Consider the following 72,089-nt stretch of genomic DNA (forward strand, 5'->3'; position numbering starts at 1 on the left):
TTGTTTATGCGGGTGCTGTGACGGTCTGTGAAACGCTGGGGCAACGGATTGGTCACCAGCGGGATACACCGAGAACTCCCATGATCCCCCCTTGGAAGTTACGCCTGGAACAAAAAATTACATCTTTGAGAAAGAAGATAGGGATTATTCATACTTACCTTAACTCTGGGGCACCAAATACTAAAGTAGTTAAAGCTGTTAGAAAGGTAGCATCTGGAGCCCGTATCAAACGTAGGGACCCATCTTTCAACGAAAAAATAGCTATTGTTTCCGATCAACTAAAACAAAAAATTAAGGCATTAGGGAACCGTATTAGACGGTATAATGAAAGAGTAAAGCGCTACAAAAATAACAACCTGTTTTTCAAAAATCAAAAACAATTCTTCCGTACTCTGGAGGGCGAGGATGCAGTGGACGCTGATCAATTAAGACCCCAGGATGCCCATGGTTTCTGGTCTGGAGTGTGGTCTCAGCAAGGAGTGCATGACGAGAGGGCGTACTGGATGGAGGAAGCAGAGTCAATTATCCCCAATACAACGATGGATGATATAAAGGTACAACAATTAGATATAGTAGAGATACTTAAGAGCTGTAACAACTGGTCATCTCCAGGTTCAGACAAAATCCACAACTATTGGTGGAAATACTTCACTAATGTTCATGAAAAACTTGCACTGCTTCTACAGGAGACCTTGAACAACCCCTCTCTAGTGCCTAAGTTCTTCACGCTAGGAGTCACATACCTCATTCCGAAGGGTGGCGATAGAAAAGACCCTAAAAATTACCGACCCATTACATGTCTACCATCGGTTTATAAAATACTTACGGGCGTCCTCACGAAAAATATTAACAAGCACCTAAGAGAGCACAATCTGATGACTGAAGAGCAAGGAGGCTGCCGAGCCAGGACAAAAGGCTGCAAGGAGCTTCTGGTCATGGACCACATCATCACCAAACAAGCGCGAAAAAAGCTTAGAAACATATCCGTGGCCTGGGTGGATTATAGGAAGGCTTTTGATTCCGTTCCCCACACGTGGCTATTGAAGGTCCTGGAGATGCATGGAATATCTAAAAAGGTAATTGAGCTGATGAGACACCTTATGAAGAACTAGAGGACCTCACTCAACATGCGATCGGGAGGCTCTATGATTAAAACAGGGCCAATAAAAATAAACCGGGGAATATTCCAAGGAGACACACTGAGCCCCATTTGGTTCTGTTTGGCACTCAACCCTCTCAGCCTAATTCTCAGGAAGACTAAATATGGATATGTAATCAATAAGAACAGACAAGTTTCTATTAACCACCGCTTTTTCATGGATGATCTGAAATTATATGGGGCAAATTTCGAACAACTTAAGAGAATGCTAGAAATAGTGGCATCCTTCAGTGAGTCAATTGGAATGGAGATGGGAGTCGAGAAATGCGCGGTCCTAGATGTCAGAAGGGGACGAATTCAGGAGACAGAGGAAGGAGCAATACTAATGAATAACATCACGATACCTGCCTTGAGTGAGGATACCCCATATAAGTACCTAGGAATCAAGCAAGCACTTGAAATAAAAACACCAGAGATGAAGGAATCTTTTAAAAAAAAGCTTCTGAGCAGGGTCGGATTGCTTCTTAGAGCTAAGCTCAACTCCAAATCTCTCTTCACAGCCATCAACATTTGGGCGATCTCAGGCATGGCTTATTCATTCGGCATCCTCAACTGGTCATTGACTGACCTCCGGGGTCTAGATAGGGACATAAGATCTATGTTGACGAAATATGGAGTACACCATCCCCACTCCTCGACTATGAGACTTTACCTCCCCCGACATCAAGGGGGGAGAGGACTGCTGAGTTTGGAGGACGTCCATGGGAAAAACGTGTGTGACTTAAGACAGCACTTCCTGAGGAATAACTCACCTGTGTTCAGGGCTATCCGCGAGGCAGATGACAGAATATCAGCATTGAAGCTCTCTGATGCGGAGTATCAGGTCCCCAGGTGTACCGAGGGAGAACGTATTGAAGAGTGGAACTCCAAGGCCTTACACGGCAGGTATCCGGCTCACCTGAAAAGTGAAGATGTGAATAGGGTGGAGTCCCTAACTTACCTGCGGGCTGGGTACCTGTTTCCAGAAACGGAAGGGAGACTCCTCGCTATACAAGATCAGGTGGTACCCACTAGAATGTATATGAAACATATTGCCAAGCAAGCAGTCCCATCCGACAGATGCCGAAAATGCTCTCGAGCAGCCGAATCCATCCAACATATTACCTCCTCATGCCCGATTTTGGCTCCCAAAGATTATCTCGATAGGCACAATTCAATGGGAAGGATATACCATCAACATATTGCTCTGAAGCTTGGGTTGCTGCATGATGAAATACCACAACACTTATACCAGCCGAAAACACTCCTGCAGAACCAGCGCTACAAGTTGTATTGGGACGCAACGCTTATAACCGACAGAGGGGTTGCGCACAATAGACCGGACGTTGCGCTCTTCGATAAGGAGAAAGAAACATGCCTGCTGCTGGACTTCACGGTTCCAGCGGACGAGAATCTAGCGAGAGCTTACTCGGAGAAGATAACAAAATATCATGAACTCGCTTACCAACTACGTGAGATTCATAAGCTTAAATCCGTTGGTGTGCTCCCGTTGATCATTTCAGTGAATGGTCTGGTCGAAAAACATCTGCCCGAAAACACTGAAAGACTTTGTCTGGACCGCAGTGTTATATCGAGTTCGCAGAAACAGGTGATGCTGGGTACGGCGAGAATGGTCAGAAGGTTTCTCCAAGGTCCGTAGCGGCTGCACATGCTTTGGCGAAAGCCCGGCGGGTGCAGCATTTCCTCCCGTTCAATACGGTGCTATAAAAAAAAAAAAAAAAAAAAAATATATATATATATATATATATATATATATATATATATATATATATATATATATATATATATATATATATATATATATATATATATATATATATATATATATATATATATATGACTAAAGTCGAGTTCCGGGACATTTCCGATCAGCTAACGGCTAGTTCCAAGACAATTGTATAGTTCCGGGACGGTCTTGGAATCGACATTATGTCTAATGTTGACTTCCAGGACCCAAATATCAGTTCCAAGACAGTCTTGGAATTGATATTATGACTAATGTTGCCTTCCAGGACCCTAATTAGGGTAATATACTGCTTACTTCCAGGACGGTCTTGGCATTGTAGTTTTCAAATATAGAAATATGTATTTCTCACGTTCAATTAATCCCAATTGCGTTTTTTCAAATTTCTGCAAATCAGAAACAATGATCACCTGCAAAAAAGATTGGATACGTTTTATCATTTCGTTTTATAGATCTCTGTATTGTGCTTTATTCTCTTCCCAGTATTATAACCAGAAATATCTTTAAAACCTAAGCATTTCCATTTACACAAGGAATGAAAATGGTTTTCTCATATATGTGAAAGCACTAGAGATGAAATTTTTTCAGCAAAGTTTGTCGATTGTGATATGAAAGCTTTGTGCATGGCAATTTTGCGAATGTTGATAATCACGAGCCATGAGGCAAATGATTTGGAAAAAAATGTCATGGGCGAATGGAGGACAAATACGTTAAAGACTCCATCTTAAATTTACTGATATATGCTAAATATTAATTTCCTAAGCTATCATGAATTCGAGAAATGTCAAAAATTTTATCATACAGGGTGATTTATTGGGAAATTCGCATACAATCATGGTATTTTATGGGTCTACCATTCTTCGTAACCATGATACAAACTGGTTCACTAATTTTCTCAATTTTTTGAATTAATTTAAACTTATCAACCACCCCATACATTTTGTGATATTTGATTCGTATATTCAATGTCAGGAGTGCTATCGATTACCATAATAAAAAATTTCTCATTCCAGGTCCGGCTCAAAAAAATTTAATGAGTAGGTTTCGAGTCGAAACAACACCCTGTATATGAATATTTTGAAATCTTGTTCACAAGTTTGGAAAGACTAGACAAATATAAGTGAGATTGAATGTATACCTGTTAGCTTGATTCAAATCTAGATGTTTCGAAATTATTGACAGATAATATGCAGTAGCTTCAGGAGAGTTAATGTTGGTTATCTTCTGTAACGTGGTTTACTCGGAGAAACCTTATCTCGAGCGCCAGCTATTCTTTTCAATAGGAAGAATAGCAAACCTACCAGAGTAGCTGCTAGCCGGAGACAGAGCTCGCTGTTATCTAGGGTGGTAGCGATAACGAAGAAGTCAAAATCGAATTGTGTAAAAGTTTATTCACATCTTCGGAAACTGATTAATGTACAAGGAAGATATGTGTGATATAAAATATGAGTGATTCTATAAGCGAACATACATTCGGGAAATCCTATCCGGTCACGAGCACTTTATGAAATGTATACCGAGTGTAGTGAAAAATTAAAGGTTCAATAAAAATGCGCCAACCAGAACTGACGGAACGAATACTAAGGACTTGCTATACGGTATCGGTATGTAGTTGTATTTCTCCGGAAATGAAACACAATAAGGGCGGATCTGTTCGAGACTTTTATTCGCTACCCCAAGGGCTATACGCACCATGACTGATAGCGAAGAAAAGGTCTATTTTTAGCGCAACTACGGGATTTCACTGAGTACGAGCGGTATCTCTTATTCTCTGCCCCAAGGGCTATAACGCGCCATGACTGACAGAAAAGAAGAGATTTCGGATTCAACACTTATGAACGCGGACAGGGGGGTTGACGGGACTTTCCCTTCAGTACCCCAAGGGCTTACGCGCCATGACTGATAGTGAAGGGAAAAGTCAGACTCGCGAAACAGGGTAAAGAACGATAAAATAGAACAGAAAACGATACAGTACAGCAGTGTCAAAGTTAAAGAAGTAACGGCGTAGGTCTAACAAGGAAACTGAACGGTACAGACGGGGACCTACCTCCTTTGTTTCAAGCACTCGCGGAACTCAAAGGAAAGAAAAGAAAACTAAAAAATTAATTCTAAATAGCACTGATGCAAACACAAAAAAAATTATTCTTCAACGGCGAAAATACGGAAAATTAACTGCATTAAAAGAACTGAATTTAAAACAGAAGTCAGCACGTTAAAAGCGAAAAATCGGAATACTGAAATACTGAAGTAAAGTCAAAGAGTAAGTCGAAGAACTGAAGTAAAAGTGACCGTCGCGGGGGAAAATTTGCTTTTATAGGCAAATCCCCTCTCACGGAAAAAATCTGAAAATTCCAGAATGCGACAAGAATGAAAAACGTCGTCAGCTCCGGTTTATCGCATATCAACAGATGAAAAACGTCGAAATCTTCAACGGCATGTAAGAAAAACAACGTGAAACACAGATAAACGGTTTTTTACATTTACCCTGCCCATCGGAATGAACGTACTGAATATTCGAGAATTAAAATATTTTCAAAGACGGAAATTTAAAACGAAAGAAATGCACTAAAATGAATTCCAATTTTCCTCAGAAGACTGGAATTCATTACACTTCTTTGGCTAAAAGTTGATTACGTTACATAAGTTGTAGATTTAAAAAAAATCAACATGCATATGATGCAGTAGTTGGTAATCTCTCGAAGGACTTAACGGATAATTACAAGAATCTTAAATTCTTCAACAAAAATCATCTTGCATCAATGGAAGTCGAAAGAATCAAAGGAAGTTTCACGGCAAGAGGAACTTCAAAAATTTCACATGAATTGACAATTAATAGGACAACCGGATCGCCTTCATGGCAGTTTATTTTTAATTTATTGATTCCTTAAGACATTTAAAACGTGTAGGATAAGTCAAATGAATAATAAAAAATTAATTTTCTGGAACTTATTCTACGATGAGATTCATCGAAAATCCTGTAAGGTCGTAACTTTTCGCATTCGTTCACCATAAAATAAAATTCTCAAATGTCACCACTCCTTTGGGTCTCCCAATAGAAGGAAATTCTTCGTCATTCTCTTCACTCACAATATTTCTGATTGTGGAAACATTCAACTAAAATATAAGTCGTTAAGATTCAGATGAATCATTATATAAATTCGCTTACATTGAATATGTTTGCTGCGGTCAGATATATTGTAGATATAGGGTGTAGGGTTACCTACTATTCGAATGAGCGAACCTGAATTCTATATAGCACTTCCTGAAACCCTGTCTTCTCTCTTTTTCAATCTCTTTCGTCATTTTTGTGATGTTAATGTATATTAGTTGTGGCAACGGCGTTATGACATTAACGACATTTCATGATACCATCCTTACTCCGTTCTAGTTACAAAAACTTGAGAAAATTATTTTATGGCCAACCGAGTGCTAAAATAAAAGTGAATGGAGTATACTACATACACATTCCTGTTATTTCCAAATTATCAAAACGCATTTCCAGTGGAATGTAAAATGTAATAATGCACCCCGTATCTCGATCAGTGGAAGAGCGGCTTTCCACTGGTCATGGGGTGATTATTTTTAGATGTTAAATACACAATAAGAAGGCCCTCGAAAGGGAAAAAAAATGTGTGGATCCGGCCCGTCGCACGAAGGACAGGTCTTGAAGTTGATATTATTTCTGGGGAGAAGTTTAAATGAAACTCAGGAATAACTTTAACAATTAAATCTATTGGAAAAATAAAATTGGAACTTCTCTACAAAATACGTACTCGGTCGAAGACGACCAACAAAAATCTTCAATTTCTTAAACACATGCAAATAAGCAATAAAACATACTTTCATAACCAAAATCTTGGGTTAAAATTCAACTTCCCAACTTAGCGCTCAATAATAAATCAATACTTTATCAATGAATTTTAGAGGAGCTTTCAAGACTCTGGACGAATAAAAATTGGAACTTTCTACCTTTTTCTGCGACTGCTGTTTGTCTGACGCTGCCGATGAGAACTTTTCGACACCAGACCTTACCCGCACTTATCGGCGAATTCTTTACACTCAACCGAACTTCCCGCACTTTTCCGTCGCAAACGTTTTTCGCTTTAAGATTCCCTATCCAAAAATTCCAACACAATTTTATATCTGGTCTTACTACGAATCAAGAAAATTAACGATCACTCCTCGAATGTTACTTTACTGACTTCCGATAAACTGAATTTAACTTCAAATTATTTCCGTTCTCTTTAACTACCTATTTCCCGATATTCCGTTTCTACTTGAACAAAACCAACAAAACAAAGGACTAGACTTTTCTTTATACTGAACTTTTCCAAATATTTATGAGCCGACCGAGTCTCCGATTCTATTCCGTGATCTACCTATACTTTTCTCTTACTTCGTGAAAACCTATTTATTCTAAGTCCCTTTTCTCTATCTTGAATGACTGACTCTACAAAGACTTATAATTCCTCAACTTATCCGTACCGACTCGAAGGGGTATATTTTCGATAATTTTCAGATCACGTCCCCGGACCGACTTAAAGGGGTATTATTTTTGATCACGCTCCCCGGACCGACTGACTGACTTTTTCTGATGTACTTTTTCCCCGGTCTTTCTCTCCCACCCTATGGGTGGTACCAAAACGTCCCAAAATCGAAATCATTGGACGATCATTCTTGCTGAGTTGAAAAATCAGTGTTCCCAAGCTCGGCGGTTACAAGAAAATTTCGGCTACTTCTAATTCTGAGAACTGTTTTCCTCTCAGGGCCTCCAGACTAATAAATCTTTCTTAATCTACATGACTAACTATTTTCGCTTGTTCCGAAGTCCCTATCACCGGATATTGAAATCAATTAAAGATCTCCTTACTGAGTGTCATGAAAAACATTTTCAACTCTTATCGATCAGGTTATCATTTAAACTCCCGCGACTTAATACCGTCTGATCTCAAGCGCCTCAAAGTATCATATTTCCGCATAATAAATGCCTCTGCAGCACGGCTGCAACAATGTATAAAAAATTCTAGCGATACCTCTTTCGAATTATGCCAAATTTATTCGGAATCTCGTATTCCGATTTATTACAAAAAGAACTGTGTTATTTATATTATAGATTCATCCCCTCATTCTCAATATTTGAAACAGGAAATATTCATACTGTATGCAATTATACGGTATTATATACATGTATTTGATTCTTATACGAAAAAAATTCATAACAAGGGCAGACCTGTACTAAAGCGACTGATACTTGATCTTGATGATATGTCCATTGGGTTTCGAGAAAAAATATGAAATAGGTAAATTTTAATTTCTCAACTTGCGAACTTTCGATGGAAATTCTTAAGTTATAACGTCTTCGGGGCTAGGAGTGGTGACGTCATCGATGTTTTTCTGAATACCGAAATGTCATATGTAATACCAAAGAGAAAGTTCCTCTACTCCCTAAAGCTCTTTTTGAACTATTCATTATATACACATTCGGAAATTTCACTGTATAGGCGTCAATGACGGACGGACCTGGTGAATGTGTATATATTTATGTACAGGGCGAGTCTTTGCTTTGTAAAAATATTTTACAGTAGATTATTAATGAGGTCCTAAGAAAAAAATATTTCATGTACAATATTTTTTACGATTTAGCCCTGATAAAAAGATATAGGTAGATTTTAAAAGAATTGCATGCGATCAAAGTAGCCAATTTTTCGAATTTCACCTATAGTTTTTATTTATGAATGACAAATTACTCGAAAACTATATTCCGAAATTCATTTCATTCGATAAAACCGATAGTGAGAACCTCGGTGAGAACTCAAAATAACATTTAATTATGTTTTTCAACAACCCCTATCTTTTAAACCGAGCCGATTTGGAAAAAATGGTAAGGGAAAAAAGTGTTTCCTTTGACCTCAAGAATCTACTGTAAAATATTTGTACGAGACGAGTCAAAGACTCACTCTGTATATGCTTCCAGCTACTCAGTTTCCTACCCCGTAAAGCAAAAAAATTTTTTATATTGAAAACAGAAAAATAATACAAGTTTATCACAACACAAAAACGAAAATCTAATATATAAAATTCTCGTGTCATAGTTTTCGTTACCGTACTCCTCCGAAACGGCTTGACCGATTTTGATGAAATTTTTTGTGCTTATCCGGTATCTATGAGAATCGGCCAACATCTATTTTTCATCCCCCTAAATGTTAGGGGTAGTCCACCCCTAAATTTTTTTTTGTATTTTTTAGACAAAATTTTTAATTTCTATTTTTTTATGATACAACATACAAAAATACACACAATCCTCAATTTTCACCCTTCTACGATCAACCCTTATTTTTTAATAGCCATTTTAGTAATTTAATCATTAGGAAATTATTTTATATGGCAAAACAACGTTTGCCGGGTCAGCTATCTATGAGAATCGGCCAACATCTATTTTTCATCCCCCTAGATGTTAGGGGTAGTCCACCCCTGAATTTTTTTTTGTATTTTCTAGACAAAATTTTTAATTTCTATTTTTTTATGATACAACATATAAAGAACATACAATCCTCAATTTTCACCTTTCTACGATCAACCCTTATTTTTTAATAGCCATTTTAGTAATTTAATCATTAGGAAATTATTTATATGGCAAAACAACGTTTGTCGGGTCAGCTAGTATAATCTAATACATATATAAAATTCTCGTGTCATAGTTTTCGTTACCATACTCCTCCGAAACGGCTTGACCGATTTTGATGAAATTTTTTGTGCTTATCCGGTATCTATGAGAATCGGCCAACATCTATTTTTCATCCCCCTAAATGTTAGGGGTAGTCCACCCCTAAAATTTTTTTTTATTTTTTAGACAAAATTTTTAATTTCTATTTTTTCATGATACAAAATGGAAATTATTTATATGGCAAAACAACGTTTGCCGGGTAGCTAGTAATCTTAATATAATGGTTGTTCATTACACTGGGCCTGTTCCGATATTGCTGGTTTTACTGGCCCGCAATCGAATAACAATAGAACTCGAACGACTAGGCCAATAGGCATCGTCTCTGAAATACTGACAGTACTGTTCAGGAATATCGGAACAGACGGACTGTGGAATGAGAATAGGGCTTCAGGCGTTGCTAGAGAAGCTTCTTCATCCCCAAAATTTGAATGTCTGAAATATTTGGTTAGAGAGGAAGACTCTGCATTAACTATTTTTTTATGTTTGTAACTTGAAACATTTCTCCAAATACAATGCTGAATTGACCCTTCGTACATTGGAAAATCAGGCTTTGTTTTTTTAGGGAATGGAAATTCTTTTAAAAGATCTTCCGTAAATTTGCACTTTATTTTTTTATTATCCATCTCAAATTTTCTTGAGAAAAAAACCTGAATTAAATTCAAGATTTTGACGGATATTTCGACGGACGTTTTCCAGTGACGGACTTCTTGGACGATTGACGGACTGTCCGTCACAATGAGAGACATCTGGTCACCCAAAGTTATGGATAATGCACGATGATACAGTATTGCATATCCATTAGTGGAAGTACACAAACATAAAATTTCTGATTGTACAAATAAGATTCAGTCCTGAACACCCTACCAATGTTCAGAAATTTATGGATGCTCGAAAATGATATATCCAGTTGTCGTACAGAAAAGTATAATTTCTAGGAACAGATATTTCGATACATTTCTGAATATCCAAAAGTTGTTCAATAACGTACGTATATGGATGTTCGACGGACGTCCCTTATTGAAAGTGCATTGGGCTTCCTATGGATATACAGGAATGTACAATTATGGAGAATTCTTGTTGATCCAAAAATGTACATCCACTGGACGTACATTAACGTACAATTGCTTATTGTAGAAATAAGATCCTGTCCTGTACATCTTACGAATGTTGAGAAATGAATAATTATTGATGCTCGAAAATGATACATCCATTTGTCGTACAGAAAAGTACACTTTCTGGAAACAGATATTTAGATCCAGATACGAACTTCCAATAGATGTACAATCATGAATAATTTACGTTGATCCAAAAATGTACATTGTACATCAACGTACACTTTCTGATTGAACAAATAGGATCCAGTCCTGCACATCCTATGAATGTTTGTTGAGAAATATAGGTACAATTATGGACCCTCGAAAATGATACATCCAGTTGTCGTACAGAAAAGTACAATCTCTGGAAGCAAATAATTGACATACAAATCTGAACATCCAAAAGATTCACGTTAATCCAAAAATATTGCTGAATCACCATGCTGATTGTAGAAATAAGATACGGTCCTGTACATCCTACGAATGTTGAAAAATGAATAATTATGGATACTCTAAAATGATACATCCAGTTGTCGTACGAAAAAGTACAATTTCTGGAAGCAGATATTCAGATCCAGATCCGAACTTCCAATAGATTTACAATCATGAATAATTTACGTTGATCCAAAAATGTACGTTGAATGGACGTACACTAACGTGCAATTTACGATAGTACAATAAAGATCCAGATTTGTGTATCCAGAAGATGTCCAATAAGAAACGCATATAGATATTTGTCCAACATCCCTTATTTAAAGTACAATTGACACCCATAAAACGTCCATTTATTAACGTACAGTAAAGGTCCAGAAATGTACATCCATTGGACTTCCCTGTAAGGTCCGTGGATGTTTGTACTTCATTTGGATTAAAATGGACGTCCATTGGACGTCATATGCTGTATGGAAAGCTTGTTGGAAAGGCCATTTAATTTTGTGTAAATTTTGGGGATAATTGTGCTTTTTGAAAATTTGATGTTCAGGGTGTTTTACAAGATGTGAAATAAAAAAAACTCTCGGTAGGGACCCGCGCTATCAAAAAATCATTATAATTGAATCATCGTCATTGTCCAATGCTTATTTGTTGACATTTCCATGAAAATCTATAAAGGTGTTCAAGAGTTATGCCGACTAAAAGTTTTTGATGACATACTTACATAAAACATCTCTCGAATGAATATACTCAGGACATATTTCGAAAACTGATTCAGACTTCCCAAAATGTCCTGCATCTGCACTGAAAGCTCTTGCAATTATCCGTAAACCACCCTGTTTCCTTTCTACTTTCTTCGTTCGGTTCAGGTATATCAACCCATTTATGCATGAGAGAGATGGTTTTTGAACATATAAAATGTTTAATTCCCAGGACATTCCTGCAGATGCAGTTGTAACATTAGGAAGTTGTATATTATGTGTCAAGGTAAGAATGAATATCCGATACGAGTGAATCATCATTATGGAATTTTTATGCTAACCGAGATACATATTAATATACTTTCCACGCCACGCTAAATATTGAATCATTAATTGAAAAATGAAAATAACATTCCGAATACTCCAATGAATATGATAGATCATCAAAGATTTTATTCTCTATGTTTCCGAATGTATTTCCTAATGTTCATTACGTAACAAGTGATGGTATGAAATTCAGTCAAATTGCTTTCGGAATCAGGTGCTGCAATATTTTATTATGTATCACATATCAAGTGATGGCATGCTTACATGTTGTGATCAAACAATTCGAAACTAGAAGAGCTTTACTTTACAGCAGTCTTGGAGAAAATTCATTTAAACGATTTTGTTAATTTGGGAGAAGAAAAGTTGTTCTACTCTACCCTGATCTATGAGTTGAGCTGGTAAATTTGAAACCCATACTAAGGGAGTTCTATAAAATTTTCCATCTACCAATTCTAGGTGGTGGCCTTCTAGAATTTGAAACTTTTTCAGTAGTGTACTGTATTCAACTAGTCTAACCTAATCTACAGGTTGATTCAAAAATCTGTACCTACACAGCTTTCTGGGGGTGATAGTACATTGAAAAAAAGGTATAGTTTGATGAATAAACTCATGGCCTAAAATGCATATTAGGAAAGATATATACTTCCAAAGTTGATAAAATTAAAAAGAATTCTCCGCATAACTTCTAAACGGTATATTCCACCAGATTGAAATTTCGTGCATAATTGTATTTCTTAAAATACATATTTTTTATTACATTTCTACATTTCTGATATTGTTATAACGGGTGTTTTTAGTGGGTGAATCGTGATTTTTTGCGACAACTTCTTTGGTTGTATTCGTTTTGATGAAAAAAATTGAAGCATTCTATGGAGCGAAGAAAATTACATGAAGAAGGTACCTACTCTTATCCAAATAAAAAAATTGAATCGTTTTCGAGATATTTGAGTTTATGTAGTCACATGATGTTGTCATGAACATTGTTGTAGTTGATTTCTCGTGTGGTTTTTCTGCTTATTTTTTGCTATTTTCAACTGGGATTTTAAGAAATGGAAGGTTATTCGTTCTCTGAACAAACTGATAAGCTTTTGACGCTTGGCGAGTGCTTCGGAAATGCAAATGCTGCTGTAAGTTTTATGCAGAGATGCTTATATCATCGACAAAATTCAGAACAGAATTGTTCATGGCCTGCTAAAATATCGTCATCGATGAATCTTGCGATGAATGAATCTGCTGACATCATGTGACTACAAGAACTCCAATATCTCGAAAACGGTCCGATTTTTTGTATTTGGAGAAGATAGGGTGACCAGACGTCCGTCATTGTGACGGACAGTCCGCCAATAGTCCAAGAAGTCCGTCATTGGAAAACGTCCGTCAAAATGTCCGTAAAAATCTTGAATTTAATCTTTGACTTAATAATCAATGATTTAATTCACTATTTTTCGTACCTTAGCCGGAGTGTAAACGTCCCTAGATAAATCTCATAGTGGACGTCTTGGCGTTAAAAAGTAGATACTGTGAGAATTTGAACTTTGTAGTCTTCTCAATAATATTTAAGATCGATAATAAAAAAGGTGCAAATTTGCAGAAGATCTTTCAAAAAAATTTCCATTCCTTAAAACAACAAAACTTGATACTGCAGTCTAATGAACGAAGTGTTCGGGCCAATTCAGCGTTACATTTAGAGGAAGAAGAGATATCATACGGTATATTTGAAGTGACGAATAGAAAAAATGGTTAATGCAGCAGTGTCTTCATCCCTGACCAAATATTTCAAACATTCAAATTTTGGGGATGTAGAAGCTCCTCTAGCAACGAATGAAGCTCTGCTCTCATTCCACAGTGAGATGCAAAACCATTGTATTAATATTATAATATTTTCGTTTTTATGTTGTGCTAAGCTTTTATCATTTCTCTGTTTTCAATAAATTATATTTTTCCTTACAATCACCATGGGGCTTAATGAACTGGAGCATATACAGGGTGAGTCTTTGACTCGTACGAATATTTTAGTAGTAGATTCTTGGGGTCAAAAGACACACTTTCTACACCTTCACAATTTTTTTTCGAATAGGCTCGGTTCAAAAGATACAGGGTGTTGAAAAACCATAAAAAAATTTTGTTCTATTGAAGAGTTTTATCGAATGAAATGAATTACATTCATTTGATTAATCTTTTTCGCACACAAGATATCACCCACGTCTTCCAGTTTTCTCATTATGACCATTACGTACCATACAAATACCGAAAATTCAAAAAACCCAACTCTTTGAACTGGGTACTTCGACCGAATGCAACAAGATCCACAGATGTGTAGTGTCACAGATTTAGCTAGTTATTCTGAGGGTAATTTTGTTTTTCAAAGGGTGGCACAGCTTATTATGAAACTTAAAATAGTCCTAATCGAAAGAAATTGAACAGGAAAGAAGTGTTTCGTTTGACCTCATGAATTTACTGTTGAAATATTTTTACGATTCAAAGAGTCACCCTGTATATATAAATATACAACATTCACCAGGTCCGGCCTTCATTGAACTGGGCATAATCTGGTCAGCCTTGGAGAAGAGTACCTTTTTCATGTTTTCATGCTTCTATTTTTTTCAACAAAACGAATACAACGAAAGAAGTCCCAAAAAAATCATGATTCACCCTCTAAGAATACCCTTTCCAACAATATCAGACAGAAATGTAGAAGTGTAATAAAAATGTATTTCAACAACATACATTTATGCACGAAATTTCAACCGTTTAACAGTTATGCGGAGAAATTAATTTTATCAATTTTGGAAGGATATATCTACCTCAATATGCATTTTGGGCCAGGAATTTAATTATCAGACTATAGGTACTTATTTTTCAATATACTATCACCCCCAGAAAGCTCGGTGCACATTTTTGACTTACCCTGTATATACCAAAACTGAGCGTCATTGGGAAATGACCATGGAGTTGTGAAAATGGACTATGTAAAACGCCATCTCATGGCACGTCCATCTTCGATTTGGTTTTTTCGTGGCTCACTAAATTTTACTGTCCGAGCTCCTTCATTTGATACCTTAATTGAAGCAGTTATGAGAAAAGACTGATCAAGTCACCATATACTGTGTTCAACTAACCGAGTCTTTTCATCACACGAAGATAATTGTACTGTCACCGAATCTGAAGATTTGCCACACGTTTCAGGCAATCGGTAGAAATCAAATGTAGTTGAAAAAGTGGTTGCAAATGTTGAGCGGACAGTCACGTATTTACAGAGCATGTGTAATAGAGGCTCGTTTTGAAAGTTATGTATAATGATATAGAGGGTGTTGTTTCGACACGGAGCCTACATAATTATTTTTTCGAAGCCGGACATGCGATGAGTAATTTTTGGAATTCGTTATCTCGGAAACTAATTGATTTGAAATAAGATAAGCTTAATCAATACCAATCAGAATTGTAACGAAAATTTAAATATTCAATAACAAAAAGGTGCCTGAGGCCGTTGAAGAAAGGAATTTTGTTTGGTTAGGACTTTAAAGTAAATAATTCATTCTCAATTTTTTTCATAGTAGGAGAAATTTCGTATCCTACTATTTTCTACTGAGTTTATTACTTCAGGACATGGGCAATCAACATCAAACAACTTTTTGAGGCAAGGTCTTGGAACTAGACATTGCATGCAAAAATTGATATAAAAGTTAAACAACAATGAGTATATTAAGTTTGATGTAACCAAAGCTTTCTCAAACTAATATATGGTAGAATGAACCGATATGTGAGCGATTCTGATCTTTCAACGTCTCAGGTGGGTTGGGTATCTGCCGTGCAAGGCCTTGGCACTCCACTCCTGAATACGCTCCTCTACAGAGCGCTGGGGAAGTTGGTACCCCGGTTCTGCAAGCTTTAATGCAGAGACTCCATCATCAGCTTCACGGATCGCTTTAAAGAGAGGTGAGTTGTTCTTCAGGAAGTGTTGTCTCAGATCACTGACAATTTTTGCATGAGCTTCCTCTAAGATTGTTAGTCCTCTTCCCCCCTGATGTCGTGAAAGATATAGTCTGATAGTAGAGGAGTGAGGATGGTGAACTCCATACTTAGTCAGCACGGATCTGATCTCTCTATCCAGTGCGCGGAGTTCAGTTGTTGACCAGGTGAGGACCCCAAAAGAGCAGGTCACACTCGGGATCGCCCAGATATTGATGGCAGTGAAGAGGGACTTTGAGTTCAGTTTCGCCTTCAGCAGTAGCGCAACCCTAGCCAGGAGCTCCTCTTTAAAGGACTGTTTCATATATATATATATATATATATATATATATATATATATATATATATATATATATATATATATATATATATATATATAAATATCAAAATTCACTCCAAACTATAATGATGTAATCTGACTAACGGGATTGTTGGAAATGAAAGGGCTGATTCTGAATACTACATTTATTCTTAGTCGACGTTTCGGATCTTTACAGATCCTTCATCAGGACTCTAAAAACAAAATTACGAAGTCACATTAACATTCATTGGTTGATTGAAATGGGCACACATTACCGAATAGTTGAGTTTCTCTGAAGCAGTTGGAAAGACGTACATCAAAAGGCACTCAAGAAGTTCTCCGAGATGAACAATGCATACACAACAATACTTAAATTTATCTTCAAAAAACTTTTTTTCCATCTAACAAACTCATCCATCAAACAATTTCCTTAGAAAAATAGGTTTTAACAATTCTAGATTTTTTTTGACATATCTGACATATCCAATTGAAACCATAGAACAAACACAAAATGACAAACTACACAGAAACAAATCATCCATTGGTCTCACCATGATTATACGACAAAATATAACTATAAATATTGCTTATCCCTTCAATGTCTCTTCTCGAATTCATTGTTTCTTTTAATTTTTTAATATGATACATTTCCAAAAATGTTCTCTTGTACAAATTCATCTCCACATCCAGTACCTCTGCTAGGTCCCATCCCATGACATGGTCTGTCTTTCGGCAATGTTCTGCAAGAGCACAAACCTTCTTTGGATTTTTTATATCACTCCTATGTTGAATAATTCTCTTCTTAAGTTGTTGTTTAGTTTGACCGATGTACTTTAGGTCACATCCTAGGCAGGGAATTTTATACACCACTCCTGTCATCTTTGTAGTTTCTACTTTATCCTTCACCTTTGAAAAAAGTTTTTTTATACCAAACTGATTTTTCACTGAAATCTTAATTCTTTCACTTCTTAAAATATTAATAATTCTTTCTTTGGAAATTAGGATGACTAATAGATTAGTAGATAACTTGGAGAGAGAGCTTTCGAGTCTGTGGCAAAGACTGGAGAGGTCTCTACCAGAACATATTTTGATTGACTTTAAAAGGAATCAAATGATTCGATATAACAGAGCTTTCAACAAAATTAAAATTAACAACTTGAATAAAATCAATAAATTAAAAGAAAAGTTTGTACAGGCAGCTAAGTGTCAACCACGGTGGTTCAAGAATGTTAGCACGGTCCAGATCCCAGAGAGAGTGTCAAGTTTTCTAGCGTTGGGCCCTAAGTTTGGCATAGATATTCCTAAATATGAGGTTCCCATTCAGAAACTCCTTGCAGATGTGGAGTATGTCATCCAGTGTAGAAAGGAGTCTGGTGAGGAGGAGAAGAATATTTTAAGATCTCTGTCTGCAAATGTGATAACTAACTACCTCAGAAGTTCAAAAACCGTAAGTAACCCTTTCCAGAAGGAATTTGTCAATTGTAAGAGGTTTTTAAAAGAACACCCAGAACTACTAGTTCTTCAATCTGACAAGGGTAATGTGACAGTTATGATAGATAAGGAACAATATTTGAGGTTAGCTTATGAGTTACTCAATGACGAACGCTATTATAAAGTACTGCAGAGAGATCCAACATTGACATTTCAGAATAAGTCCAATGATATAATTAAGAATTTAGTCCATAATAATTATATAACCCCAGAACAAGGAAAGAAACTTTACAATTATAACAGTGTGCCTGCTAGATTCTATGGCCTACCCAAGGTACATAAACCTACTCTCGCTTTGAGGCCCATAGTCTCCTGTATCAATACCCCGACGTCGGAACTTTCTTCTTTCATTGCATCAGTTCTTAGCCAAACAGTAGATTATGATAATGACAGATACCTGGTGAAAGATAGTTTTGAATTTGCTGCACAAATTAATAATACACAACTACCACAAGATTACGTACTGATTAGTCTTGATGTGACATCATTGTTTAGCAATATACCAGTAGATCTAGCGGTGGAGGCGATAGAGTATTATTGGGGTTTAATTGAACCACACACTTCAATTCCAAAAGAAAGATTTATCACCATAGTGAGATTTCTGTTTGGCTCTAATTATTTCATGTTTGATGGTAAAATTTTCAGCCAGATATTTGGGTCTCCAATGGGTTCACCAGCTATACCCATTATAGCCAAGTTGGTAATGGATTACTTACTGGATAAAATATTGCAGACCATCCCCTTTGAGATTCTATTAATTAAAAAATATGTTGATGACATTTTTTGTGCTGTACCTCATGACAAAACTAATATTGTGTTGGATATCTTCAACAGTCAAAGTGAATTTATTAAATTCACTCTGGAGGAGGAGACAGATAATGCTGTTCCTTTTTTAGACACCAGGGTTATAAGAACTGAAGAAAATATACTAAAGGTAGACTGGTACAGGAAAAGTATCAGTTCAGGGAGGTATATTAATTATCTGTCAAACCACCCAATTAAACAAAAGATAAATATGATCTTGGGCATGAAGAGAAGGATTCAAACTATATCTCACCCTTCTTTTTTGATGAAGAATTTAAAGATTTTGCATGAAATCTTACAACAAAATGGATACCCGAAGACCTTGACAAGCAGATTACTGTTCAATACGGTGGGTGTGGATGTTCTGGCTGAAGGTGGTGAGGTGATGGATGGTGGACCTAATGAATTGTCAAGGATTACTAATAATGACCAGATTTCTTTTACATCTTTACCTCAAATACCAGAAGTGACAAAAAGAATTATTAATATTTTAAGAAGTGAAAGAATTAAGATTTCAGTGAAAAATCAGTTTGGTATAAAAAAACTTTTTTCAAAGGTGAAGGATAAAGTAGAAACTACAAAGATGACAGGAGTGGTGTATAAAATTCCCTGCCTAGGATGTGACCTAAAGTACATCGGTCAAACTAAACAACAACTTAAGAAGAGAATTATTCAACATAGGAGTGATATAAAAAATCCAAAGAAGGTTTGTGCTCTTGCAGAACATTGCCGAAAGACAGACCATGTCATGGGATGGGACCTAGCAGAGGTACTGGATGTGGAGATGAATTTGTACAAGAGAACATTTTTGGAAATGTATCATATTAAAAAATTAAAAGAAACAATGAATTCGAGAAGAGACATTGAAGGGATAAGCAATATTTATAGTTATATTTTGTCGTATAATCATGGTGAGACCAATGGATGATTTGTTTCTGTGTAGTTTGTCATTTTGTGTTTGTTCTATGGTTTCAATTGGATATGTCAGATATGTCAAAAAAAATCTAGAATTGTTAAAACCTATTTTTCTAAGGAAATTGTTTGATGGATGAGTTTGTTAGATGGAAAAAAAGTTTTTTGAAGATAAATTTAAGTATTGTTGTGTATGCATTGTTCATCTCGGAGAACTTCTTGAGTGCCTTTTGATGTACGTCTTTCCAACTGCTTCAGAGAAACTCAACTATTCGGTAATGTGTGCCCATTTCAATCAACCAATGAATGTTAATGTGACTTCGTAATTTTGTTTTTAGAGTCCTGATGAAGGATCTGTAAAGATCCGAAACGTCGACTAAGAATAAATGTAGTATTCAGAATCAGCCCTTTCATTTCCAACAATCCCGTTAGTCAGATTACAACATATATATATATATATATATATATATATATATATATATATATATATATATATATATATATATATATATATATATATATATATATATATATATATATATCCTCCTATCATTATGGCTTCATGTAACATGCAAGGACCATTCATTGTGGCTTCAGGCGAATTATGACTTCAGTATATGTGAAGCCATAATGTAATTCACGTTTTCCGCTCAATGAAGCTACCGATTTGACTCTGGTTTACGTGATTCGAAGCACTGAGTGATTTGGAAGAACCTTGAATACAGATATCTGCTTCAATTGTAAAGATGACATCACTATTACGAAATGAAAATTTCTTCTCGTGAAGCCCTAATGGTCGGAGAATGGTGAATATTGTATATTTTAGTTTGAGACATTGCCACCGGGGGCGTGACTGTAATATACATGTCCTGTATATTGTAAACTACACCTTGTACTTTATGGACTCAGAGATGTGGCAACATCTCCTTCCCGTTTTTATCTATGGTGAATAGAGAGAATTCTCATCCAGCGGTTGAATTTCGAATATTTCTTGGGGATGCAGAATTCTTATTGCGCGTCAGAGTTAGGTACTCATCTTGTGGTCTTTCAAAGCTTCTATGAAGGAAAACGTCATATATGGATATTAATATTCTAATCAGTGATGAAAATTCGTGGTTCAATTTTTTATCAGTCAAACGCATATTCTAGTTGAATACTGAAGAATAACTGATATGTTAATTCAGCCCAAATGCTATCTCAAGCCGAAACCATGTGATAAGCCAAAATATAATGGCTTCCAGAAATTTTTTTAGGTGTTCTGATGATTCGAAGAAAATCAGGAACTTCTTTACATTAACTGAAAAAAAAATGAAATGCTTGAATTGCAAACTTATTTCCAAAATTAATAAAATTGTTTTTCGCTTCATATAAAAAAATTTAATCTGATGGAAAAAACAACTTTCCATAAAAAACAAAAAACCTCTTCTTTTCATTTCATAATGAACTTGCAGTTCAAATGTCGTCGAAGTTAGTAACACGACCTTCGAAATAAAAGAATTTTACCAACGACATAGAGCTCAGGAAGATATTCCTGAAAAATGTTGCAATGAAATGAGTTTAATATAACAAATACCTAGTTGGTTTAGTTGGTTTTGGTAAAACACAACTACATAATAATTTTCCCACATTTGATCCCGACCTCGAATGATATAAAATTATTTATTAGCATAGTAGTCTATCAGCATACTGCAAAAGTATTATCATTTGGTGGGTAAATATTGAAAAAATCCCAAATGAAGATTCAGTTTATTATTTAAACAATAATATGAAGTCAAGGATAACAGAACAAAAGTAGGTTATACATAGTGTTTGTTCATGAAAATTTCGAGTCAGTATAAAAACCAACATATTCTGAACCTTAGGAAGTCTTTATTTACAGCTCATGAGAATAAACGTTGAGATATCTTCACAAACTAGATTATCTGCTAAATTACATCAAAAGACTACGATTTGAAAATTTTTACAGTCGAATTTCAGTTAAGATTGTATCAATATTCTCTAAAAGCCCTTATTATAATTCGATATTCAATCTTAATCTTACTCTATATCAGTATTATTATTTGGTAATGAAAAATAGTAGGTAAAGCTAGGGTTTTTAGCGTATATGGAAAACTCGGTCAACCGGTTTCAACATCTCTTCACTTAATTTGATGAAAAATATTATGTTTGATCAATATTGATATTATTGATGATAATTGATAAGAATGAAGGCTTTTAGAGTAATGGAAAACTCTGTCATATTGGAACACTTGTGGCGTTTTTTCACTCCTGATGAGAGTCTTCAATTCTCATATTTTTTTTCGTGTTGAGTAATAATGAATAATGATTCTACTATGGCCTTAAATTTAGAGCCAGCTCGTCCAGCATGGAAGAAAATGACACTAAAAATAAAATACATACTGTGAGAGTTTGGCAAATCAAAAACGTTATGAGATTTTCTAAATTATTATTCTTTAAATGGTGGAAAATTTCATATTCTGCAAAAAACAGGCTTCTTCAAGGTTGATTCGTGTTTGACTGAGGTAGGAAGAATCACTTCACGATGTGGGAGCGAGACCGATGATGACACTATTATAAAATTCATTTAATATGTTTCATTTAGATAATAAGGTTTATAACAGATGTTCGAATTGTTTTCCTCAGCCGCAATGCAAGCTTGATATCTCCTTAAGAGGAATCTACACCGTTCTAGTGGTCAGTTCAAAAAGAGAAAATGAATATCTCACGTCAGAAACTGCTAATTTATATGAGGTATTCATTATAATTCAATTCAATCAGTTCGTCACCTACGAAATTTAGAAATTTTTTTATTCGTCAAACAGAAAAAAAAATTTTTTTTATTGAAGAACAAATATTCATTCATGTTATTAACTTTCCGATGTGGAATTATCTCTTCTATGAAATTCCACATGAAAAAATTTCTCCAAAAGTCTCGACATTGGCTACGATTCGTATCCTGGTGAAATTGAAAAAAGACGTTCGTCTTTTCGACGAAAGTGGAAACTATTGTAATATTCGTAACTTCTACTGATCGTTTAAATGTTCTGGAAAGACCCCACATTCTGGTAGTCTTTCCCCCTTTACGCCTTATATGGATGGCGAGGAATTCCCGTGGTATAAACTCCTCTATAAGATCGTGTTATCAAACGTTTGTTTCTTCCATTGTTAACAAATTCAGCTGCCTCCATTTATCTGTGCAGTAACTCAGATATTTTCGATTGGCTAAATAAACCTTTACTTTCTCCGCTCCAAAAAAGATAAATCTTGCAGATTTGAATCTGGTGAACGAGATAGTAACCAATCGCTAGAGTATACCTCATCAAGATACTTTCTAACTACCACTCGTGCAAGTTATGCGTGCTCAGGTAACCATATTTTTCCAATGTGGACTCATCTGTCCATAAATTTTTCTCTGCGAATCACGGATTTTCCTGATGCTGTTGTTCGACAAAAGCTACACTGGGTTGATGGTTCCGGGACAGCAAACATTTGTACTCGCGCGCGTACTCGAGTCTAATTTTATTGCGTCATTCTCAGTCTCGCTCCCACATCGTAAAATACTTCTTTCTGTTCAACTCAAACTACAATAAGCCCCAAAGAAGGCCTTGGGCACACAAGAATTATTTTCAAATAACTAAGAAAAATGTCTTGGAAACTATTTTTTGCAAAGAATCAAATCGTCCACTATTCAAGGAATGATCTAGTATTTTTTCAAGAAGAGTCAGATGGTCGATGAATCGTTCTCCCGGTTACAGCTTGCCGTCTACATCTGGGACACCCTGTATATATATTATAGTGCTTACTTTATTATGACTATCATTTTTAACAAAAACCGTCCAAAATTGAATAAACAACCCCTTCATAGTGGAAGCTATGCCAGAATTTGATCTCGTTGAATTTGCAGCCCTTGCAAAATTCTTTAGATACAATCAAACTTCAAATCACAAAAGCAACATGGATCCGAATAAGAAGAAGAAACCACATATAACACCTACCAACCGCACTAGCATTTGGAGATATCGATAATCGTTTGTGGATGAAAACAGTTGAAACAGATGATTCAAAGAAAAACGCCAGCCTAGCAAACCTTCCCTGACATTCTGATCTACCAAAAATAAATTTTCAGTGTGAAATTTCTAAAGAGAAAAAAAGAGACCTCCAACAAATGCTCATATATCTCGGGAATGAATACTGCTGATTTCATGAGAATCTTCTCACTGTTCCAAGAAACGCAGGGAATAAGCAGTTGATGTTGATATCCCAGGTTGAGAATATGAATAGCTATTCATGGTTAGGTACAGTTTTCCCATTCGACTTTCAGAATTTAGTTCACTCATTGAAACTTCTTTCTTATTATTCAGTATATTTTCTTATCGGACTGTTGACTGAGCATATTCTCGTTGTTTTAGTTAACATTGTTTCTCCAGGGACAGATGTCCCTGCAGTTAAAACAAATTTCCGATACTTCTTGTTGTGTTAATATTCATTACACAAATTTTGAGTATTAAGTCAACAGTAGTTTGAATCGTGACAGCATAGTAAACATGGCACGCAAAATTGAAAAATAGTAAATTTTCTTGTGCAGATAAAAATATTCACACGGTGCATGAATTTCTGGGTTCATGGGTTGAAGCTTGCATAGGTATATTATATTGCCATCACAATGAAAAAATTGATCAGATACGTTTCGGTATATTGAATTCTCACTGAAATAACCTAATGTGATTTGGTTGACAACGAGAGGTTATAATTGTTTCGATTCAATTCCATATACATCGAGTATTTCAGACATCTCACTTGGTAGACAGTTGAATAGAGTAGAAATTGGAAAAAGCAAGGAAAAAGGTCATCAGCAGTACCTACTAGCCACTAAATCTTCATAAACAAAAATGTGGGTTCATCAAGAGATCGAAATTTAAGTTATGCATAAGCGATCTTGAATAAAGAAAGTGTGAAATTTTTAGAGAGAACTGTATCGAAAGCATATGAAAATAAACAACAAACAGCAGCGATATCGGCACCAGTGGTTCGAAATTAAATAAATAAACTCAGTAAGTATTCAAAATAATACATTTCAATATTCAACTCATAATACTGAAAAACAAGGAATCAAAGATAGAACTCACTGACTATCGAAACGAGATAGCTGTTGCGATATATCAAAATCTATAATTGAAAAACAAAACTGTATAAAATTTTGTCAGTATTTTCTCTGAGCGTGCTAAGTAAAGGTATTTTCCACTAAATCTTTCAGACGAAACAGTCAAATTCCATGAGATGGGTCTTTCCTCTGATTGAACTCTCGTATACTAGTTGTAGGAAACTAACGGCCGTTTTCGATAAAACTATTTATCCATCGTTTCACTTACTGACGATTAGTAACCATTGGTAACAATTCTAAAAAATATCTACAGATAGATCATAGAAACGAAATCAGATGTAGGTATTGTCTATCTTCAGTAGCTGAAACAATGGATAAACGTTTATTGAAAACGGCCGTTAGAATATCGAGCACAAATAAAAAGCACACTTCATATTTCAAAAACTTATGGCTTTGAAAAAATCAGAACGAATTTTGGATGTGGAAAAATCATGAATATCCACAAAGAAATCTCTTTAATCTTGATTCTTCATAAAAACGCACTTTCGAGTTTTTACATACAGTGTTTTTCATATCCGGTACATTCATACATACGACACGAAAACTGTTAAAATGGACTCTTAAGAAAATAAATCAGCAGAAATATGCTTATCTCATACCGAAAATATTCCTACTAATTCAGAACTGAATTTAAACTCAGATTTTGTTTGCTTTTTATCGAAATCATTTATCTAGCAGCTTTTTCCACACTCCAGAATAGTTGCCTTATGCAAACTTTATAGGTATTTTAAGTAGATAATTTTTTCATAAAATGATCAGCACCGGCTTTCGAAAAAATATCAGTTGAATATTTCAGGTCGAGTAGTTTTCACAAAATTAATTATTCTGGATAACAAAGTAGAAAAAGTTCAAAAATTCGATTCTATATTCCAGTAACCATAGATTTTTATACTGAAGTACTAGAGGATTCTTTCTGGTCCATTTTTATAATGGATAAGATCGCGATCCTGACCAGATGGATAACGAACTCAACTAGACACGTGAATATTCAATTCGAACTGGAAACGAAGCTGTAAAATCTACCTCATAATTGTCGGAATAGCAATCTCTCTGGCAACGCTGTGGGGGAATTAAACGCCATTTACATGAGTCCGTAATGTTATCTTCTTGTACAAAAAGCGTATATTTGACGCCACAATGTTATGAACTTATACTGAAGCCATAACATACGCCAGATGTTGAAAATTCGTATATTCATTTTTCATCGTACGCTATTCTTCGTAGACAGGGAGTATAATTGGTCGTTTTGGTTGAATATACACGAATCAAAACCGACATAGGTCGTCTCTTTCTAGGTGACGCCATAATGGTTGGTCTATGGTCTGAAGCCATAATGTTCGGAGATGTAAATATATATATATATATATATATATATATATATATATATATATATATATATATATATATATATATATATATATATATATATATATATATATATATATATATATATATATATATATATATATATATATATATATATATATATATATATATATATATATATATATATATATATATATATATATATATATATGAAACAGTCCTTCAAAGAGGAGCTCCTGGCTAGGGTTGCGCTACTGCTGAAGGCGAAACGGAAGGTAGAATGGTCGCAATACAAGATCAAGTGATCCCAACAAGATCTTACATAAAAAATATATCAGGGAAGAATATACCAACTGACAAATGCCGAAAATGCCTATATGCGACCGAGTCTGTGCAGCACATCACCTCATCCTGTCCCGTGCTGGCACCAACGGACTACACACAACGTCACAACGCTATGGCAAGGGTTTATCACCAGGCAATCGCCAAAAAATGTGGCCTAATACAAAAACTAAAAAAACCCTTCGAATACCTACCAGCCAGTATTCTAGAGAATAACAACTACAAGCTCTACTGGGATACATTCATCGACACCGATAGGCCCATAAAACATAATAGACCAGATATGGTGCTCTTTAACAACAAAGAAAGATCAGTCCAAATTCTAGACGTGACAATCCCGGCCGATGACAATCTATACAAGGCATACGTTGAGAAGACGACAAAATATCAGGATCTGGCCTTCGAGTTGAAAACCATACACAGCCTTAAAACAACAACAATAATGCCGCTGATAATCTCGACCAACGGGTTGGTCGAAAAACATTTGGTGGAGAATACCCTCAAATTAGGATTAGATGGGGACCTCATCAGCACAGCACAGAAGGAGGTCATACTCGCGAATGTGAGAACGGTCAGGAAATTTCTCACAACAATCTGACATGCCTTGGCAAAACAGTTTGCCCGGCACTAGGAACTGCCAACCCTTGAAGGTGATTTAAAAAAAAAAAAAAAAAAAAAAAAAAAAAAATATATATATATATATATATATATATATATATAAAACAGTTCGCAATATTCATCAGTAAAAGACATATCAGGTGTAAACTTTCGCAAATCATCAATCGAGGTGTTTTAACAAAAGATATGGTTAGGTTTATGAGGGCACAGAATTTAGGTCTGACATATCGACCACAACTTAAATCATAGAGTCCGTTGTAATGTCATCTGGTCTTGGCAATTCGCTGTCACCGAATTATCATCGCATAATGACATTTGGTCTCAGCAATTCACTGTCACTGAATCACTACCGCATAATTATACTCTATGAGGCACAAGAAGTCATCAAGCACATTCAGTCTAATAACATAGGAAATGGTGGAAGCGTCACGTGATCTCACCCACCACAATAGAGTCCATTATGTTCTGTGTCCTTCTCATCTCACTCTCACTGAGTTGATCTAAATGAATTAAATATGAATATACATTGCTAATATTATTCACGTCCCTCCTGTAATTCATAGAATTTTCCTGGCGTTTAATATGGTACATCTCCATGAACTTTCTCTTATCCCCATTCGTCTCACTCTCCAGGACCTTCGCAGATGTAATCCATGAGGTGGTTTTTATTTCTAGTGTGGTCAGCTAGGGCGCACGCTTTATTAGGATTTTTTATATCGCTCTTATGCTGGGCGATCCTTCTTTTTAGCTGTTGGGATGTTTGTCCTATGTATACTTCCATGCACTCAGAACAGGGTATACTATATACTACGCCCATCATGTTTCCAACGTCCAATCTGTCCTTCTTACGGCTAAACAATTTTTCGATCTTGAATTCGTTTTTTGGTACTATCCTTAGGGTGCTGGTCTTCAAGAGGTTGATCAAATCGTAGCTCATGTTGTTGATCAATGGGATGGTGGCGAAAGTGAGCGATGCTGGGTTGTCAACAGTGTGTGGGTTGTCACCCATGCTCTGTGGTCTTGGAGTGAGAGCAGTGTTGAAAATCAACCTTGCTAACAAGCCCTTGGGGTAACCGTTCTCTACCATTAACTGAAACAGCATTTTCAGATTTTTTTCTTTCAGGGTGGGGTGGGTAACTCTCAATATGCGATCCTTCAAGCCCAATATCATATTTACTTTTTGTCTGTGGGAATGGTTTGAGAAATAGTTGAGGTATCTTCCCGATGAAGTTGGTTTTCTGTACCAATCCAAAATTATTCTATTTTCTGGGGTTCTCATAACCATTGTGTCCAAGAATGGAACACCTCCATTAGTTTCTTCTTCAAGTGTAAATTGGATGGACTGGTGCTGTTCATTAAACCTTTCAAGGGTGTAGGCTACTTGATCCTTAGGTACTGCGCATAAGAGGTCATCTACAAATCTTTTTATTAGGGGGATTTCAAAGGGGATGCCTGCGAGAATGCAATCCAAGAGAAAATCCATGATTATCTCAGCAATGGGTTGACTGAGATCAGACCCCATAGGAGAGCCAAGTATTTGCATGTAAAAATCGCCACCAAAAACGAAGTAGCAGGAGGAGAAAAGGAATCTGACAATTGTTGACATCTCACTTTCAAGCAAATTTCTGATTTATAAGATGGTTTTCTCTTCTTTTGTAGATTGGAAGTTAATAACAGCAATTTGGTGTCTGTCTCTATAAACAGGATTTATTTACATAAGTTTCAACAAAATGTTACATATATATATATATATATATATATATATATATATATATTTGAATGAAACATTTCCTCAGACGAGAAGTCTAAGTGAACATGTTTCATTTTTATGACTTCTCATTGACAGTTTTGTTTTTTTAGATTTTCCGTTTTATCACACTGTATTGAAATTAATTATAAGTAGTATTTAGAAGCTTATAGCATTAATTTCCGATTCCTGTTTATAGGTAAGATATTTCTTGTAACATTTTGTTGAAACTTATGTAAATAAATCCTGTTTATAGAGACAGACACCAAATTGCTGTTATTAACTTCCAATCTACAAAAGAAGAGAAAACCATCTTATAAATCAGAAATTTGCTTGAAAGTGAGATGTCAACTCGAGTGAAAATCTGACTGGAGAAATTTCAGATGAGCGGAAAGGATTTGGTAACCATAATTATATCAATTCAACACCCTGATCAAACAGTAGCATATGGCTTCCCAACAATGGGGTATTTTCCTAATTTTCAAAATATATGTCATTAAAATCCTTATAACTCAAATATCTCGAAATATATTTTTTTCGAATTTTAACATATTGCATTTTGTCTGTATTCGATTACGAAAATTCTGATTTCAGAAGTGCTCTTGTGAACATTCTACGTCATTTTTACAATCCGGCAACGCCCATTTGTGTCAGTAATGGCCATGAAAGTTTTCTGATCACCATAGACGTAATAAATATCAAGTTTGATGATCACATCTGACAAGAAAAACACACAATAACACAAAATGTCATCGGTTTTAACATAGACATAGAGACATGGACTGTGCCTTCCCTTTATATCTATGCATGAAATATGGTCAAAAAAAGTGACAGAGAGAAAAACACGTCGGGAATCATAGACATATTAAACACATGGACACGGCGTAGAGAGAGAGGGGGTGCGGCCGAAATAAGATAGAGGTAGTATGGGCAAAACATTCGTTTGCACTTTGTATTTATCGAAATTTTCAGAATTTTCTCATCAATTTTAGATCAAATTTGAATCTCGTATCCTTTTTCTATTATGAAAGTAATAATGGTGTCCTCGTAGAGTGTAATTAATAGTACGAAATGAGTTGAAAAGACAGATAAAGTGAAATTTCACAGGTATAGTAACTTCGAATGTATATTAATCGATTTATTATATCATAGTTGAATTATTCATTTCAAATCATTAAATGTATGTCAATTTTTTTCTCATCTGGATAAAATAATACTCAAGAAACACTTGAGATTAGAAGAGAAAATAAATGCCCAAAATGCGAGCTTTTCCATTGGAACAAAATATAAATATGCTTTCTAAAAATTATCCTCAATTGAAAAATTACTTAATATGCTGATTGTAATGTCTATTTTTCAACCTTTTGATCAATATTGATCAATGAAATATTTTTTCAGATATTGAACCAACAAGAAATCAGAATATTGTGTTGGCTAAAAATGTGCCCAATTGTTTTTATTCAAATCAATTCATTCACAAACTTTTCATGAACTTATCTGTTGTTTTTTCCGAGGAATAGTTGCCGAAAGCAAAAATTCTAATTGGATCATTGAACGCAATCTAAATGATACTAATATTCGTTCAATTTTTTTTATTCGATTATAGGTACTTGTTTTTATCTCTAACGGGCGCCAATATACAAATATAGCTCGGAAATTAATACCTAAATTAAAAGAATTATGTTTATAATCAATTATCGAAATATTTCTAAGCAAATTTCATTTCTAATTTTCCCTATATCAAAAAAAATCGAGATAAATAGTATGCGCTTAGCGCTAAGGCGTTCTAAGGAACGTTTTCTTGCCCATACTAGCTCCATCTCATGTTGGCCGCACTCGTGGCTATTGAAACTCACTGGAATGGCGCGTCCATTTGTTTTATAGGTCTATGTCGGGAATGCAGTTGTCTTTTTCTAGAATTTTGATTGGTCTACACTCACCTCTATGTGAACAAAAAAGAGACAGGTAATGTCCCGACGAGCTTTTCTCTCTTTCTAATAAATAGCCAATTTCATGCTGGCATTGCTCAGTCCATGTCTCTATGTCTATGGGTTTTAAGAAGGTAAAGACACAGATTACAGAAACAATTTTTTGTAATCTGTGGATATTTTCTTGATCGGTTCCAGTGTTGTCGAATTAACAAAAATTACTATACTTCAATAAAGGCATTCTACGTCAAAAGATTTCACATAGTCGAAGTTTCGAAGGGTGTATTTCTGAAATGTCTGAATTTTGAAGCGAATCTTTTACGTGTTGGATAACCAGTAGAAAAGGCTTTCCATAAATAATCTCAAATTCGGTTTTGGAGTTTTAGGAAACTTGCCCATTGCTAAACTTCTCAATTTACATCCTGAATTGTCAAAAATATCAAACAGTGAAGAATGCAGAAAAGAGTATGACAAAAAAAGGTCAATATTATTAATTATATTATTATATTATATTATAATATTAAAATTAAATTATCAGAGACAATTTCGAAATTGTATTTTGATGAAGATGGGAACTTTGTTTATCAGGATTTTCATCTTAAGGAAATTCAGCAAAGAAATACAACTGACGAATCGTTAACGACATCATGTACTAGCGAAATTCAACTGGAGATGATGAAAATAATCAAAGAACTTCAAGATAAAGTTGAAAACAAAGGACAAGATCTCAGTAAAGTACAGAAATTGTTCATTTTGGAAAAATATACAGGAAAGAATCAAAATGCAGATGAATGGCTTCGAAAATTCGAGAAAGAAGTAGAAAGATATCATGTTGTTGATGAAGATGAGGTGATTCAGATATTGCGATTCTTTTTAGTAGAGAGTGCATTAGATTGGTACAACGCAACTATGTATGACCTATCATTAGAAAGTTCATGGGAAGAATGGAAAAATTCATTCTTGAAATCATTTCTGGATGATAGTTGGACTCCATTGAGATATGCTTATTCATTTCGATATATTGCTGGCTCTTATGTGGAATATGCCCTGAAGAATTGATATTTGATATGATATTAGGTCTTGATTAAATAAAAAAATTCAGATTATCCCAAGATGAGAATTTATTGATTCATCAAGTTACTTGGTACTCAGTTTATAGTTTTTACTGCTCATAAGCCACTGAAAAATTTGAAGGTGAAGTCTAGGACTGATGAAGAACTTGGTGATATGGTATATTACTTGTCACAATATAATTTTACCATTAAATACTCGACGGGATCTTCGAATCAGGAAGCAGATGCACTTTCACGAAATCCCGTTTTGGAATCTTTCGATACAATTGAGGATAAAAATCATTTTGTGAATCTGATTTCCATATCAGACATAAAAAGAGATCAAAAATTGAATTTTAACAATTATTTAAATTCAAAAAAGCATTACAAAAAAAATGATAGTTTTCTTGCCTTTCCGTTAAAAGGCAAGATTTCATTATGAACCAAAATATTCTGCGAAATTTTCCTTTCGACTGGATTAGATTCTCCTGAAGTTTAAATAATTTTCATATGAGATCATTCATTTTTTTGCCTCTGCATCCTGTCTTTATTATGAAATTGATCAATTAGCTAATTCCATGTAGCAAGCTGAGTCCCCCATTGCCTTGGCGACGACGAGGTGGACAGCTCAATAATTTATCCGGTTCAGTTCCTACATAATGTCGGTCTCTACCGCAACGGTCTTAGTCGCAATTTTTCTTGTTTCTGTTGTTAACCCTCTTGTCCGTAATGTTAATTTGATTTGGTTTGAACAACATAATCTGGAGCCGCAATATTATTATTATTCCAATCAGAATATTACCGAGGGAATGAAAGCCACAAGCAAACTAATCATCAATCAGCGAATTGCTCGACTCCAACAATATAGCTACAGCTATTTCTTCAACCTGAAGGAGCTGCGTATCGACTTCTGTAAAGTGAAAGAGATTGAACCAGGTGCTTTCGACTTATTGGGTAGTATTGAAACGTTAACATTGTGCGGGAATAACATAGTTGAAATCGATAAAGGTGTGTTCAACAATATTCAAGTGCAAAATCTCAACATATCCAAAAACTATATAATCTTTCTTCATGCACAAGCCTTTGACAATATCACTTCATTGAAGAACCTGATCTTAGACTATAACCAGTTGAAGTGCTGGAATAGTGATTGGTTTCAAAATACGCCGTTGTTGATGAATCTATCTTTCCGATACAATCTATTTGAGGATTTACCAGACAATGCTTTCATAAATTTTCGCAGTGAAATAAAAAACAATTCTGAATTGTCACTCAATTTTGGTCACAATAGAATTCATTTTATCCACCCCCGAGCTTTTAAATGTGTCGAAAAATTAGAGGTTCTTAATTTGGAGTATAATAAATTGTTAATGTTAAAAGCTGAGACGTTCAAAAATATAACTAGATTTAACCACTTGATATTAAAAGGTAATCCGCTCACATGCTTTCCAAAAGAACTGTTGTTGGTTATACTAGCAAAAGTGAAATATCCAGCAATCTGATTATGTAATAGAATAGGGTGACACTGCCATTAAAAGTACAAATCAATTAAACATTGTGTTCAAGTCAAACATATGTATAGAGAAAATGAATAAATATAAAAAGATATGATAATACTCGTTTTTCTTTTTGATATTAATTGAGTATTAATAAGTCGCGTGTCTGATTCGGGAATTCCAAAGTAACGATGAAAATAATATATGTGTGAAATTCTCAATTTGCAATCTCAAAATTTTGTTCTATAGTGCAATATTTTTCTTTTTGATTTAAATGCCACTTTTTATAGCAAGCTTTATTCGATCAGGCAATAACCAGGAGATCATATTGTTGTTATTTTGGCTGATTTCAATTTTTCTGTCGGATATTTTATCCTTTCTGGAGTTGTTACAATTCAATACTACCAAGAAGAGTAACGATAAAATACTAGATTTGATAAACTCATTCGGTTATCACAAGAGTGAAGGTGATGATAAAAAATTGATTGAAAATAATTCAATTAAAAATAGCTATGAACACTTTTCGATAGGCCAGTTATCATAGGCATATTTGTTTATAAATTATATTTGATAGAAAAAATATCTCATCGAGTTATCAGATTGGTGAAGGTCGGTCTCATACGGTCTCCTCTACTATGGTGAATTGTGGCAAATATAGTCATGAAGGGTGAATTATTGCAGCGATTTTAATTGAAAAAAAAGTAGTGTAAAGAATACTAAACATAGTTTTTTCCCTCACCAGGAGACACTTTCAGGTGAGTTATTGTATAAGCACATGCTAATGTTGGTAAATTCTTGGTTTTATTTTAGTTAGACTGCTATACTTCGTAATATTTTCAGGCAATTGATTTGGCATCCAAAAATGGGAAGGCAAGAATGGATTCTGAAAAGACCAGAAAAATAATATGTAGTTGAGCATTTTTCTACAGAAATGCTGTCTGGAAGTGGATTTAAAAAAGATTCTTTTCAGATTTATTCAAAGATGGCATTGGTGAGAAAGGTATATATTGAGGAAAATTAAAATTTTATCTGTTAATTGTATAATTAGTAGTTATTTTTATAATTAGAGGTGAATGTAAATGCTTCAACTTCTGCCTCAACATCTTCGATGAATGAATGAATGAAACCAGAAGAAACACAAACATATCCTAGTTTATCTTCAGCCACTCCTAGGTATAAAAGTTACAATCAATGGTGAAGAATTTGAAACGAAAATTAGTTGCAACTCCAGAGATGAAATCTATAGATAAGTGATGGCAGATTTTATGATCTCCCAATTGAAGTTTCGAAAACGGAAACTTCATGGCTATAGGTATTCAGTCGCTTTCGAACAATTGGCCCTAATAATATACTTCTTGGGGCCAATAAGTGTAACAATATCTACAAAAAAGATTTTTTGCCACACAAGCCAACACTTTGTAGAATAACCAAAAATGGGGATTTCTCTATTAGTTGAAATTAACACATATTTCTGGCCATTTCATTGAAGACAAGGAATATGGAGGAAGCAGCAAAGGATTGCGTTGTGTGTGTTGACGAGATGTCAATAAAAGCGCGTTTATTTTACAATAACTCATTGGATCAAATTATTGAATTTCACCAATCCATTAGATGCAGGTCCTATGAACCCACAAATTGTTTGTTGGTTATCATGGCAAGGGGTATCCAACATAATTGGAAGCAGCCTGTGGCTTACTTCTTTGTACATAATCCTTGTGAAGTCTAATATTTGCATGAGATAATAACCACAAGCATAAGAAAATTGAGTCACATAGGATAGAATATTCTGGCATTAATAAGTGACCAAAGTACAAATTTTTCCAAATTTTCTAATGAGATTGGAGTTACAATTGATGAGTCATATTTCTATACAGGGTCTTTCACGAGGAACCTCACCCATATTTATACGGAAAACTACTGAACGTATTTTCATGAAATTCAGCACTTATAAGTATTTCACGATGCTGATGAAATCTAAAATATTTTCAAGGCATGAGCACCTCCGATTTTTCCGGAAATGACGTCAACTTCCGTTTTTCAAATTAGAACACCATTTTTTTATTGCAGAAATAGATTCCTTAGAAAATTTCAAGTTATTTTGATGTAACATTTTTCAGTTTTGGTTGGAAAATTCTCTCTGAGCGGGAAAATTCGAAAAAAAAATCGATATAGAGCTCCGCTGAAACAAGAATAACTTCGAGGTTTTTGGATGGAAAATTTTCATTTTAGGGATTTTTCAAGATGTAAGATTGATGTATCCACTTTGAAAATCGAAATCGCGATTCATGATACAGGGGGTGAAAAAATCGCTTTCAAAGTTAGGGATGACAAAATCGTGAAAAATCAATTTTTTCAAATTAGAACCCAATTTTTTTATGGCAGATATTGAATCTACGTTAAAAAATAATGTGAGTGTATGCATCACACCCTTGCCTTAAAATGGATATTTTCTGAGTTATTCACAAAAAACTGTTTTTCGTCTTGAATTTTCAGCTATTTCCTTTCCCCTTCACGCCAAAAAGATGAAATTTTCAGGAACTGTTATTTGGACCATGCTGTAGATTTTTCACCCCTTCTTGAAACCGACTTCAAGTTACTATTAGGAGAACCATGGCAACTCTCGCAGTTATAACTAGAGAAGATGCTCAAAGTTTTGACCGTTAATTTCTAGACATTTATCTATACGTCTCAGGAATGCTTCGTGCGTTGCTCTTCTTATTTCATCGGGAGGAAGAGATCTGCGAAAGTGTTTATAAACCAAATTGAGTTTCAAAACTATGAATCTAAAAATCTAAACAAACCTGAATGCATTTCTGACTCGTTCTATGCAGTCCTCTTTATTAGTCAGGGGAGTTGAGTAGACAATATTTTTTATCCTACCCCAAACATAATAGTCTAAAGGAGTTAAATCGGGAGAACGTGGTGGCCAAAGATGTGGACCATTGTTCGCCAACCATCGATCTTCAAATAGCCTGTAGAGGATATTTGACACATTGAGTGAATTGTGTGGAGGCGCGCCATCTTGTTGATACCATAAGTCATTATGGTTCTGTACTAGCGGCTCAATTATTTGAGTCAATATGTCAGAATATCTATCTCCTAAGGGAGAACATTCTTTAAATAATGCAAACATGTGTAGTGTTCTATCTTACCAGTTAAAGTCCCATCATAAATGTGAACATCGAGAATTGCATTATTTTTGATGGCGCAAAAAACATTGAAACTCCAGGTCTCTTGAAAGTTTCATTGTCTGATGTGGTGGTTGTTCTCTTCATCCCAATGATGACTGTTATGCCTATTGAAAGAACCATTCTTTCCCAGTCAACCAGAAATGTAACAGTAAGTCGCAGGGAATACCCAAAAATATCGCAATGAAGCGCTTCTTTGAGAATTTTCATGGATGTACTTAAGATTTTCCATTGTGGACATTAACGTCCGCATATTGTTAAGTTTGCGAATTCCTCAACGTTAGATCCCTAGTGGTTGCATGTGACATCATATCGAGATTTTCCGATGAAGTGAACATAGCTACTACTATGCGACTTCTCTCTGTTGATATTTTTGAAATATTGAATCTGTGATATTTTTAGAACATGAAATGATGTGTTGTGAATAAATTTCGATGAACTCTACCCAGCGACTTCTCTAAGAAAAACTTTCAGTAACTGTATGAAATATTCTATTTATCAACACGTGGTCTCGAGGTTAACTCATAACCTAAATCCCGCTATGCAAAACGTGGTGTGACGTGTGACTATTCGTTTTTCGTGCTGTGACTGCGTGTTTAGAGAATGAACAAACAAAATCTTTATGAATGAATTTTGAGAATAATTTTTTTAAGCGAGCTGTTCTATTATTAAATTTCGTTTTAGTTAAGTGTAACTTGACGTTGATTGATTAATTAACGTGCAGTAAAATGTGAGTAGTTATATAACCTATTGGAATAATGACTATATCATGATCACTTCTTGGCCCTCTTATCCTCCCCATTTTTGCACCTTTGTAACGTTCAACTTTCAACATAACCCATATGAATTTAGGTGATTATTGAGTCATAAGTAACATTCACAACCTTCAAAATCAAACTTGGAATTGATTTGAATCATCGAGAGAACTTCAAATTATTATTTTAGATACTGTGCTGGAAAAAATCACCTTTTACTGTTTTTAGATTTTTCATGACACTCCATTTATTACTATCAGTACAGCTCTGATTTTTTCTTCTTCAGCTGGACCATGCCGTTCCTGAAGTGGAATGAAGATTTATAACAAGATATATGTTCTTTATATCATATATTTGGATTTGTATGAAACATATTAATCTTGAATAAAAAGATATCAGTAATTCATATAGTTGTTCAATTTCCCTTTTGAGGATGAGAGCAGAATACGAAATATATGTAGGTAAGAGTAAGGGTACAAATGAGGCGTTCAGAGCTGAAGAGGCCCAAGCTACAATTTTTCTGAAATTGAGTTTACGAGTATATAAAATTTTGATTCATTTTCAGGCAGTTCTTACTGTTAATTCAATTTCAGAAAAATTGTAGCTTGGGTCACTTTTGCTCTGAACGCCTCGAATATCGAGTGCAAATTGATTGCCACGACGGTAATTATCAAATTGAACATGAATATAACTTCAATAGAGGATACACTTTGGTAGTTTATTCTGTCAAAATAATCGTTCCAAAAACCTCCAAAATGGGAAGTCGCAATGTTGATGTCTATGGTACTTTTTTTACACCTACTATGTGATGTACTGGGTAATTACCCGCGATATGCGATGTTGCGGGCATTAAGCACTCTCCAGTAAGTACTGGTGGCCTTTTTTTAAATCAACATTGTGAACTCGCATTTCCACAGTGGTAATTCCCAACAACTTCCCTGTGACTGAAACTGGTTGACTGAGTTGTGAATTTAGATTCATCTGTCCAAATTATACAGTCCAAAAAGTTTTCATTCTCTTGAAATCGAATCATCATAGCTTCGCAAAACTCTGTTCTCCTGACGAAATCAGTTTCCTTCAAATGCTGTACCCTATTGAATTTATATGGGTGCATTTTATGTTTTTTTAATATTCTCCAAACACTCGATTGAGATAATCCCAGATCAATCTCGGCATCTTTGAGAGAATTTTGAGGATTCACACGAAAATATGCAAGAACTGTAATTTCGTTGTTCTCATCTTCTACTACACTTTTTTCTCTGTGTATAGTTTGCTTATCGAAAGATCAGACATTTCTCAAGTTTGTCATGGTTCTGTTAATGGTATCTCTCGTTGGTCTGGGTCGGTCAGGAAACCTCTCAATGAACAGACGAATCGTTCTATCTACAACTTTATTACATTCTCCATGAAGTAGAATGAGATTTAAATAATCTTCATTGGTAAAATTAGGCATAGTGATCGATTTTATAACTTAATACGAATTATCACCAAATTAATAGTAAACACAAAATGCTACTGAATAAAGAGGAATTTGGCAGATGTAATTAATGATATCTATCATTAAAAAAAAGAATGTAAAACATGGTAAGTTTTTGCATATGGTTCATAAGGAATTATTTATTTATCACTGGAGAGAAAACCGATGGCCGATTAGTTGAAATAGAGAGGTTTCCGATACAAATTCGAATCAAAATTCGCCATCTATTTAGGAACAACCTGTAACTTTTTTCTCTTGCATATTAGGGTAGTAAAATCTAAAACATGGTTTAAGTAACAGTTCCTGAAAATTTCATCTTTTTGGCGTGAAGGGAAAAGAAATAGCTGAAAATTCAAGACGAAAAACAGTTTTTTGTGAATAACTCAGAAAATATCCACTTCAGGGCAAGGGTGTGATGCATACACTCACATTATTTTTTAACGTAGATTCAATATCTGCCATAAAAAAATGGGGTTCTAATTTGAAAAAATTGATTTTTCACGATTTTGTCATCCCCAACTTTGAAAGCGATTTTTTCACCCGCTGTATCATGAATCGCGATTTCGATTTTTAAAGTGGATACATCAATCTTACATCTTGAAAAATCCCAAAAATGAAAATTTTCCATCCAAAAACCTCGAAGTTATTCTTGTTTCAGCGGAGCTCTATTTTCGATTTTTTTTTCGAATTTTCCCGCTCAGAGAGAATTTTCCAACCAAAACTGAAAAATGTTACATCAAAATAACTTGAAATTTTCTATCTAAGGAATCTATTTCTGCAATAAAAAAATGGTGTTCTAATTTGAAAAACGGAAGTTGACGTCATTTCCGGAAAAACCGGAGGTGCTCATGCCTTGAAAATATTTTAGATTTCATCAGCATCGTGAAGTACTTATAAGTGCTGAATTTCATGAAAATACGTTCAGTAGTTTCCCGTATAAATATGGGTGAGGTTCCTCGTGAAAGACCCTGTATAGATGGAAGAAAACTTTTACATATTTTCGATACCCCACATCTGCTGGAGAGCACAAGGCACAATCTTTTCAATTATAATTTCAAATAATGAGAAAAGGAAATTAGGAAGATCCATACAGAAAAATTGTTCAATTATGATGTGGGTAGAATGAATCGGCTAATTCCTCGGATCTCAGAACAACATATTAATCCCAATTCGTTCGAAAAAATTATTGACTTTAGCCTTGCGGCTTTCACACTCCTCTCCAGAGGAAAATTCACTTATCCCAGATATCTCAGATATCAAAAGGATTAAGCTCTGTTGGAGCCCTTTCCAGGTTTTCGGGCTCGTGGTGGTGGTCGGGTCCGGGTCGCTCCTCGCCTCCCTGCTGTAGGTTGGATTCCTGCTCCACCCGCACTTCCTGTCGGAGCAGACGGTGTTCCTCTGCATTCCCCATGTACTTGCGTACAGTTCTCGCCGTTCCGAGCAGTTCCGCCTTCTGCATGACTCTATAGATATTTTCGTCCAACTGAAGTTTCCTCGAGTTCTCTAGTAGTTTCTTCGGTATCAGGCCTGTAGATGAAATGACAATAGGGATGGTCTTGATATCTTTCAGCTTCCACTGTCTTCTGGTTTGTTCCTCGAGATCTCTGTATTTTGAAATTTTTTCAGTGTGTCTATCTAGAAGATTGTTATTATTTGGAATTGCCACGTCGATGAATAGTGCTGTGTCCTCATCCTTATTGAGCAATATGAGGTCTGGTCTATTGTGGGTTATTTTCCGGTCTGTGAGAACAGTGCGATCCCAGTAGAGCTTGTGATGTTCGTTTTCCAGCACAGCATCTGGATGGTAATTGTAATAAGGAACCCTTTTCGAAGTTAGAAGTTGGTGTTTTAGTGCCAATTCTTGGTGAAGAATCTTGGCAACAGCATCATGTCTATTTTTGTATTCCGTGCCCGCGAACTTCTGACATCCCCCGGTGATGTGCTGGATAGTTTCATGTGTCGCACAGCCATAACGACAGCTATCGTCCGCTACTGAGGCATCCTTGGCGATGTATCTCATGTAATTTCTTGTTGGAATCACCTGATCCTGGATGGCGAGCATGAAGCCCTCTGTCTCAGGAAACAACCTTCCGGAAGTCAACCAGTAGTTCGACGCAGATATGTCGACGTAATCATGGTTGACCTCATTCTGGTGCCTCCCATGCAAAGGTTTGCCAATCAGTTTCTGCATTTTACTTTCTGCAGAGTGTTCGACGGTTTCCAAGTGATCCTGGTGTAGCTTTAACGGTGTTGAAGTATCAGCAACACAAACTACTCGATGGAGTTCTGACGAAGCTGCCTTGCTCAAGAAATAGTTTCGAAGTCCTTCAATTTCCTGGGACATACGGTTGGACAAATCAACAATTCCTCTACCCCCAAGATGTCGTGGCAGCTCTGTCCGTTCTATTGAGCTTTTGGGGTGATATTTATTGTGTTTAGTCAGCATCGTCCTTATTTTTCTCTGTAAAGCTGCTAAATCGGTGGTCGTCCAAGAGATAATACCAAATGAATAGCTCAGCGCCGAGCAAGCGTAGGTGTTAATCGCTTTTATCAGATTCTTGCTGTTAAGACCAGTTCTCATTATCCTCCTCAATCTTCGGGTTAACTCCTCCGTTAATTCTTTCTTCATCTGAGTCTGATTGATTTTTCTTGCCTGTTTTATGCCTAGATACTTGTATGTGTCTCCTTCCTTTAATGCTTCAATTTCTGCACCTTCCTTGAGTTTGAACGTACCATCTTCTATTTTCCCTCTCGTTATGTTTAGCAGTCGACATTTGTCTAGTCCAAACTTCATTTTGATGTCTTCCGAGAATCCTTCCACCATTTTCAGCATCAGTTGCATTTGTTTTTTGGTAGATGCGAAGAGTTTCAAATCGTCCATGTAAAGGAGATGATTCAGTTTCATCATAGTTCTACTGCCGCTTTTGATGGAAAATCCGTAGTCCGTAGAATTCAATCTATGAGACAAGGGATTCAGGGCCATGCAGAACCACAGAGGGCTCAGCGAGTCTCCTTGGAAAATTCCGCGTCTTATTGGAATAGGTCCTGTTGTAATGGAGCAATCTGCTGCTTTCATTTGAAGACTAGTACGCCAGGTTGACATGGCGTTTGTCAGGAACTTAACAATATTGGGATCCACCTTGTAAATCTTCAAGATCGTCAAGAGCCATTCGTGAGGTATAGAATCGAATGCTTTTTTGTAGTCTATGTACGCAGCGTAAAGATTCCTTCGCTTGGAGAACGCTTGATTGCAAATAACTGAATCTATTATTAGTTGTTCTTTGCACCCTCGGCTGTCTTTGGTGCATCCTTTCTGTTGCATGGCGATGATGTTATTTCTTTCGCAATGGTTGTGAATTCGGTTTGATATGCACGATGTGATTAATTTGTACATCGTTGGAAGGCATGTGATCGGTCGGTACTTGGATGGGTCTTCTGTATTCCTTTGGTCTTTAGGTAACAGGTATGTTGTGCCATGTGTGAGGAATACTGGCATTCTTTCAGGATTTTCAATGACATCATTTATTGCGGAGGTCAATTTGTCATGCATGATCCAAAGTTTCTTGATCCAGAAGTTCTGTAATCCATCAGGCCCAGGTGCTTTCCAGTTGTGCAGTCCTCTGATAGCTGATTTTACTTCTTCAATTGTGATCATGTCATGCTGCATCGGCTCATATTTTATAGCTTCAGATTTTTCATCTTCAATCCATCCGGTATCTCCATTGAACTGAGGTTTCGTTGATAATTGTTCGGTCCAGAATTGTTCAATGGCTTCCTTTGGTGGTAACTTTCCATTTTCTCTATCCGACGATGTGAGTGACCGGTAGAAAGATTCTTCCGACTTTTCGAATGAATTATTGTCTCTTTTCCGGCTATAATTGCTTTTATATCTCCTCAGGCGTTCTGCATACAGACTTAATTTTTGCTTCAGAGTGTCGAGGCAATGGTGAGCTGTAGCATTCTCCGTCTCTCGTTCTGTGTGTGTCCTGTTTCTATCCATGATCTCTGTGGCAGCTTTCACAACCTTTCTTCCTCGATTCCCGTTCAAGTACTCCGTCATTCGTCCAATGTCTCTTCTTAGCCTTTCTGTTTTGTGTTGAAGACGTTTCTGCCATGGTGGCGCGTGTAATTTGTGTAATTTTGGACCATCGTTGTTCGTTCGACGAATTTTTGCCCCCATGATTTTCGCTGTCGTCAGCGCTGCACAGTGAGAAACTAGATGCAGATATTCCAATGAACTTCCGTTCTGTAGGTATTCAGGTAAAACGTCCTTATTCAAGATGTCGATTATAAGTGACAGTTTCTTGGATGTATTGAGTCGTGGAGGTGCTACTCGATGAAGAGGATCTGTTCCTTCCAGTTCGGCAAAGTATCTCCTCATGTCAGAGTCAACTTGTCGGTGGAGCTCTTCCCTATCGTCCTGGTGTTCAGGCTCATTTGCTTTGCAAGAAGGACTTTCAGTATCAATGTCTTCTGGGTGTTGTTGCCCAGGTATGTGAATTTCATCAGAGGTGTTGGTGTTATTCTCTATTGCTAGCGGACGCTAGCAATTATTAATTAATACTATAACGTTGATAAAAAATGATCACTGAATCGTATCAAATTTTTTGCCATGTTGAAGTGTCGGTGGAGGGTATGGGAAATTTGAAATGGCGAGCGCCGAAGGCGCGTGGCCGGGTAGAGCGGTACATGGAACGCTAGAGGAAGAATCGAGCTTTCCGAAAATGCCTAGATCGTATTTTTACTCCGTCTAGAAGTGTTCGAAAATTGCGTGAGAAAATCGCGAAATTCACGATTTTCGCGAAAAGGTACTAATTTGATTTGATTAGCTTGAGAGATCCGCGGTAGCTCGAGAGCCGGGATGGGTGTCGAACTAAGCTCGAAGAACCCGAAATTAAAATAGGCCTGTTTTTTTTCCCGGAGCCCGAACGATATTACCTAAAAAAGCGTAAGAATTTTGAAAATTTTTGACGTCTATTAAAAATCGAGTGACATTCCACAAAATTAAATTATTTTCTATTGATTATCAGAGAAAATTAAGTGAAAGTGCACTTTGACAATCGATGTCAGAGTGTGATTTAAAGGTTAACGTCAGTTTTGACGGAATTATCTTGGCAGCGATCACAGAACGAGGTGCCTTAAATCGATCGGGCTTTTAAAAAACGTTTTTGGCCTAGATATTCATAAAAGGGGAATCGAGCGAGGGCCGAAGGCCCGAGCTACGAACAAAAGGCGTATCGCGAGGGCCGTAGGCCCGAGCTATGGACGAAAGGCGAATCTGCCAGTAAAGGTGAATCTACCTACAAGGTGGATCTCCTGGCTATACTAGTTAATACTATAACGTTGATAAAAAATGATCACTGAATCGTATCAAATTTTTTGCCATGTTGAAGTTCGGGAGAGGGTATGGGAAATTTGAAATGGCGAGCGCCGAAGGCGCGACGCGGGGACATGCTGGGTGTCAATATCTAGAGGAAGTATCGAGCTTTCCGAAAATGCCTAGATCGTATTTTTACCCCGTCTAGAAGTGTCCGAAAATTGCGTGAGAAAATCGCGAAATTCACGATTTTCGCGAAAAGGTACCAATTTGATTTGATTAACTTGAGAGATCCGCGGTAGCTCGAGAGCCGGGATGGGTGTCGAACTAAGCTCGAAGAACCCGAAATTAAAATAGGCCTGTTTTTTTTCCCGGAGCCCGAACGATATTACCTAAAAAAGCGTAAGAATTTTGAAAATTTTTGACGTCTATTAAAAATCGAGTGACATTCCACAAAATTAAATTATTTTCTATTGATTATCAGAGAAAATTAAGTGAAAGTGCACTTTGACAAGCGATGTCAGAGTGTGATTTAAAGGTTAACGTCAGTTTTGACGGCTTGGCAGCGATCACAGAACGAGGTGCCTTAAATCGATCGGGCTTTTAAAAAACGTTTTTGGCCTAGATATTTATAAAAGGGGAATCGAGCGAGGGCCGAAGGCCCGAGCTACGAACAAAAGGCGTATCGCGAGGGCCGAAGGCCCGAGCTACGGACGAAAGGCGAATCTGCCAGTAAAGGTGAATCTACCTACAAGGTGGATCTCCTGGCTATACTAGTTAATACTATAACGTTGATAAAAAATGATCACCGAATCGTATCAAATTTTTTGCCACATTGAAGTGTTGGTGGAGGGTATGGGAAATTTGAAATGGCGAGCGCCGAAGGCGCGTGGCCGGGTAGAGCGGTACATGGATAGCTAGAGGAAGAATCGAGCTTTCCGAAAATGCCTAGATCGTATTTTTACCCCGTCTAGAAGTGTCCGAAAATTGCGTGAGAAAATCGCGAAATTCACGATTTTCGCGAAAAGGTACCAATTTGATTTGATTAGCTTGAGAGATCCGCGGTAGCTCGAGAGCCGGGATGGGTGTCGAACTAAGCTCGAAGAACCCGAAATTAAAATAGGCCTGTTTTTTTTCCCGGAGCCCGAACGATATTACCTAAAAAAGCGTAAGAATTTTGAAAATTTTTGACGTCTATTGAAAATCGAGTGACATTCCACAAAATTAAATTATTTTCTATTGATTATCAGAGAAAATTAAGTGAAAGTGCACTTTGACAATCGATGTCAGAGTGTGATTTAAAGGTTAACGTCAGTTTTGACGGCTTGGCAGCGATCACAGAACGAGGTGCCTTGAATCGATCGGGCTTTTAAAAAACGTTTTTGGCCTAGATATTCATAAAAGGGGAATCGAGCGAGGGCCGAAGGCCCGAGCTACGAACAAAAGGCGTATCGCGAGGGCCGAAGGCCCGAGCTACGGACGAAAGGCGAATCTGCCAGTAAAGGTGAATCTACCTACAAGGTGGATCTCCTGGCTATACTAGTTAATACTATAACGTTGATAAAAAATGATCACCGAATCGTATCAAATTTTTTGCCACGTTGAAGTGTCGGTGGAGGGTATGGGAAATTTGAAATGGCGAGCGCCGAAGGCGCGTGGCCGGGTAGAGCGGTAAATGGAACGCAAGAGTAAGAATCGAGCTTTCCGAAAATGCCTAGATCGTATTTTTACCCCGTCTAGAAGTGTCCGAAAATTGCGTGAGAAAATCGCGAAATTCACGATTTTCGCGAAAAGGTACCAATTTGATTTGATTAGCTTGAGAGATCCGCGGTAGCTCGAGAGCCGGGATGGGTGTCGAACTAAGCTCGAAGAACCCGAAATTAAAATAGGCCTGTTTTTTTTCCCGGAGCCCGAACGATATTACCTAAAAAAGCGTAAGAATTTTGAAAATTTTTGACGTCTATTAAAAATCGAGTGACATTCCACAAAATTAAATTATTTTCTATTGATTATCAGAGAAAATTAAGTGAAAGTGCACTTTGACAATCGATGTCAGAGTGTGATTTAAAGGTTAACGTCAGTTTTGACGGCTTGGCAGCGATCACAGAACGAGGTGCCTTGAATCGATCGGGCTTTTAAAAAACGTTTTTGGCCTAGATATTCATAAAAGGGGAATCGAGCGAGGGCCGAAGGCCCGAGCTACGAACAAAAGGCGTATCGCGAGGGCCGAAGGCCCGAGCTACGGACGAAAGGCGAATCTGCCAGTAAAGGTGAATCTACCTACAAGGTGGATCTCCTGGTTATACTAGTTAATACTATAACGTTGATAAAAAATGATCACCGAATCGTATCAAATTTTTTGCCACGTTGAAGTGTCGGTGGAGGGTATGGGAAATTTGAAATGGCGAGCGCCGAAGGCGCGTGGCCGGGTAGAGCGGTAAATGGAACGCAAGAGTAAGAATCGAGCTTTCCGAAAATGCCTAGATCGTATTTTTACCCCGTCTAGAAGTGTCCGAAAATTGCGTGAGAAAATCGCGAAATTCACGATTTTCGCGAAAAGGTACCAATTTGATTTGATTAGCTTGAGAGATCCGCGGTAGCTCGAGAGCCGGGATGGGTGTCGAACTAAGCTCGAAGAACCCAAAATTAAAATAGGCCTGTTTTTTCCCGGAGCCCGAACGATATTACCTAAAAAAGCGTAAGAATTTTGAAAATTTTTGACGTCTATTAAAAATCGAGTGACATTCCACAAAATTAAATTATTTTCTATTGATTATCAGAGAAAATTAAGTGAAAGTGCACTTTGACAATCGATGTCAGAGTGTGATTTAAAGGTTAACGTCAGTTTTGACGGCTTGGCAGCGATCACAGAACGAGGTGCCTTGAATCGATCGGGCTTTTAAAAAACGTTTTTGGCCTAGATATTTATAAAAGGGGAATCGAGCGAGGGCCGAAGGCCCGAGCTACGGACGAAAGGCGAATCTGCCAGTAAAGGTGAATCTACCTACAAGGTGGATCTCCTGGCTATACTAGTTATTATTAACCCTACAATTAGAGTTGAGGTAAATACCTATAAACTCAAATAAGCGTACATATAAAAAAAATTCAACGTACACTTCCCCAAAATAAAGATAAACTAGTGAATGAATATAAAAAAAATATATATATATAACGAATCATTTCAAATGTGAGTAACACACACAGGACACAAAAATTCGGCACCAACACAGCGAACATTTCTTCACCATTAAAGTTGTCTCAGTCTGTCTAGTCCATTTTTGAAGCTATTGGTGGTAGAGCTATTGACCACGGAACTGGGAAGTCTATTCCAGGATGAGAACACTCTGTTGGGTAGGAACATCTGCCTTGGAATGGTCCGGAAATTCTCCTTCCTCAATTTAAAATCGTGACCTCGAAGATAATTGATATTTTTACAGAATATGGCTTCCACCTGAGGACCAAAATTTGCATGCATGCACTTGTATGTGAATATCAGGTCACCTCTAGTGCGTCTATCCGCAAATGTTGTCATGTTGTTCAGACGAAGGCGGGTCTCATGATCAGGTCGGACGATTCCATATGGAATTCTGGTATTCCATCTCTGGATAGACTCGAGAGAATTTATCTCTCCAACAAGGGCAGTCCACCATACTGGACCAGCGTATTCCATGATAGGGCGTATGTAGGACTCATATATCAGTTTACAAACTGATCTGTCAGAGCCTCGAAAGGATCTCTGAACCAAGTAGGTAAGTTGACGGGCCTTAGCTGTAATTGAAGCAACATGGGTGGACCAGCTCAGATCGCTAGTTATGGTCAAGCCCAAATCACATTGACTGGTGACAGGAGAGATACAATAATCGTCAATTACATAGGACAGTCGCGGATTATTTCTGCCCATATGCAGCACATGACATTTGTCTAGGTTTAGTGGAAGCAACCATTCCCGACACCAAGCGGACAGTTTGTCAATATCCCGCTGGAGAGTTGTAGAGTTGAGAAGGGGAAAATTATAAATCTTGGTATCGTCCGCATACATAGAACATGTCGACAAAAAACAACCAGGGAGATCAGAAGTATATAGGAGGAACAGAATGGGACCGAGAACCGATCCCTGAGGGACACCACTCAGAACATGCCACTCAGAAGATGAGTAAACATCGCCAACCCTTACTCTAAAAGTTCTATTGGTCAAAAAAGCACGAATCTACTCAAGAAGACCCCCTCTCAGCCCCAGATGGTCCAGCTTATGAAGTAGACGTTTATGTGGGACACGGTCAAATGCTCTAGAAAAATCTAGATAGATCACATCAACTGGAATGTTCTCATCCCATGCCCTAGTCCAATCGTTGAGACAACAGATTAGGTTAGTGAGGGCTGAACGGTGCGGTAAGAATCCGTGTTGTTGGTTGGGAAAAATCTTCTGAGTTGAGCAGAAATCAATCACCTGGTCACAAACTATTCTCTCCAAGACCCTAGACAAGACCGACAGAAGACTTATAGGTCTATAATTCCGTGGAGACAGCTTATCACCCTTCTTATGAATGGGGGTTACAGAGGCGGATAACCAATCGGAGGGTAAAGTGCAGCTGGAGAGAGATTTCCTAAATATAAGAAACACCGGAAACGCCAAGATTTTAGAAAAATTCCTCAGCAAACGCGGCGAAAAACCGTCTCGGCCAGGGGAACTATCCACCTTCACCCCAGAAAGATATTCCATCACCAAGTGCTCAGACAGACTAACAGTATCCATATAATTACTCGCTCGAGCAGATGTAAGAGTAGGTAAGCTCCCTGAAGGCTCAGGGGTGAACACTTCAGCAAATGTATCGGCCAGAACGTCAGCTGTTTCACGTGTAGTGCTGCAGACGTCACCAGACGGCTTCCTCACAATCGGAAAACTGACCTTTGAGTTCATAGTGGTTCTCAAGTACTTAAAAAACCGCTTTCTGTTAGATTTGGTCGCTAACTTTCTCTCAAAATTAGTTTTGGCGGAATGAATAGTAGAAGAAACAAAATTTGAGAAATCCCTGTGGATCCTGTAGTCAGTATCTTTTCGACTGCGTAAATATCTCTGCCAAAGGGACCTTTTGCGTCTCAGAAGTTTCATAATTTGATCGTTTATCCATGGCCTTGTCGGAATGTAAGTAGATGTGACCTCCCTGGTACCAGCAGATATGGCTTTGTTCAACTCAGCCTCGAATAGCTTCCACATATCATCAATCGTCAGATCAGGCGATAAAAGAGAGCTCCAGTCAACTGATGAGAGAGTTTCCGATATGCGTTCGTAGTCGACAATCTTCCTGACTCTTTCTTGCGGAGACTGTAATGAAGCAGGTAGTTGTATCTGGAGTTCGGTAAGTAAAACGTCATGATCCGACCTACCAAAAGGTGGGAAATGTTCAACATCAGATATCAAGTTTCTGTCAGACACAAAAAACAGGTCAAGTAACGAAGAAGTCTGGCCATGTCTGTGTCTAGTAGGCTCATTCACCACCTGTTGGAGACCCGTGGATGTAACAAGTTCAGCATAGGGATAAGGGGGGGACCTCACTGACGGAAGATTTATAAGCGGCCAATTTAAGTCTGGACAGTTGAAGTCTCCTGCAATGAAGACATCAGAAGATGATTCAGATATCTCCCTGAGATACCGAACCACATCGACATCATCAGAACAAGAGCGAGGTCTATAAATGCACCCAACCACAATCGAAAATTGGGAATTAGATATTGTTATGAAAATGTTGTCGATATTTGGCCAATCTTGGTGAGATACGTCAATCTTGAACTCGTGAAACAGACTATCGTGCACATACGCACAAACACCACGATAACCCACTGCAGCTCCACTATCATGACGGAACAATGAGTAGTTCTATATAGAATAAGTAGAGTCCTGAACAGAAGGATGCAGCCAGCTTTCAGTAATCAAAACTAAGTATGGCTTATGTGCCTCAACAAAGGAAAGAAGCTCTAAAAATTTTGATCCAAGGGACATTTGTATACATTAAAGGCCATACATTTAAGGTTTGATGTTTTTTGAGACCTCTTTAGCGGGTACGGTGTTCACTACTTTTGGACTTCCGCTGACATACTTGATAGTCAAATGTGTTTCGCCCGACGCTTGTCTCCTCGCCAGTTCCTCTCGCGCCATCCTCAATTCATCCGCCTGTTTCCTCGTTTTATCATCAAACATTTTTATACCTCGATATTCCCGATGTCCAAGAAGCAGAGATTTGTTCCTGAGCAGAGACTTGGCGACAACAGAGCTGGAGAAAGAAACCTTAACCCAACGTGGACGAGCGTTATCCTTACCAGGTAGGCGAGTGATACCCGTTATGAAATTGCTGGATGATGGACGGACATGATCAACAACGGCATTTACAAAACTAGCATCTGAACCTACGTCAGGACTCTCGGGGACATTGGTCAAAATAATATTCTGCGATTTCTCCACCCTGTCTAGAACCTCAGACATATCAACACCCTGCTCAGAAAGTTTGACACCTTGCAGATCGGCTACCTTACCAGCCACGGACGCTATCTCTACAGACATGGATGATTGGCTACGTTCAAGAGCTGAAATATCACCCTTGCACGTAGCAATACTCAATTGATGTTCAGCTAGAATTTCTGAATGTTCTTGGATCTTGGCAGAACAACACGCCACCTGAGAAATCAGGTCATCCTGTCTTCTCTCAATCCGTTCCATGGTAGCTGTTATCCCACGAATATGGTCCATAAGGAGCTCAAAGTGTTTCAACGTAATCTGGTTGTCTTGACATGACCCCTCCTTGGATATTGCACCTGACTGAGTAGAAGACAGTGGTTTCGCTCCCGAAGAATTGCTACGGAGTTTGCGGGCCGTTGAGACACACTGTGTGCAATTCCAGACGTCGTTGCCCGATTTAAAGAAATCAATCTCCTTTTAAGTAAGATTAGCACATGCAGCATGGAAGAATTTACTGCATTTCGAACAAGAAACCGACAAGTCGTCAGCTGCAACTTTCTTGAAACAAATGGTGCACGAGTACCCTGGCATATTCAAAAAAATAAATGAAAGGATTAGGTTTAGGTAAAAACACTCTTCACTTCCTTGGACCCGTAAGGAAGACTCAGACAGAATAGGAGGGCCACGAAAAAAACAGCAAAAAAAGGACGGGAGTGGTTCAGAAAAGGAAATAAATACAAAATAAAAATAGAACTCGGTTTCAACAGATCGGGCCGCCACTGGTGTCAACCAGATACAAGTGCAGGCATATGTACCTAGACGCGGCGATGTTCAACAAGATGCAATTGTCTATGTTATCACCGAACGGGACAGCATATGTGGTTATGAAAACTCGCGAAACTGAAACAACTCGGTAATTATTATGATAATAATTGAAAGAAAATGCTTTCAAAATGCAAAACCGTCAATTCAATGACACGTATAATATATGTATGAATAATTACTCACGATGAAACTACCAAAATTTCAGAGCATCCGAAATATATCGCAAATACAGGAGCAGCAAATTCGCACTTGTTAACAGTCAGGATGTGCAACATTGAAGTATGTGGCTGGACAATGAATGTTTCTTTGGCCGCCCAAGTTTTTAGTAATTCGGTAGCATATGTGAACGCTACGAATGGATTGTATTTTGACTGGTTCGGAGGCTGAATTTAATTATATTTGAGACTTGAAAGAACCAACTTGAAAATCCTACATGGAGTCTTTGGGGATGCTGTTTGAAAACTCGTCTGCAATTCTGAGGAATCCAGTTGGCCAGAGGATGGGAGTTTCGCATAGAGTCCCTTCACTGAGGGGGGCCCAAACATAGACATAGAGACATGGACTGAGCAATGCCACCAGTAAATTGGCTATTTTATAGAAAGAGAGAAATGATCGTCTCTTTTTTGTTCACATAGAGTGTGGATCAACCAAAATTCTAGAAGACGACTGCATGCCCGATGTTCAGTTTCTCTCTGTCATTTTTTTTTGACCGTATTTCATGCATAGATAGAAAGGGAAGGCACAGTCCATGTCTCTATGTCTATGCGCCCGAATCTCCAACCTGAATTTCCCTAATGATGGCCCTTTCTTTCACAATACACTGGGGAATAAAGTCAAATAACGAAACTTCACTACCGAAGTTTCAATCACTGAGTTTTTCAAAAATACACGGAAACTGAGTTTCACTTTCACAAATGCCGGAAAATGCGTGGAAAATTACGCAAAGGGTAGCAATATATCGAGAGGAAGTCTTCTGATATTCGGATCTTTCTTTTCGACTTAACTCAACATATTGTCGCGATATCGATAAGAATATTCAAATTCAATACGTATGATTTACGACATCTGTCTATACATTAGACAAATTTAAACAAACGAAAATATTGAATTAAGGAGTTCTACGTTCGGCGTTAATAACACACCAAATTTATAATTATAAATTTAATTAATTGTCAAAAGTGAGAGAAAAAATTGTATGCAATAAACTTAAATCAAATAGAAACACTTAGAGAAAAGGGAAGCAAGAAATAGTAACTTTATTCACCTGTTAATGGTATAAGACAGTTATAGTCCAAGAGCCAGAGCCAAAAAAAGTCTCTGAATTTATTAAGCCTGGTTTTTTCTCAGGTGATTACAATCATAATATACAATAAAATGCCGCGGTCAGTCAAGTGGATGTGAATTGATTTTATATTCAGACTCTAGAGAAGAAAATACTGTCAAATTACAAAATGTATTTGCATCCAAAGACGTTTCAGAGAATCTGCTTTCCCTACGTAAACTTGCAGACTCTGGATTCAACATTTATTAAGATGATCAGATCAGATGATCAGATGATCAGATGTAGAGGTTATATAAAGTTGAAAATTACTTTATATCATCTCCAAATGACTCCCAAATGAATCCAAATAATATACATTCGATTCAAAATGAGATTCTCAAATAAAACGAAGTACCCACTTAATTCATGGATTGAAATATAGATGTTATTAGTTACAAATTTATAAATATAACAAAGAGGTTATATCACATAGTGCAAGAGTTGTGGTTGATTAAGAAGTTAATTTTCCCTCAACTTATATTGAAGAAGTTTCGGAGGATAACTGTTAAGTTATAATAAAAATTTCATTCAGAGTGCAATCAATTTTTATTGAATTGATCAGAGTTAAAATAAAAATTTAATTCAGAGTGTAATCAATTTTTATTGAATTGATTATAGTTATAATAAAAATTTTATTCAGAGTGTAATCAATTTTTATTGAATTGATTATAGTTATAATAAAAATTTAATTCAGAGTGTAGTCAATTTTTACTGAATTGATTATAGTTATAATAAAAATTTAATTCAGAGTGCAATCAATTTTCTATTGAATTGATTAGAGTTATAACAAAAATTCAATTCAGAGTGTAATCAATTTTTTATTGAATTGATTAGAGTTATAACAAAAATTTAATTCAGAGTGTAATCAATCTTTGTATAGAATTGATTACAGTGATTCTAACTGATTATGAATCGGTTATGATCCCACACTAATTTTTTTCAATATAATGAAATTAGCAGAGTATAAAGTTGAGAGAAATTTAGTCAAATTCAGAAGTTAGCTCAATGTTTTTCAAATTTGATGCATGAAGGTTGAAACTGTTTGCTTGAGTTTGGTGTCCCGTTTTGATTTGCCTTGCAATCAGATACCGGATTACTGGTTCACGCAGGTTTTTCTGCTCACTGCTTCAATAAAATTTGAATAAATGAAAATATCAATTAATTTGAGCAAATTCTGTACATTCTGGGGTCAATGAAACTTGTGTCCAGTGTAAGTTGTTAATTGACTAGAGAAATTAGTAGTACCTCATTTGGGACCCATGCATGTACTTGCGCAACCCAAAACCGACCAGCTTTCGTGGTAATTCTCGAGGTTGAACTTCGGCGAGTGGTGTACATATATGGAATGCTCTGTGGGAGAACCTGAGTTCTCGTTTCGAACTAAATTAACTTGTGGTTCGGTTCATTTGGTTCAGAAGCAAGAAACAACTTTCAGTTAGTTCACATTCAGAGATTACCTGGTACCGTAAGGTATACGAAGAGGCTATAGAGAGATATGAGTTTAGATGTTCAGAGTATCTGTATAAAAAAATCATTGAACAATGAAATATTTAACTACAACAACAAAAACTAATTGAATTTGTTTCATAATCCCGGAATAGATGGCAAATCAGAGTGAATATTTATATGAAGAGTACATGAGAGTAAGGCATGAGGAGATAGTTATGAGACTAACTGTTCAGAACGAAGTAATAGTTCTACTATTATTGACCATCTAAATTTGACTAAAATTCAGAGTGCTGTTAGAATCTTAGATGTACAAAGGTTGGATCTTACTTAGATCAGAACCTTTGTTTGTAGAGTAAGAGAGTAGAGAGAGTTCAGATCTGAATATTTAAGAGGCAAATCCAGGTAATAATTAAGATGTTTAATTCACAGCAACAGAGCAACAAATATAGGGAATTCAGAGGTTCAGAGTGTTACTGAGAACGTAACAAACATGGAAGAGCTGCAAGCGACAATTAGAAATGTAAAATCTCTTGCAGCATAAATAAATTGTAGTGACGTTCAGAGTAACAAGACCACAACAGGACTGCTGAAAGAGGTGGTCAACATCCTAGGCAAAGTGCACCACAACATGCTTGAGTCGGAAAAAGAAAAACTGATTCGCAAGCAAAATTCAGAAAACAGAACAGCTCTGCAAGCGCAGAGAGTAGCTTCGCAATTACCCCAAGAGAGTCCAAGCTGCAGCAATTCTGCACCAAAAATTCAGAGGCAATATAAACTGACATCCAAGTCGAGTTTTGAAGTGTGGATTGACAGCTTGAATACAGAGCTAATAAGTTGGGGGTTGCTTGATCTGATTGATCCAAGTCAACCAGGGCCAGCTGAAATTTCAGAGTCTGAGACGAGGCTCAGAAAGAACTCGGTTAAAGATATCATCATTAACCATCTCGATGAAGAATATCACAAGAGAATTCTTGGTCTAACTGAGCCGAGAGACATTCTCAAGAAGCTGAAAGAGACCAGGAAGGGGGAAGTCAGCTCAACAACCACTTCAATCAGAACTCGATTATATAATTTGAGGATGAACAAGGACGAACATGTTCACAAATTCTGTGAAAGGTTCGACCAAATTATAAGAGAGCATGAGCTGAGCGACGATCCTCAAAAGTTGACCGAGCAAGAGATGCGCTCGACTTTTTATCAAGCGATAATAGGAGCCATGCCAGAAGTGTGACGCACAGACTCAGCTGTGATCTCAACAACTGAGAAAGAGATGGACATGGAATCTCTATGAAAAACTATGTATCGCATTCAAGAAGATAACAATGCAAATCGAGGAATTTACTCTGAGAATGAAGTTGCAGCCTCAAGAGCAAGGGTTCTGAAGGGCAAGTTCAAGGGGAACAAATGCTTCAGATGTAACAGAAAGGGGCACTGGCAAGATCAGCAGAGATTCATTCAGAGGCACAAGTCAGTGGTTTTGTTACAGTTGTAACGACATCACTGACCATACGAGTGAAAATTGTTACCGAAACTCAAAGAGGCCATACAAGTCGAGTAACCATGAACCCCCCGTCAAAAGGTTCAAAACAAACCAGTGTCAAGAACTGAGAGACAGAGGTTCTGGAAAATTCAGAGGCAGAGGTGGTAACCATACACTTCCAACCCTAGAGGTAATTCGAGAGGAAACACCAGAGGCCACTTCAGAGGTAGAGGAAGCAATAGGGGTATAAGACATCACTCGGTAGCCAGAAGAGCTAACTACAAGGGTAGTAATGAGAGGTATGAGGAGAATTCAGAGTTACAAGGTAAGACACTTTGTAATAAAGACCCAAATTATAGAGAACATATAGAGTTTATAGCTGATTCGGGAGCTACGAGCCACATTGTTAATAAGAGTTTTATATTGAGCAATTTTAAAAAATCAGAGAAAGGCGTTATCAAAAGCGCTAATAAAAACGAAATTGCTGATATCGTAATAGATGGTAGAGGTAATCTTCTGCTTAAAAATGATAAATTAAGTAGTACTCATATCAAATGAACTAATGTTATAGCAGCAAAAGATATTTCAGAGAATTTGTTATCATTACGCAAACTGGTAGATGCAGGATTCTGTATATATTTAGACGACAAAATATTCAGAGTTTATAATAAAGACAATAGCAAGACTATATTTGAAGGGGTTTATGAGAAACCAAATTGGGTAGTTAAGTTTGAAATATTGAAATCGAAACACACTAATGATAACACAATAACTGAGTCTGAAAATTATAGTTGCACTGCTTGCTTGGCAGTTGACAATGAGTTTTCCGGTCAATCGCAAACCAACAATGTAGAGATTTCAGAGGAAACTAATTCAGAGTCTATTGAAAACGTTGCGGAAGATGTAGGTTCTGCGATTGGGAGGGAGAGTCTGGACAAACCCATTGTATCAGATAATTCAGAGAATTCCAGAGTACAAAATAGTTAAAATAGACGACTTAAAGAGTTTTAAAAGTGTAAAGGACACAATAGATAAAAATCCACTAGAAAATATGGTGTCTACTAATATTCAGAGTGAAGCTATGCTATGGCATCAGAGGCTAGGGCATGCTTCCTTAAATTACTTAAAAATGATACAAAAGAGAGATAAGAGATTAGAAAACGTGAAGTTTGACGACTCAATTAGAGAGTGTGCAGTGTGCATATTAGCAAAAATAGAAAAACTTCCATTCAAACAAATCAGAAGTAGAGCTGACAGGCCTCTTCAATTAATTCATTCAGATGTTATGGGTACAATTAAACCCAATTCATGGCCTGGTCATAAGAGGTACATAATCGTATTTGTAGATGATTATTCCAGATATGCCAACATATATTGTCTGAAATCTAAAGATGAATCCGGTCAAGCGTTTGATAAATTTCTGATTTCTGCACGTAACCTACTAGGTGCAGATGCAAAAGTCTGCTATGTTAGATCAGACAGAGGTACTGAGTTCACCGGTGGAAATTTTGCTGAAATAATGAAAAGAGAAAATATAGAGTCAGACAGTGGTCCACCATATACTCCTGAGCTGAACGGAACAGCCGAGAGATTTAACAAATCTATTCAGAGAACAATTAGAGCTCTTATGTGTGATTCGGGCTTACCACAAAGCATGTGGGAACTAGCCGCTGTTCACACTTATAACAGAACTCCACACAAGTCAATTGGGTATGAAGTACCGTTAATTAAAATTTTCACCTAGAGCAAACTGTCATTTAGAGCATATTAGAAGATTTGGATGTGTTGCTTATGTTAAGTTACCATTCGTCTAAACTAAGTTCAGCAATGTTTCGATAAAAACCATATTGGTAGGGCATACACCCACAGGATACATTCTATGGCATCCTAGCACGAGAAAGTTCATAGAATCGAGACATGTGAGGTTTATAGAGAGATTAGTGTACAAAGAGGCTTATTTGAAGAATCAGAGTAAAGAGTTAAGTGTTGAAAGTACATCAGATAAAACAACTGAATTCACTGTTGTGAGCGAACCAAAAGAAAGAGATCAATCAGAGGCGAATACATTTAAGCCTAGAAAAAGAGGTAGACCAAAGAAAATAAATTCAGAGAAAAGCGCAGAAGAACTCAATAAAGAGAGAAATTCAGAGTTACCACCAAACAAAATTGATGGTCCATTTACAAGAAGTAAAGCTAAGAGAATTGAAGATATAAGCTTTGCTCGTTACACTAGAGTTGAAGATGTGGATGAGGTAAATAAAGATGAATTGGAGCATATATTATTAGCTTCAATTCAAAATGATCCAATTACATTTGAAGAAGCAATAAATTCAGAGAACAAAGAGTTATGGAATCAAGCTATTAGAGAAGAGCTGTATTCTATGAAAGAGAATGAGGTCTGGGTCATTGAAGATCGACCTAAAATAGATATCGATGGCAAGAGACCAAACATTATTGACTCCAAATGGGTGTTTAAGAGGAAAGTTGAAAACAATGAGTCAATTAAGTATAAGGCACGACTTGTCTCACGAGGGTTTAAAGATAAAAATGTTTATGGGCTTAAAGAAACATATGCTCCCGTGTCAAGGTTGTCCTTGATTCGAGCTGTTCTCTCCATAATCAATAAGGAGAACTTAGATGCATGTCAAATGGACGTCAAAACGGCGTTCCTGAATGGAGAACTTGAAGAAGAGGTCTTCATGGAAATCCCAGAGGGTTTGAACGTTAAAGAGAACACTAAACTTGAAAAGGTTTGTAAATTGAAAAAGTCTCTTTATGGTCTCAGAGTAAGTCCCAAGTTGTGGAATAAAAGATTTTCAGAGGAAGCTCGAAAGCTTGGTTTGGAAAATGATCTTCATGACCCTTGTCTCTTCACCTGGAGACTTCACGGAAAACTGGCTATAGTGATACTTTATGTAGACGACATGTTGCTTGCAAGCAATGACCCAGAGAAACTTAATCAAATAAAATTGCACTTTGGTAATGTGTTTCAAATGAAAGATTTAGGGGAGCCCAGACAATTTCTGGGTATCACAATTCAGAGGGATAGAGAAAGAAGAAGTATTACGTTACACCAGAGCACATATACAGAGAGAGTCTTAGAAAGATTCAACATGCATGAGTCAAAACCACAGAGCATTCCTATGGTAACCCGTCAGGTTGATCAAAGGAACAAAAACCTTAAATGCAGCTTAGAAAATTCAGAGGAACAAAAAGAATTCAAAAGAGTACCATTCAGAGAAGCAATAGGTAGTTTAATGTATTTGGCCAATGCAACTCGACCAGATATTTCTTTCGCAATAAACTATCTAGCGAGAAAACAGGTAAACCCGACTGAAGATGACTGGATAGAAGTAAAAAGAGTTCTTAGATACTTCAGAGGCACAACTAATATAGGTATTAAGTTCCTATCCAATTCAGAGGACTTGGAAGCTCTCTCCGATGCTAGCTTCAGAGATTGTGAGGACTCGAAATCCACCGGAGGTTATATAATCAAATTATTCGGAGACGTAATAACTTGGAGGAGTCATAAACAGTCTACTGTGTTGACTTCTACATGTCAAGCAGAGTACCTAGCAATGAGTGACGCTTGCCAAGAGCTGATATCACTCGATAAATCTATTAGATACATAATTGGCCAGACGTTTCATCCAATTACGTTGTGGTGTGATAATAAATCAGCCAAAGATTGTACAGAGAAAGATGGAAACCACAAACTTAAAACCTTCGACTTGAGTGTAGAAGAAATTAAAAATGAGTTAGTATTCAGAGAGAAAACTGGAAACAGAAAAACCATGGCAATTACACATGGAGATTTTGTAAAACAGTGCGTAGAGGAAAAGAAGGTTAGGGTGTGCTGGATGCCTACTGATCAAAATTTAGCGGACATAATGACCAAACCTTTGCCGCAAAGTAAACATCAGTATTAGAGAGACAAAATCACTAATATATAAGTTTTACATATGTAAACTTGTACATATGTATGTCAGAGTAATTAATTTTCTACACGTATGTTCACAGGCCAATAAGATGCAACACTAGGGACTAAAATTCCGAGGACACTCAAAATCAACAAGTCTCCGGTCCCATAGAGTTTAATATATTAATGTTTAATTATTTAAAATGTATTGTATTAGAGTGGATGTATTCGACAAAGGGAGGGAGTGTAAAAAGAATAAGCTGTGTCGATACATAGAGCGTCTGCGCAATACTTGAGAGTTCAGTAGTGGAGGAACGCTATGCCGTCTATGGTACGGTCAGTCGATCATTGACAAGCGTTGAGATCGCACCGAGTTCAGAGTTGTTATTCAGAGTAATAAACAGAGTTGATACTTATCAATGTTTGATTTATATACAACCGATCCTAGTCACTCACATCCATATTAAATATCTTTTAAATCCTACAATATGCAATCGCAGAAGTTCTTAGATTCGGAGGGAGAACTGGAATCTGCGATTGGGAGGGGGAAAGAGTATAATCTCATCGCTTCGACTGGAGAGAAAGTCCTACAAGTTTCATCAACTGAACAAGTAGATGTAACACAATCGAAGCAAGAGGAGGTAAATTGGGATTGCAGTCAAATAACTAGAAATGTCATAAAGATTGATGATTTGGCATCTCTCCAAAACTTAGAGGAATCATGCATTGTAAATCCATTGGATAATAATTCCTTTGTACCAGGTAAAATGGATGAAGCAATGCTATGGCATTGTAGACTAGGACATGCATCTCTCAACTATCTAAAGAGAATGCAGAAGATAAGAGAATTAAGAATGTTAAATTCGACAATTCTATTTTAGAGTGTGAAGTATGCATAATGTCTAAAATAGAGAAGCTTCCCTTTAAAGATACAAGAATTAGAGCTGAGAGAAAACTTCAGTGGATACACACTGACATAATGGGACCCATCAAACCGACATCTCACCCAGGACGAAAAGATTTATCAATGTGTACATAGATGACTATTCGAGACTGGCTAAAGCATACACATTAAAAACAAAAGATGAATCGGCTGAAGCATTAAAGAAATTTCTTATCTCAACAAGAAATTTGTTGGTGAAAAACGAGAAGGTATGTTTCATCAGGTCAGATCAAGGCACTGAATTCACTGGATGGAAATTCTTGGAGGTACTGAAAAGAGAAAACATAGAGAACGAGTTTGCAGCTCCATATACGCCTGAACACAATGGTGTAGCGGAGAGGTTTAACTCCACAATCCAGAAAAAGGTTCGAACTTACATGTTCGATTCTGGATTACCCAAGAGTATGTGGGAGTTTGCTATTGATGATGCATCCATACATGCCTATAACAGAACGCCACATAAGTCCATTGGATATGAAACACCACTAACAAAGTTCACACCAAATGCAAAATGCCATTATGAGCAAATTAAGAGAATTGGATGTATTGCATACATCAAGATTCCAAAACCGAGCTTTAAATTTGGAGAACATGCCCTGAAAGCTGTCCTAGTGGGTTACACAGCTACAGGATACTTGATGTGGCATCCAAGCTCAGGAAAGTTTTTCGAATCTCGACATGTAAAATTCAACGAAAAACTTGTTTATAAAGATGTCTTCAAAAATAAACAAATTGAAGAAACTAGAGGAAAACAAGAGACTGAGGAATCCATAGACTGGGATTGGATGAAAGACTGTAGAGAGACCATCGCAGAAGAAAAAGAGATAGAGAAGGCTGAACCTAGGAAACGAGACAGACCTAGGAAAGAAATGAGAATGAATAAACCTAAAGTGTGATTCAGGGAAGTTCACAAAACCTCATACAAGAAGCCAAAACAAAAGACCCGCTGATGAAAAAGCAAATATCTTGCAATGTCGAGATGAAAATGAAAAGAAAAGAGTCCCTTATAGAGAAGCAATCGGTAGCTTGATGTATCTCTCAAATGGAACACGGCCAGACATTACGTTTGCTGTTAACTATTTGGCGAGAAAGCAAATAGAGCCCACCGAATCTGATTGGAGAGATGTGAAGAGAATCTCCAGGTATTTGAAAGGAACTTTGAGCTCTGGTCTCAAGTTCACTTCTCAAACCGAAGACTTAGAGGCTTTCACAGATGCGAGTTTCATTGGGACTCTGCATCAACTGGGGGTTATGTCATCAGGCTTTTTGGAGATGTGATAGCTTGGAGAAGTCACAAGCAGACCTATGTCACACTGTCCACTTGTCAAGCCGAATACCTAGCCATGAGCGATGCTTGTCAGGAATTGATATCCCTTGATAAGGCACTCAGATTTGTGCCTTAAATAGAGTGGAAAAACTATATTTCCTGTGACAATCTGATGTGACAACAAATCCGCTGGAGACTGCACGAAAAAGGATGGTAGTCATAAATTGAAGGTATTCGATGACCAATTAGATAAAATAAACGATGATTTGCTACATAGAGAGAGGACTGGACTTAGGCGACATATGGCTGAATCACACGGTGATTTCATAAAACAGTGTGTTGAAGAGAAGAAAGCCACAGTGAGATGGATCCCAACTAAAGAGAATGTAGCCGACATAATGATGAAACCTTTACCATCAGATGGTCATATGAAACTAAACCAAAAACTCATGTTTTGATAATTAGAATGTTTCGATAGTTAGAATGCGAAATAATTGAATTTTATTTTTAGATTGAATTTTGAAGAGAGAATGCTGGTTGCAGTCTGTTCAAAATCGAGGGTGTTATGATTTTGTAATTAAAGAGTAGTGGACTGTATGAAAAGATAATTGAGTTGGAGATGGTATAAAAACATTTATTAAGTATCGTTCACAATCATAAAATGAATATGTCACCTGCATGAAGCTAATACAGTAAAAACAACTAATATTAACCACATCTATAAACTCAGAGAGACAATATGCAATTAAAAACAAGAGATGGTCCAGAACAGTTCAAATGAGAAGTCACTTGATTTCAGACTTAGACGTTGGGGAGTTCAATAAATTCGATATCAACACAACGGTTACACAGTGATAGGGCAATCAATTGAAAATTGATTGCGAGAGCCTCCTTATTCTATCAGAAAACGCGAAGGTTAGAATACTGAATTTTAAAGAGAAGACGCGAGAGTACAGAGAAATAGGCCCGAGGTGAAACTGCAATGTCTAAGTCTGATCATCAACGAGAAATCGATACATTAAATTTGAGTTGATCAATAATGTTAATGTAATTATGAGCAGAACAAGAGTCGCACAAGTTAAATGAGAAGCACAGAATTAATGAATTTGAGAAGCACTAGAATATTAAAAATAATATGAAAAGGGCAATAAATTCTAATTAAATGAGAAGTTCAATAATAATTAATTAAATGAAAAGGACAATCATAATTAATCTGAGAAGAACATAGTATAATTCATATACATTGAGATGATCTTGAAGAGTGCAAAAATTTATCAATGAATTCAACATTTACAGAGACGAACTGCTTACAAGTAAGCACGATTAGAACGTTCATCAGAAAAATAGAAAAAACAATTGATAAATTAAGAGAAGTCATGAGAGTACTGAGTTAAATAAATCTCTAATCGTAGATTTTGAGATGTGCTGAAGGCTGAGAAAACTAACATGCATGTTGAGTCCGATGAATGAATATAGAAAAGAAACAATGAGAGTACATATTATATATATATATTCTTTTGATATAGAGCATTACAATCTTGAACAGCAAACAATAATTATAGCATGTGTATGAGATACAGTTTTAGCAGAGGTTAGCGTAACGGGGTACCATACAAATTGGTGTATGATACAAGAGCTTAGGGAAAAACCTCAGTAAAAAAACCCTTTCTCCCCGTGAGTGTAGTGGATTGTAATTGTTCACGAAATAAGCTGAAATATTCCATATTGAAGGGCATCTCGCACTGCAAAAATTGATTCTTTCTCCAACAAAAAGGAAAATCCTGAAAGTCTTCTCCAAGATACTAGAAACTTTTATCTGAAATAAAGAGAAAACAAAAGCAGAAAAACGTAAAATATAATAATAAAATTAGATTCAATATGTCAGATTGACCTAAAATTGACAACCCAATTCAAAAAAGATTCGGAAACTGCATGTATAGCTCTAAAACCATCCTGAAATTTATAAATTGGACAATGATTAACTAGATGATTTATGGTTTCTTCTGGTTCCCCGCATTCACAACTAGGGCTTTCAACTGAATTCCACCTGAAAAGCATGCTATTGCAACTTCCGTGACCTGTTCTTAAACGATTCAGAATACACCATATTTTCCTGGGAAGATCAAAACCAGGAACTCTATTCGAAGGATCAGTTACTAATTCTTTGTTGAAAATAGTGCACCTATTCCATTCAGACTGCCAAAGGTCTTTGTCCCTTACATTCGAATTGTGAGGGTGGATACTCTTAAAACTGATGAAACGGTTTTTAACAAAGTTTATTTAAAGATCTATTTAACACACTGGTGAATAATACAAAATGGCCGATGGTCGCTTGAAAACTATTAATAGTGAGAGTAGCCTTTATCTATTCGCATTCCCGACAGAACTGGCTTCTGCACCATTAATAGCACGTGTACCTAACTTAGTTGCGCTTGCGCATTAGGCCGAACATAATATTAGTTGTCAGCAGGTTGCTTTATAGAAGTGGACTGGTCCCAAATCAACTTTGGCCAGCAGTTCTTACTTCAACACCCCCTCCCAAACTGAGGACCTGACAACTAATCAACAGAAAACTGAAAGTTCCATTTAACTGACTTCGATAAACTAAGAAATATAGAATATATATAAAGTGTACAATAGATAGTATTTTATTAGAATTTATATAAATCAAGCCTTAAACCTACAACAGGATTGTCAGTGGAACCATACAGAGCTGTTGCTGTGAGGCAATGGAATAGGGTTCCTTATAGCGAACCAACTGTCCTTAATATTTGGTATGGTATCAATACATTGTGTCCAGGGACCGGAGACCCTTCCCACAAGTGATATTATACCATCATATCAACTGAAACTGATCAACAGATACATATGCCATAATGCATGCATATCACATAGTAGATCAACATATAAATGACATGACTGATCACATACATAGTATGTTCCATCATATCAGACTAACATGATTAATTCATTACACACATGTGGTCAGAATTTTGGATTTCGCATCTATCATTTCCAGGGACCGGAGACCCTTCCAAATCAAGACACTAGTATTCGTAAGAGTATGTATCCAGGGACCGGAGACCCTTCCTACATGACTCAAATGAACACTTCAACATGTATATTCATCAAAGTATATCTCCAGGGACCGAAGACCCTTCCAATATAACTCCAACAAATATACAACAAATTTTGAGTATTATCAGATTATGTTTCCAGGAACGAAGAACCTTTCCACAATATACAGATAAAACACTCAACAGACATATTACCAAAGTGCCTAAGGGATCGAAGATCCTTTCAGGATACTAAGATAAACAACAGAATTCATTATCAGAGTATGTTTGAGATCGAAGATCATTTATGATACTACTCAGATAGGGCATACATAATGACTGAAAAGAAAAAATTAATATCACTTATGAAATGTTTGATCAAACAGAGCATGTTTTGAGTTTGTCGTTGACTTTTCTCATTTTTTTCCTATAATATTGAATCATTATGACTTATTACTTGGTTATCATCTTATGCTTGGATTGGATATTTTCATGCAAATCAAACCTCATAGAATACAAGGTGATCACGAAACTTAGTGAGCTTTGCTGCATTCAATGGTTTTGTTAGAATGTCAGCAATCTGATCATTGGTATTAATCTTCACAATATTAATTTTCTTATCTCTTACGTGTTGACGAATCAATAAATATTTACGATCCACATACTTCAAGCGGCTTTTACTTGTGCTAGCCAGACAGTTACGTCTTGCTGCTTCATTGTCTTCATATATATTAACTGGAAATACTCTGAGACCCACAGTCTCTTCTAATAATTGTGCTAAAAATAGAATTTCATTAGTAGCATGAGTAAGTGCAATAAATTCCGCTTCTGCTGAACTTTGTGCTATTGTTGATTGAAGTTTTGAGCACCATACAACAGGATTACCAAATGCAAAAATCACAAAGCCTGTGGTCGACTTTTGACCACACTTATCACCTGAAAAATCTGCATCACAATAACATGACAAAATTGGAGATCCTACTGTGAATTTTAGACCTAACTGACTTGTACCTTTCAAATACCTGAAAACTCTTTTAACTAATGTCCAATGATACTGCTGTGGATTAGCTTGGAATCTAGCCAAATAACCTACGGCAAAGGATATATCAGGTCTTGTGAACATACTTAAATACAGTAGGGAACCTATAGCTTTCTTATACGGAAAATCTGCTTCATTCGTTACTTCCTGAACTTTATGATTTCCTTGAGGAACTAAAGGAGTGTCAACTGAATTTGAGTTTTCCATTCGAAATTCTTTCAACATTTCATTAACAAACTGTGTTTGATGAAGAAACAACTGATTTTCTGATCTAGTGATTTCCAAACCAAGAAATTTTGTAGGAAAGCCAAATTGTTTTACGTTAAAACGTGACTTCAACATATTCACATTTTCCTGAATAAGGTTTCTACAACTACCTGTAATTAATAGATCATCAACATATACTAAAATCAAAACGATATTACTATCTTCTATTTTTTACTAATAAATTCTTCCATCAGTGTGTATGGTATTTAAAGGATGGGTGGAAAAACATACTATATGATTTATATATTTATACTTCGGCGATCGATTTCGGTTTACAGTGGAACCATCATCAGGCCAGCTGAAATTATCATTGATTAGGAATGCAAATTCTGGTATTTTTTACATTTTAGAAGTATTAAAAGTGAGGTTAAGTAATAACAACAAAAGAAGGAATAAACAGAAGCGTGCAAGCGGACATACCGTTTAGTAATTCAGCTGAAGTAACAACATGAAAAATTCTTGTTCATAATTAAAAAGACAATTGATCCTTAATTCCAATTTGTTGGCGATATTGAATGTATTTTTTGGAGCAGGCATTCAGTCTAGAAACCAGAAAGATGTTTGAACGGAAACAGAGGTGCGAGATTACGGTAAGGAAAGAAGTGTCAAGGTTTGGCGGGTAAATTTAAATCAAATGCAGGGAGTTATCAGCTTAAAAATGTTCTTGGATGTTCGGAAATCTGATATGTCATTTAGGAGGTTCGAGTCATTCTTTTTTCTCAATATCTCGTATTGCTCTAACAGGGTTATTTTGTGGTAGTTTGTTTCTTTATGTAAAATCTCGAGGTTATCAAAATTGGTGCTGTGATCTTTTTCCTTTAGATGTTCTCCAAGAGCAGATATGGGTCTATTTTTTAAATGTTCGTTAAATCTCTTTTTCATATTTCGAGTTGTCATTCCTATGTAAAAGGATTCGCAGTCTCTGCAGGAGATTTTGTAGACACCACTCATTTCTTCTTTCTCTCTTCTCCTCTTACAGTTAATTAATAAATTTTCTAGGGTTGCATGTCTTCTGTAAGAAAGGGTGTAGTTATATTTCTTGAGAGTTGAAATTAATTTTGGATTTAAGTCTCTATAAAAGGGTATTGATATGAAACGATCGTTTGTTGATGTATGTGGGTATATCTTATCAATAATAATCTTTCTTTTGATGGAATTAAATATTGTATCCATGTATCTGTCAGAGTATTGATTATTTTCTCCGATCTGGTAAATGGTTTTTATTTCTTTTTTATAATTTTCTGTAGACATTGGAACGTTGAGGAGTCTCCTGAATAGAAATGAGAAGGCGGCTTTCTTTGCTGAAGGTGCGTGATATGAGTCGTGAGGAATTATTAAGTCAGTTTGAGTAGGTTTTCTGTAGATGTTATATGAGAAAATATTACCTTCTTCTAAGGATATTGTGAGGTCAAGAAAATTAATACAATTGGACACTGACTTTTCTAGAGAAAATTTGATTTTAAATTTTGAATTCATGAGGTCGAAGAATTCTGACAGCTCTTGTTCGGTGCCTGACCAGATAACAAAGATATCGTCTACGTATCTTCTCCAAAGGATAATTTTGTCACTATTTTGTAGTTGCATAATTTGTTTTTCTGCCTTGTCCACGTATGCGTCAGCTATGAGTCCACTGGATGGCAGGCCCATTGGTAGACCATCTTTCATCAGGTATATTGTGTTGTCGAAAATGAAAAAATTTTGTTCAGTAATCACTTCACATAGTTTACTTATGTTTTCTACGTCCGTATTATCTAGGTTTAAAACATCATCGGAGTTTATGTATTCCTCCAAGTATTCTTTAAGCACAATGAGGGATTCGTCTACGGGAATGTTGGTGTACAAATTTACGATGTCAAATGAAGCTATGATGTAATTTTTATCGGGATCTAATTCTGTCATCTCAATGTTCTTTATCAATTCAGAAGAGTTTTTAATTGAGAAAGTAGAACTGTATTTTAGTTTTTTAACATAGAAGCTGTTGACAAACCTGGAGATCTTGAGGCATGGTGAAGAAACAGCAGATATTATCGGTCTAATAGTTCTATCAGGTTTATGTAATTTGACCAGACTATATAGTTTAGGTACCGAAGGGTTCTTTTCTTTCATAGAGTGAATTGTCTCGCCAAATTTTTGTAGGGTTGGGATAGTATTTTTCAAAACATCGTTAACTCTGTTACAGTATTTCAAAAAAGGATTATTCCTACATTTAACTATTTCATTATCATCGAAAAACTTAAGGGTCTTTTCAACTTATAAATCTCTATTCAAAAGTACTAGACCTGCGTTTTTGTCTGCTTTAGTCATTATAAGGTTGTTTTCTGTAATTTTGTTTTGTAGTTTTTTAAGATTTTTGTTTAAATGAACGTTTATTATGAGTTGTTTACGGTTGCACGCTCCCACCTCTCTGTCTTTGAAGGCTCTAGGGGTATCCGCTACTTCTTCCGCGATAGCATCAAAATGGGGGTTGTTTCTGACTTGAGTTTCGATATCAATTGCAGTCTTGAAAACGTCCAGAGACCGGGGTATTGGAGAAAATTTGTGTCCAAGGTTTAGGATCCGCATTTCATCTTCATCAAAGTTTATATCCGAGAGGTTAGTGAACCTGCTGTGAAAGCTGTGAAGGTTCAAATCTGGTGTTGTGTTGTGTTTATTTTTCTCTGTTTGTGTCCTCTGGTCTGCACGATCTTTGCAATCAATGAGTTTCTTGAGTTTTAGGCGCCTCCTTTGTTCTGATTTGTAATTCTTAAGGTATACTTCCGTTTCTAGACTATTTATTAGCATTTCATATTCTATTGTGTGTAAGTATTTAAGAAGATGATGATGAAGGAATTTAAGCTTCAAGTCAACTATGCCAGATTCACGAAACTGTCGCCGTATCTCCTCCTTTAATAACATTGTTTGAACTTTATGTTTAAATTTCGATGGTATTTTTAAATCCAGAAATTTGGGGGTAACTTCGTGTTGTTTGCACTCTTGAAGGAAATTGAGATGTTGACAAATTAGGTGTCTTCGGTTCAATGCGTACTTCAGCTGTCGGAAGACATTGGATAGCTCCAATTTTTGAATTTTACTAATAAATTCTTCCATCAGTGTGTATGGTATTTAAAGGATGGGTGGAAAAACACACTATATGATTTATATATTTATACTTCGGCGATCGATTTCGGTTTACAGTGGAACCATCATCAGGCCAGCTGAAATTATCATTGATTAGGAATGCAAATTCTGGTATTTTTTACATTTTAGAAGAAATCGATCGCAGAAGTATAAATATATAAATCATATAGTGTGTTTTTCCACCCATCCTTTAAATACCATACACACTGATGGAAGAATTTATTAGTAAAATTCAAAGATTGGAGCTATCCAATGTCTTCCGACAGCTGAAGTACGCATTGAACCGAAGACACCTAATTTGTCAACATCTCAATTTCCTTCAAGAGTGCAAACAACACGAAGTTACCCCCAAATTTCTGGATTTAAAAATACCATCGAAATTTAAACATAAAGTTCAAACAATGTTATTAAAGGAGGAGATACGGCGACAGTTTCGTGAATCTGGCATAGTTGACTTGAAGCTTAAATTCCTTCATCATCATCTTCTTAAATACTTACACACAATAGAATATGAAATGCTAATAAATAGTCTAGAAACGGAAGTATACCTTAAGAATTACAAATCAGACCAAAGGAGGCGCCTAAAACTCAAGAAACTCATTGATTGCAAAGATCGTCAAAGATCATCAGACGAAAAATCTCTTTTAGTCTTTTTGAAAATCTTCTGAATTGTGGCTTTTGTTTTTGTTTGACATTAATTGTCAACACACAGAAACAGAGACTGCATAGAAACGTTGATTCATTTAATTTTGAAATTACCGGATGACAGTTCCTTCTTTAGTAAATTGATCCAAATATGATCTATTCCTACCGAACAATTTGCCAAATTATTATCTTGATCTAATAGAATACACGTATAGACTCTTTAATTTTTCGTTTAAAATGGTCTGGTTCCGTCATTAAAATTTTAGTGTTGTCCCAATCCATCATGTGGTCTCCCGTATTAGAACAAATGTGATCTGCGATTTGTGATCGATTAATTTCTCTATTTTTAATATTATTTTTATGTTCGCGTTTTCTTATTTCTAGAGGTCTGGACGTTTCACCTGTATAAGTTTTACCACAAATACAGGGTATGTTGTAAATACAATTTTTTGATTTTTGTTTTTCGTTCAAAGGTTTAGTTTTTGTTAATATAGATCTTAAATCATTTTGCGTTTTAAAAACAGTTCGTATGTTGAACTTGGAACCGATTCTTCTTATTTTTTCTGAAAGGCCATTAACATAAGGAATTACATTCAACAAATTTGGTTGTTCTTGACGGTTTGTTGGTTGTTCCTGATCATTATTACGATTTTGGTTAGTCATTTTTCTCTCTAAATTTAATATTGTTTTTTCAATAAAATTTTTCGGGTATTGATTATCCCTAAGAAAATGTTTAATGAAGTCAACTTCATTATTTCTAATTTCGGGTGTAGATGAAATTAAATTAGCTCTATCATAAAGTGTTTTAATGATACCTCTTTTGACACTTACTTGGTGATTGGAATAAAAATTTAAATATCTATTAGTATGTGTCTTTTTTCGGTATACGCTCGTTTCAAAATAATTCGAAAACTTTCTTATTGAAACATCTAGGAATGAAATTTTGTTATCCTGCTCTAATTCCATTGTAAATTTTATTGTAGGTTCTTTGTTGTTGATATGATCAAAAAAATTCTCTAGTTCATCTCTACCAATTAAATGAATCAACGTTTCTGTGCAGTCTCTGTTTCTGTGTGTTGACAATTAATGTCAGACAAAAAGCGACAATTCAGAAGATTTTTAAAAAGTAGATTTTTTCGTCTGATGAAGGAGTCTGATATAGACTCCGAAACATCACAAAGAATTATAATTTCAACGTTTTTTATTTTGAGTTATTGTCAGGCAACAATTTTTTCTAGTTAATTTGCTCCTGACAAATTAGTGCAAGAATTTACGCAGGAGCAAATCGTTGATTTCATTTTTAATTGAGTTTGTTTCAGAGATTGGGAGTGAAAACCCTAAAAAGTTTATGAAGAGATGCAAAATCCTCCCAAAATAAATTTCAATCGATATTTTTCATATGGAGTCAAAAAGTCTAATGATGAATGAGGCGTACGATTGTATAGATAGCAAGCCGTCGAAAATGCAAAACCCCAGAAAGTATTTGGAAAGCCTGATTCAAATAACAAGGCTCTAGCCCTTTCTTGGAGTGTTCTATTGAACCTTTCAGCAGTTCCATTATGCTCATGTTGATAAGGTTCTGCTAACTGAATTTGAATACCAAACTGATCGAGAACTTGTTGACAAGATTCGCTGATGAACTCTGTTCCATTATCACAACGTAATTTTCTGAATTGACCAGGACTAGGAAATAATGACTGAAGATAGTTCAAAGCAGACTTCAAAAACTTGAAAGTTTCAGACTTTTGTTTCATCAGGAAAATTTGTGCATATCTTGAATAATCATCTAGAACAATTAAAATATACTTTTTCTTAGTGTAATGTGTTGGCGGATTGACAGTTAATAGATCTGAATGAAGAATTTCACAAGCTCTAGTGGGTCGATCTCTTTCTTTTGCACATGTTTTTCTGGTCATTTTTGCTTTAGAACAAATTGTACAATTACCAGTACTGAGATTATACGTGAGTTCTTTAACTCCTTGAACAACATTAGGTAATTTTCCTAAGTAAGAAGATGATATATGACCCATTCTACGATGCCACATACTACCTTCCTGAGCCAACATTTTTAACTGATTACGAGTAAATCTTTTGCGTAATTTTCGTGTTTCTCTTCTACTATTATTGACTTTCTTATTGGGTTTGATAACTGAGAGTTTAATTTTAAAACTAGAATTATCTTTCGAACTTAACTGTTTATTTATACTTTCTACTTTATTTACATTAATTTTGTTGATACTACTTG

General features: G+C 36.3%; 3 protein-coding genes and 3 long non-coding RNA genes across 6 annotated transcripts in view; 3 read left to right on the forward strand and 3 right to left on the reverse strand.

The window, feature by feature from the left end:
- Positions 1 to 1,112, forward strand: part of LOC123311671 — a 1,617-nt gene extending 505 nt beyond the window's left edge. Inside the window, exon 1 of the mRNA XM_044895739.1 lies at positions 1 to 1,112. This exon is cut by the window's left edge and continues 505 nt beyond it. Within this exon, the coding sequence (XP_044751674.1) occupies positions 1 to 1,112 (1,112 nt within the window).
- A 15-nt stretch (positions 1,113 to 1,127) lies between these two features.
- On the forward strand, positions 1,128 to 2,798 carry LOC123311672. Its single transcript, XM_044895741.1, has one exon. The coding sequence runs from the start codon at positions 1,128 to 1,130 to the stop codon at positions 2,796 to 2,798; it is 1,671 nt and encodes a 556-aa protein (XP_044751676.1).
- Positions 2,799 to 16,600: 13,802 nt separating this feature from the next.
- LOC123312089 lies at positions 16,601 to 17,418 on the reverse strand. The gene is made up of 2 exons (XR_006537571.1): positions 16,727 to 17,418; positions 16,601 to 16,663 (listed from the first exon to the last, which is right to left on the reverse strand). It is a non-coding gene; the product is annotated as an uncharacterized LOC123312089 (long non-coding RNA).
- A 10,309-nt stretch (positions 17,419 to 27,727) lies between these two features.
- Positions 27,728 to 28,711, reverse strand: LOC123311673. The gene has a single exon (XM_044895742.1). It carries the CDS (start codon positions 28,709 to 28,711, stop codon positions 27,728 to 27,730), a length of 984 nt encoding a protein of 327 aa, XP_044751677.1.
- A 5,226-nt stretch (positions 28,712 to 33,937) lies between these two features.
- LOC123312109 lies at positions 33,938 to 35,223 on the forward strand. Its single transcript, XR_006537573.1, has 3 exons — positions 33,938 to 34,083; positions 34,169 to 34,328; positions 34,396 to 35,223. It is a non-coding gene; the product is annotated as an uncharacterized LOC123312109 (long non-coding RNA).
- A 31,094-nt stretch (positions 35,224 to 66,317) lies between these two features.
- Positions 66,318 to 67,040, reverse strand: LOC123311807. Its single transcript, XR_006537515.1, has 2 exons — positions 66,503 to 67,040; positions 66,318 to 66,380 (listed from the first exon to the last, which is right to left on the reverse strand). It is a non-coding gene; the product is annotated as an uncharacterized LOC123311807 (long non-coding RNA).
- Between the last annotated feature and the right edge of the window lie 5,049 nt (positions 67,041 to 72,089).

Source organism: Coccinella septempunctata, chromosome 4 (assembly GCF_907165205.1).
Source record: "Coccinella septempunctata chromosome 4, icCocSept1.1, whole genome shotgun sequence".
Classification (NCBI taxonomy): Eukaryota; Metazoa; Arthropoda; class Insecta; order Coleoptera; family Coccinellidae; genus Coccinella; species Coccinella septempunctata.

What these genes read in the sequence shown, in the direction of transcription:
- LOC123311672 (XM_044895741.1), top strand. Translation starts at nt 1,128, where the DNA reads ATGCGATCGGGAGGCTCTATGATTAAAACAGGGCCAATAAAAATAAAC.
- LOC123311673 (XM_044895742.1), bottom strand. Translation starts at nt 28,711, where the DNA reads ATGTCAACAATTGTCAGATTCCTTTTCTCCTCCTGCTACTTCGTTTTT.